A 60,718-nucleotide genomic window follows, 5' to 3' on the forward strand; every position below is an offset into this window, starting at 1 on the left:
TCTGCTCAGTTGCCAGATTCAGTGGCCCACCAGCTGCTGTAGTCTCAGCCTCAGACTTCATGCCCATAGACCATTGGCTAAACGTCTGATGCATATGGTACACAAAAGTGGAAACACTTCAGGAGTTTTGAAGTCGTCATAGGATTGGTTGAATTATACAGGATTTCCGGGAGACGTGTGTGTCGCGTTCTTTAACGTTCCACCTGGAAAAAAGATGCTGTGACACCAAACCCCCTCACAAAATAAGAAAGCCGTTGTGTTTACAACTGTGATGACGAGCGCTTATCAGGATCAACTAAATGTTCGATTTTCAAAAGTTTGTGACACAGAATCTTTAAAATATGTCAGAGTTTTAAACACCATGGCGACATTTCCACGCCCCAAAACGTGACGCAGAAACGAAACGAACTGTGATTGGTTGTTTGACATGTCAGTCAAATGGCCTCGTGGGCGGACCTTAGCCAATGAAAGCTGCCATGGATTCCAGACCTTCAGCCGTCAGTCTGAAGGTCTGGCTACGCAAGACTAGAGCTGCTGTAATGCTCTTCATGTAGTGCAGTGGGACTACGGCCCACATGCTCTCCAGCTCCCAAACTATTTAGTAACAATTTAGAGTCAATTCAGCTCCATATCTGTATTCCTAATTCAAAAAGACAGACGTAGTGCTTTTTTGGCATTCTTACAGCGTCATGTATCAGTGCATTCCCAGGATATTTATACAGTGGGGAATCTGAAGTGCATGTAAAAGTAGGCAGTTAAATAACAGCAACTTAATATTAACACTTGCCAAGCATCAAATGCAAATAAAATATAAGTAACATGGCAGTGACTGATCATGTTATTAAAAACAAAGTGTACAAGGTTTAAGTCAAACTAGAATGATACACTAATTTTTGGTTTACTTAAGACAACATCAAGTGGTTCCACACAACTGTGTATAGTAGTTTTAAAGCATCTACAGTCAGTTATGTATTTAATTCATATGTGGAAATAATTTTGGAAAAAGAACCTTTGAGAAAATGAGTGTGTGCTTATTAATCTTAACATTATTATAAATTTCACTGTCATGTGAGGTGTAAGTTAAAGCTTATTTACATATTAAATGTCACTACCCTAAAATTATTCCATTGCTGAAAGGTAGTTTTCACATTGAAAATTTCAACAAGAAAAAAAAAATTAGTGCAAGTTTAAGCCCCAGATGATACATTTACTTTAATTTAAAAAAGTATGGAATGGACACTTCATGCACACTTCATGCACTCAAATGTTGCAGCTTTCTTTACATAGTCAGGTGGGAGGGTCTATTAAACAAAATAACCTTTTAAACCTCATTGAGTACTTGCATAATATAGGTACATAGTGTTTAGTATGTAATTTGGGACACATCTATAGTTTTGTGTTACTAGCACCATGTTTTGCCATGCCAGAGCTCAAGAAACTCTACATGGTCCTTAAAGGGTTAGTTCACACAAAAATGAAAATTCTGTCATTAATTACAAACCCTCATATCGTTTCAAACCCATAAGACCTTCGTTCATCTTCGAAAAACAAATTAAGATAATTTTGATTAATTCTGAGAGCTCTCTGACCCTCCCATAGACAACAAGGATCCTTACATGATCAAGGTCCAGAAACGTAGCAAGGACAATAGTAAAATAATCCATGTGACATCAGGGGTTCAATTGTAATTTTACGAAGCTACAAGATTACTTTTTGTGCTCAAAGAAAATTGTCTCCTCCACGTCACCCTGGACCATTTTGGAGAGTATCCACTGAACGTAAAAAACGTATGCTGTTCTGTGTCAGCTGTGGCACGTGGTTACATTTTCTACATTGTTTATGCTTTGATCTGAGCGAAAACAATGTATCTGCATGGCGCAGCTGACACAGAACAGCATACGTTGTTTATGTTCAGTGGATACTCTTCAAAAAGGTGCCAGGCTGACGCGGAGGAGACAAATTGTTGAATAAAGTTGTTTTTTTCTTTGCGCACAAAAAGTATTCTCGTAGCTTCGTAAAATTACAGTTGAACCCCTGATGTCACATGGATTATTTTACCAATGTCCTTGCTATGTTTCTGAACGTACTTGATCGTGTTAATTACATTGCTGTCTATGGGAGGGTCAGAGAGCTCTCAGAATTCATCAAAAAATATCTTAATTTGTGTTCCAAAGCTGATCGGAAGTCTTACAGGTTTGGAAAGATATGAGGGTGAGTAATTAATGACAACATTTTCATTTTTGGGTGAACTATCTCTTTAATAACAAGTGACAAACAATAATTTTTTTTTTTTTTTTTTGGTTATTACTATAGGATTTTTTTCAAATAAAATAATGCAAATAACAGATTCATGACTGGTAAAGAATGTTCTTATTAATTATTGGCTTGTTTCTCAAATGTGTAGCAAAAAGGATCTTTTTAACATTTCAATAGTTGCACGATTAGGCCAAAACAGGGGGTTTGACATCACATATCTGACATCATGCTAAACTATGGTTTCCGCTTCTACAAGACAGACAACATTCACTTTCTCCTGGAAAACCACCGCTGGCTAATGAGGTGGAAAATGAACTCCCTCATTAACCATCTCAAACATCTGCCAAGTATTCCGGCCGGTTCTATGAAATACAATATTAAGCATTTTGTTACCGTGCACAAGAATGTACACGGTGACAATAAAATCACAATATAAGGCTCACTGACAGTGTGTATGGGTGTGCTTCCTTTTTGCATTTTAAGTATATGCATGATTTTATTTTTCAAGCATACCCTGAGTAACTGTGCAATTAAAATTCAATCAGACCACTGTAATTAAACTAACTCTTAAAACCACAGTGCCAGTCAGTGGAGTAGAACTCTTTGGATTCACACAGGAGCATCACCCATTGACCAGAGCAACTGGGATGGTTGGGTTCCCATTTTGCCAATGTGTCTCTAAAAGCTCATCTGCTTGGTGCTGATATGCCGTGTTGATCACCTTCACTTTACCAGCCAATGAACAGTATCAGGAGGAAAATTAATCTGAAAAGGGCAAGCATCTATTTTAAAATTTATATACATTTTATAATATATAAATATTATATAATATATAAATGTATATATTAAGTTATTATAGAAATGTATATTTAAAAATATTTAATGGATGTATATAATGTAAATTATATATTATTACATTATGTAAATTTTAATGCATTATATATATATATATATAGAGAGAGAGAGAGAGAGAGAGGATCCATAGACAGATAAAGCAAAGTTAATAATGTTACATAATAATAACTTTGTAATAATATTAATAAGTATTACATTTTATTAACCCTATAAATCCAACAACCATACATATACATTACATTTTTGTTTCAATATATTTAAAAATCTAAATTATTTTAATATTCAATGTTGTTTTAATGAAAATATTATGTTTACACAAGTACTCATTCACCAAACTGTATGAGCTCTTTATTTAAATGGAAAAACCCTACAGAGGAAACAATGCTATACAACTGGCCTCTGCGTGGCAGTCATATATATTTTATGTATGAGTCACATATAATATATTTGCTGGTTAGGATGACACACATTTGAAGGAAGACCCTCATCATGCCTGAAATAGATTCAATATGCTGTAACACGGCAGTTCTTTTTCATCTGATATGCAGAAGATGTAAAACTGTGTGATTTATTTGGAGACTCGCAGCTCTGCCAAAATTTTAATAGCTGGTGGGTTAATTGTTAAGGTGTTCTGTGCAGTGCCTCTTTAAAGATCAATCATTTATAGATGTAATAATGACTTTGTAATGGTTCACTGGGTGTGCCACTTTGCCCTGCAGAGAGAGCCTTAATTCACCCATCATGAGTGGCCACAGAATGTTTTCCTGTCCTTTCTGCGAGATGAAGGACACATTCAATTTCCGACAGGAAATCTATATGATTAATCAGTATTTAAAATCGCAATTTAACACAGGCTGTGTTGTTACAAATGTGCAATCGCTGAACTCAGACGCTCTTAAACATTATGTTTTAGACAGCATTATTTTCACATTACTCTGATTTATGTTTCAGGGAGATGGCTTGTAGTGATTATTTTTTCCTTGGTGGAAAATGCATGGTCTGTTATGAGTGGGATGGGGTGCCATAAAATGAGCGACTAGTGAGGAATTAACCTAGCGTATAGTCTCACCCAGATGAAAGGATATCGTCCAGTCACAGAGAACTGATTATACCTACGCAATGCACTTTTAATGATTTTCCACAGACCCGTGCTCTCCGAGGGTTCTGTTTTTTTGCCTTTGTAAAAAAGGAATTTAGCGTCTAACAAAAGCTGTTGTGTTAGGATGTGCCTTTCCTCAGAGAAGCGCACTGCCTCATTAAGCTAATGCTTGCTTTAACTATCACTCTTATGTAGTCTTTTGTACCAAAATTTTTTGATTCTTCCTCACATTCATAATAGCGCAGTATTACAGAGAAGAAGAAATGTGTTTTTGAAAACAGGTTACAGTAAGAACTGTAAAAAAGGGATGTTCATTAAACCTAAAAGATGAACATGAAAGTTTGCATTTTTGCACAGACTTCTAACCTTTTAAGGGCAAATAAGGTACAAAGTTCTGCATAATTCAATGGAATGACCCAGGGAAAAAGTATTAAACACCCTTACTGAAATTTATTTAATACTTCGTACAAAAGCCTTTGTTGGTATTGACAGCTTCAAGATGTCTCCTGTATGGAGAAACTAGTTGTATGCATTGCTCAGGTGTGATTTTGGGCCATTCTTCCACACAAATCTTGAAGGTTCCATGGGCCTCTTCTATGAACTCTAATCTTTAGTTCTTTCCAAAGATTTCTAGCAGCTGTACTTTCTTTCTCTGAAACCAAGTGATAGTTTCATTGGCTGTGTGTTTGGGATCATTGTCTCGCTGGAATATCCACCCTCATTACATCTTCATCATCCTGGTAGATGGCAGCAGATTTTTATCAAGAATGTATCGGTACATTTTTCCATTCATCCTTCCTTCCTGCCATTTGACCTCCAAACATGGTCTGTATTATGGCATCCAAACAGTACAATTTTTGTCTCATCTGACCAGACTATATTCTCCCAGTATTTCACAGGCTTGTCTAAATGTTGTGCAGCAAACTTTAAACAAGCTTTTTCTTCAGCAATAGAGCCTTGCATGGTGAGCGTGCATACAAGTCACTTCGGTCGAGTGCATTACTAATTGTCCTTATTATTTTCTTTGAAACAATTCTACATGCTAATTCCAAGTTTCACTGACACTCTCCTTGGCTCTTGGACAACTCTTCTGATAATTATTTTCAATCCTCTGTCAGAAATCTTGCGAGGAGCACCTAGTTGTGGCTGGTTTATGGTGAAATTATGTTCTTTCCACTTCCGGATTATAAAGTGATGTGACATACAGCCAAGTATGGTGACCCATACTCAGAATTCGTGCTCTGCATTTAACCCATCCAAAGTGCACACACACAGCAGTGAACACACACACACACAGTGAACACACACCCGGAGCAGTGGGCAGCCATTTATGCTGCAGCGCCCGGGAAGCAGTTGGGGGTTCAGTGCCTTACTCAAGGGCACCTCAGTCGTGGTATTGCCAGCCCGAGACTCAAACCCACAACCTTAGGGTTAGGAGTCAAACTCTCTAACCATTAGGCCACAACTTCCCCAACTGTTCCAGTGAGCACTGTTATGGCCCCAACAGTGCTTACTGGAACATTCAGAAGTATAGAAATCCTTCTGTAACCAATGCCAGCAGTATGTTTTACATCAATGAGGTCGCGAAGGCCTTGAGAAAGCTCTTTGCTTTTACCCATCATGAAATGTTTCTTATGTGACAGATTTGCTTAAAAAAACATCAGCCAAATATCCATTCAAAGCTAGGCGGAAAATTGTAGACTTTAAAAATACTGTGTGACTTGGCAACACTGGAAGGTCCTGGCAGATCGCAGGCTGGCTTTTCGCAGAAAAAATGGGTTCAGTGCATCTGAAAATGCACACACCGGAAAAACTGCTGCATTTTACGACATTCTACTTGGGGACCTTGATATAAATGTAGCGGAGTAAAAATATAGATACTAAAAAAGTGTACTTAAGTACAGTACTTCGTTACTGTACACCTCAAATCCATGCGGGCCAGATGTGGGCCGGATCTGGGCTGAAACTGCTTGTTGTCTGGGATATGTGTCCATTCTGTTTCATCTGCAACAACATTGTGAAATTCTAAATGCTTTTAAATGCATCATTATGCAGGCACATGAAGAGAGTTCTTGGCATGAAAGACATGCACCTGGTAAATGAACTTGCCACTTAATTTCTCGCCAGTATGGTAGGAAATTAAATTGATAGAAATGTGGATGATGTTAACTGTGACGTATTTTAAATGGTTATAAGATGATAGGAAAAGATTATAGGAAAAGGCACAAATATGACAAAGCAGTATGTAACAGAGCATTTGGTATATCCCAAATCTTGCTGCTTCATACTCAAAAGTATCAAAATCTAAAAAAAAAAAAAAAAAACTTTCTGCTTCATACTCAAAAGTATGTACTTTTACATACTTTTAGAGTTTAGTAGGTAGGCAAATTGGGACACAGCACAAGTTCTGAAGACTACAAACTCACACAGAAATGTGCCTCACTGCTAGGAGACACCCGCCAAATGAAGACAGTATGTGTTCTAAAATTGTCCCAAAATATCTAACATGTTTGATATCCTCTGACTGGATGAAATCAAAGTCTAATGCTTTAAAATCAGAGTCTTTGCCAATCATAAACTGCGAAACTGTATGATACTGCATATCTGTCAACTCCAACTACCAAAAATCTGCAGACTATCTCTGACTTTCGGCAACTACCATCAATTCACCTAGACTGTAAATTGGAGTAAAAGTCTGTATAAAAAAATCATGTAGTGTATTTCAGCCTTTATAGCAAGTAAAAATGTCATTTCCACCACAGAATGCTACTAAACACAATATAACATTTGAAATGTGGTGAAAGTATCAATTTAAAAAAAGAATAAGAAGAGAGAGGAACAATTTGTGAAGTCAAACACACAAAAAAGCATGTATCCAACTCACTTACTACACTTGCTTTTACTTCAAAATATATTGGTAAATCATTGAGCTACATGGTAAACCTGAAAATTGTCAGCATTGTTTACTTGATCTACAAATAAATTTTTAGGCCAAAGGCATTATCAAAAAAATCCTACTCAAGTCCCTCAGATGTTCAGTTGTTATTCCCCAACAGCAGCTTTCCCTTTACTCTTAGGCTCATCTTTTTAATCCAGTGAATGATGTAGACTTAATAGTTGCCTCTGCCCAGCTGTCCATAGCTCTGAACCACTGAAAGACCAGACTGAGATCTGGGCTTCATCTGTGCCCCTTAGCCACACGGATTCAAGAGCTTGTGTGCCAAGCTGACCAGCCCACGGTGTAGAAACTTATTATAAGCCTCTCTGCATGACTGCATGTGTGCAAAAGAGCAGTCGGGAAATAGATGCTGTGCACCATCAGAGAGAGAGCGTGCTTCACATTAGAGTCAGACCTATGAGTTACCCTCCACGCTTCGTAACAGGACTTTTGGGGACTTTGAAACCAAAGCCGCTTCATGATTGCCATCTCTATAATCTCACTTATAGGTTTGGAGCCAGGGGAGGGGTATTTTTAAATGGCTCTTTCCTCTCCCAAACGAGCGTACGATTGTTGGAAAGCCTGGCTAAAATGCATCGGAGAGTTCTCAACCTTAGCTGGGAGCAGTTTAAACCTTCGCTAAGAGTACATTAAGAGCACACGTTTTTATGTATCTCTTTAAAGCCTATGTAGAAGCACTGAAATTCTCCCTCTTGTGTGTCTTTTTTCATTTATGATTAATTGCAACACTGTTATTCCTTTAATAACGACGCATCCTACGTTTTAATGTGTGCTTGGGCTGGATGCTTTCAGTATAGATAAAGTTCACGGCTCTGAGGCTCCTGTCCCAGATGTGACAGTTGCATTGCCCCTGACACGGCCTTGAGGCTCATTCTCCAGGGTCATTACTCATTTCACACTCACACACATACACAAATACAAAGAAACACCCACATTCGTGTGCAGTGACACCATCATGACAACCCCAGATCCATGCTAATTATACGTAAGAAACAGGAGTCCTGCATACTTAAGTCAGCTGGGGAGAAGTCTACCAAAGTTTGTTTGACACCTCATCATAAATCAGGGGAACTAGGCCAGATTATGTCCCTCGGCCTGCTTCTAAACCAAGTGAGGCTGCATTTTAGTAAAGAGACATATTGTCTGGTAACACAGGAGCTTTGAATATTAATCTCTCTTGGTTTGATCTGTATCCGATTGCAGACGTTTCCCGCCGTGAGTCTGAGGACCGATTTCTGTCCGGCTTTGAAAGAACTTCTTAAAAAGTTTCATTGGGACTATCTCTATGCTCGTCAAATTAATTCATTTTTTGTTGTTGTTGTTGTTGGAGGTTACAGTATGCATCCTTCTGTTCTTAATCAGATAATGCTGCTATGTGAGTCAAGTGCAAACGTAATTGAAAAGATATCGTATAGACAGCATTTCTTAATGATGTGTCTAGATTCTGACTCAGTGTGAATCGTTCTATTCCCCAGATCAGAATAATATAACATTCTGCCACATATAGAGAGAGCACAAGCTCATTTGGGGCAATAGGTGCTGGGTGTTTGGTGAGTAATTATGTCCTATGGGGAGCTGTGTTTCAATGAAAGAGAATTTGAAATGAAGGCAGACAGAAACATCTGAGCCAGTAAGTCTTATTATCAGATATCAAAATCTAAATAAAAATATATGGAAGTATAGAATAAAGCATGTTTTATTTATTATTTTTTTATTATTTTTTTTTACATCAATTAAAACCAAGCGTTTTATTGATAGCAAGCAATTTTACGCTACAGTAGGTTTACAGTACAAGACGGGAGCGTAGGCGCTTTCTGTGGACCATCTCATGTTTCATTAATTCAGAACTGCAGTGAGACAGATCACTCACATGGGAGCATTATTAATAATAGATAATCTCAGTGTTTCGAAAACAATAAGAGATAGGCATTCAAACAGCATATCAATAATTCAAGGTACTTTCTTTAAGGAAATTCTTTTCCATGCTGTGAGAATGAGAAACTATGTGTGCATGTGTGTGATTGTGTGCGTTAAGTTATCCTAGGCAATTAAGGTGAAAAACATTAGCCTGAGGTCAGCCTTTAAGCAACATATTTTTGTAACACCTCAGGCATTACGTGTAAATATTTTATACCCATAGTAAAGCAAATTAGCGAGCGTTTTCTCCTGCAGTATAGGGTCATATGTTACTAGTTATATTTTGGGTTCTGGTTAACTTCTGCATTTCTATTTATTCTTTTGTTTGCTAGTTTGTTCATTTTTGACTGATAACCTATATAATATCTGAGCATCTTCAAGCCAGAGATGATGATTTTTACAATTTCTGTAGACAAAACTGTGATGTAGTTGCTAGAACTTTGCTTTGTGACTGCTAACCCTGTTGAAAAAAACACGCTAAAACCAGCTGGGTGGCTGGTCTTAGCTGGTTTAAGCTGGAAGTAGTGGGTTGCAGGTGGTCTCCCAGCCTGACCAGCTAAGACCTGACCAGATAAGTGGTTAAAGGGATAGTTCACCCAAAAAATGAAAATTATGTCATTAATTACTAACCATTATGTAGTTCCAAACCTTGTAAGATCTTTGTTCATCTTCGGAACACAAATTAAGATATTTTTGATGAAATCCGAGAGTTTTCTGTCCCTGCATAGACAGCAACACAACTGGCACGTTTAAGGCCCAGAAAGGTAGTAAGGATATCAATAAAATAGTCCATGTGACATCAGTGGTTCAACTTAACTTAATGAAGCTACAAGAATACTTTTTGTGCACAAAGAAACTGACTGACTGACTGACACAGAAGAAAAGAATTGTTGAATAAAGTCGTTATTTTAGTTTTATTTGTGCACAAAAAGTATTCTCGTAGCTATTGTTGAACCAAACACTTGATGCAAAAATATATTAATTTGTGTTCCGAAGATGAATGAAGGTCTTACGGGTTTGGAACAAAATTTTTAATAGTGAGTAATTAATGACAGAATTGACATTTTTTGGGTGGACTAACTTTTTAAAACCAGCCAGCAAACCTGCTATGACCATGCTTAGCTTTTTTTTTTTTTTTTGGAAGGTGTTTCAAGAGATTGTTAGCATGTAGGTATGAGGAGGCTAGAATGTTCTAGGTGGTCGCCGGGGCATTGAATATTTAATAGCGTGTTGGTATTAGCTTGCGATGGTGTTCTGTGAGATTGTTAGCATGTTTATATTTAGTTGCTAAGATGTTGTAGGAGGTTATTTGCTCATTGGTATAAGGTTGCTATAAGGTGCTCTGATAGCATGTTGGTATATGGTTGCTAAGGAGTCTGTGTAGTTGTTAGCACATTAATATGAGCTTGCTAAAGTGTTCCAGGTGGTTGCCAGAGCATTGCTAAGATTCTGGGTGCTTTTGTGTGCAGTGGTGATTTGAATGGTTTTTAACACATTGCTATGAGGTTAATAAAGTATTTTGGATGGTTGTTAGCCTGTTAGTATGAGGTTGGTAGGGTGTTCTATGTGGTTGCCAGGCATTACTATGTGGTTGCTAAGGTGCTCTTAGTATTTGATAGTGCACTGATGTGAGGTTGTTAGGGTTTTCTAGACACTAAGTTTTTCTTTGTATTTTTCACATGTTGATATGCAGTTGGTAATTTTGTGTAGCTGCAGGGTGTTGTGTGCCGTTGCAATTGTAATCTGAATGTTTTTTGCTAGGTTGTTTGGGTGGTTGCTTGATCAGTTCATCAGGTCAAACAAGACGCAAAATCTGTATGTTTGTTGTTGTTGTTTTATTTTAATCTTCTGCCTGACAAAAATCATATGTCTAATTGCTTAAAAAATAATAGATCAACAATGCACATGAAAGTAGTATTATCTAATTTAACTATTTACTTTGATGTTTTATTGAAGTTCAAATATGATTTAACATGACTGAATCATAAGAACTGCATACTTTTGATGCCTACATTACTTTTATTAGACTAAGTCTTTATAAGCGTCAAATCAGGTAGAAACTGTAGTTTTATTTTATTTATTTAATTTTTACTTTAGCATCAGCACTCAAAGTCCTCTGAAAACATTTGACGAGAGTGTAGATTGCATGTTGTTTGACTGTTGGTGTGAATGACAAAGGAAATAATCCAGCGATGCTCATTATTTCTCCTCTGCTTTCTATCTCTTCTCATCCTGTCCTTTCTGGCTGCAGCTATTCAACCCTCGTCTTCCTGATTACCTGCTACCTGCTTGAACGGCCCGTCTCCCCCCTCCAGTCTGTCGACGACAGTGAGACATCACTGCTCCAGGAATTGGTGCTGACACCATGCCAGAAAGAGACTGGAGCATTCCTGACAGTACGCTGTCCACTCCCCAAATCTCGCTTGGCCGTCTAGTCCATACAGCTGACAATGCATGCCCAGTTTAATGGTCATTTTCTCTTGAAGTCAGGTAACATGTTCCTGAGCTCTGCATAAATGCATGTGTTTCTGTGTGTATTTGTGTGTATATCTCCACGTTCCAGCCATGTCTTGTGGGTATGTGCTTGTCTAGTGTTTGTGCTAGGGGATAAAATTGCAAGCCTATTGAACGCTGCTAACACCCACCTGCCTCAGTGTGCATATAACACACAGACACAATCAGCCATTTGTCTGACTGGTTATCAACCACCACCAGCAGTCTGCCCCACAGCGTTATATTAGTCCCTGCACATGCAGTCCAGGGATCCAGTGTGTGACAAGCTTTCCATTTGAATGCAGAGGCACAGCGCCTGATTCAAAGCTGCCGTTCGCAACCAAGTGCCTGAGCCACCATGGACTGAACCATAGACAAGTGAAAGCGAGACAACGTCACATGCATCACAGACAACACAGGTGAGTGTCAGAGGCCAGGTCTGTTGTCCTGACATTTACTCTGAGCCTCTCAAAATAGCACTACATTGCCCATAGGATTTTAAGCTTCATATATAGTTCTAATACAGTATACATATATAATTATATTTCATCTTGTACAGGTGCATTGTTAACTAAAAAGTATTTTTAAGAAATATGATTAAAATGATGTACACAGATTATGAGATCACATTAATCTTCTAGAAAAAGCTGTTTTATTTTACCTGGAACAGTCCATGTTGAGCTCATATGACTAGTCATTTGACTGATACTACAAAAAAATATTACTACCACTACTATAGAAACCACATGAATAATAATAACAATATATTTAGTCTATAATATATAACTATATGACTACAATAACATTCAAAAATCTGGGGTAATACTGTTATTTAGAAAGTGTGTATTAAATTAATCCAAAGTGACAATTAAGACATTTATAATGTAACAAAAGATTTCTATTTCAAATAAATACATTCAGAGAATCCTGAAAAAAAAAAAAAAAAAAATTGATTTTGAAAAATATCATGTGACATTGAAAACTGGAGTAATGGCTGCTGGAAATTAAATTATCACATTAATAAATTGCATTTTAAAATATATAAAAATTGAAAACAGTTATTTTAAGTTATTTTAAAAAACAGTTATTTAAATATAGCCTAAGTGAGCATAAGAAATTTTCAAAAACATTAAAAAATCTTACTGACCTAAAACCTTTGAACAGAATTGTATAGTCCTTTACAGGAGCATTAAAACAAACTATAATGACCTACAGGATAAATGCCGGGACAAGCAAAAAAGCAAACACATTGCAAAAATATCATTCAAATTGACTTTTTCTGTCTATTAAAATGTACATTAATGGATGTGTGTAGTCTGAAATGGAACGGATGAAAAGAAAGAAACAAATAAATAAATAAATGAACTCAGATAGGTGTCAATATTAAGTCCAAGACAATGTCGATAAAAAAAGTGTGCCTTTAACAGTAAATCTAGCCTTTAATTAGATTGCTGCTGACATGGTTGGATTTAGCATAGTAAAAATAGTGAGTAAAATGAGCTTTTATTTATTTTTTTGTTAAGTTTAAGCCTATCCATGGGCCTATTACCGATTTAAAAGGCTTTGATTTGTACAGTATAGCGATATTACCAGATGTTTATAGGATTTTCCAGTCTAATATGTGATTTTGAGCTTAGTCATCCATTTTAAGATTGGGTTTTTTCCCAGGCCATTATGCTTTTAGCAGTACCTAACGAAGTGGAATGTTGAATCATTATGCAGAGGCGTGATTTTATCAGAGGCCTGAATAAGGGATATTTTTGAGGGGGTATCTGTACTGTAGATCCTTACATCCTCTGGAAAGTGGTATGAAAACAATAAATAACTTATTGATCTTTTTTCGTAGTAAAGCAAGAGGATCTTAACCAGCAAGAGACCATGAACATAATTGGACCCACAAGAAACATTCATCTTGATTACATTCAATTTGAACCAATAAGGATTGGGTAAGTACTGGTCATTCATCAAAGTCAGATTGGAGGGACTTAGTAAATGGGAACTAATCTTTTTCTACCTGTGTCATCAGAGAGGTGGGCAGCTGAAATATGTGGACTAGCAAGTACACAATGGCACAACCCAGCAAAACTCTGATATTAAAGAGAAAGAAGGAAATACAGAAGAAACAAAAGATGAGCATGTGAAATATTAGACTAGCTGCTGAAGGTCAGTGTCATTGCCCAGGTTTATTGTCTTGACATACTTATAATTACTCATAATTACATGCAATATGCTTCTTATAATGGTAATGTAAAATAAATTATATCTTGAGCTGTGTTTGGCTAGTATGTGATCCTTTAATGGTAATTCTACACTAATGTTTATTTAGTATATGTTTTTTCCAACATAGTGCTGTCCTAATTGTATTGGTGTCATAAATATCCCTCTGTTTTGAAATAACATCTCTGATCCTTTGATGATTTGTTGGTTATGGTTCCAACATGTCACCTTTTACAGTAGAGCAAAATTACTGCTTGAACACAACTGAAAACAGCTCACACCATGATAAAAAACAATAGAACCCATTAGAATTAGTGATTATAACTGTGTCCCAATTCAGAGGCTGCATCCTTCGAAGACTGCATTCGAAGATTGATTGTGTCACAGCAGCGTGGACTGTCCTATTTCAAAGGCTCCTTAAAGGGTTAGTTCACCCAAAAATTAAAATCACACCATGTTTTACTCACTCTCAAGGCACCCTAGGTGTATATGACTTTCTTCTTTCAGACGAATCCAGTCGGAATTGTCCTGGCTCTTCCAAATGTTAGAATGGGGGTAGGTGGGTGCTACAGTCCAAAAGTAGATAAATAAAGCATGGACATCCATAATAAAACGTGCACCACACAGCTCCATGGGGTGAATAAAAGCCTCCTGTAGCGAATCGATCCATTTTTGTAGAAAAAATATCAATATGTAAAACGATATAAACAGTTTTGTGTGACTTCCACTGACTGTCCTTTGCGCGTTCACGAGGGACTGCCTTCCAGGTGGATGACGTAGGATGTATGTGTAGCGCATGCACGTGTGACTCTCACGAAAACCAACATTTGTTTACAGGAGCAAAGGAAGCAAAGTTTCCTTACTTTAGCAAAGGAAAACCTCTTGACTTATATCAAAATCCTCTGACATTTCTCTTTACAAATCCTCGTTTTGTGCTACTAATGATGTTTTGTTTTGTTCTCTCTCCATCGCGCTTTGGGGGAAGTCATGGCCTAATGGTTAGAGAGTTGTGGGTTCGAGTCTCTGGCTGGCAATACCATGACTGAGGTGCCCTTGAGCAAGGCACCGAACCCCCAACTGCTCCCCGGGCGCCACAGCATAAATGGCTGCCCACTGCTCCGGGTGTGTGTTCACGGTGTGTGTGTGTTCACTGCTGTGTGTGTATACTTTGGATGGGTTAAATGCAGAGCTCGAATTCTGAGAATGGGTCACCATACTTGGCTGTATGTCACGTCACATCTGCTAAATTGCTCGTTCGTCACTATTCAATGGCGCTTATGATACGCATACATTTTACATCATCCGCCGGATTAGCTTCCGCCTACAACAGTTAGGAGAAGTGCGAAAAAGATGTTTATATCGTTGTAAATATGGATAATTTTCTTACAAAAACCCATCGATTCGCTACAGGAGGCCTTTATTCACCCCCTGGGAGCTGTGTGATGCGATTCATAACATGGAAACAAAAACACCAACTAAACACATTCTAAATCTTGAACAAAAACACCCACCTACTCCCATTCTAACGCTTGGAAGAGCCAGCACAATTATTAAAATAACTCCGATTGGATTCGTCTGAAAGAAGAAAGTCAATGAAAGTCAACAAATGGATCCTTCATAACCCAGAGTATCCCAAAATTCATTGCACACTGGTGAGGACAATATATTTTTTTAAAGAGAAAATTCCAATTTATACTTTTAAATGTAAGTTACTCTACTTACTCAAATGTCTAACAATACAAATGTAAAAAAAAAAGACAATTTAAAGCAATTTCGATATTGAGTAATACCTTACTAAGATGCAATTTTATATATGGTTGATACTTTTTATTATGCACATAAATGGACCAAGGTGAGCATATTTAGATAACCTGAAACCGGTTTTGTTTTCAGACAGCTGAATACAACTTTTAAGAAAGTCCAGTACAAATATTACTGCCGCTCATCAAAAGAAGCTGTTATACGTGGCAAAAGGAATCCTTGCATAGGCTAGGCCATGGACCACAAAACCAGTCTTAAGTCGCTGAGGTATATTTGTAGCAATAGCCAAAAATACATAGTATGGGTCAAAATTATTGGTTTTTTAGTAAGTAAAGGTCATGTTCCATGAAGATATTTTGTAAATTTCCTACTGTAAATATATCAAAACTTCATTTTTGATTAGTAATATGCATTGCTAAGAACTTTATTTGGATAACTTTAAAGGTGATTTTCTCAGTATTTAGATTTTTTTTTAAAGATTTTTTTTCACCCTCAGATTCCAGATTTTCAAATAGTTTTATCTCGGCCAAATATTGTCCTATCCTAACATACCGTACATCAATGGAAAGAGTATTTATTCAGCTTTCATGTGATGTATAAATCTCAAAATATAAATTTTGTGGTCCAGGGTCACATTTAACAACACTCAGTATGACCTTTGTAACCTTCAAAGACATGGCCTTTGAAGTCTGTGTCCTTCGAAGGATGCAGTCCCTTGAGTTGAGAGCAGCTGAGATGGTTTTTGACAAAACTGAAAATAAATGTGCACAAATGGTGCATCTAAATTTACTTACATATTTTTACACTGTTTTGGTCAAGTGCACTACTGCTTAGTGGAAGCTCATATATAGTGTTTTATCTGGCACACATCTGGTCTTCCCGATTGCTTCCTTTGACTTTATTTACTTTTGTTGTTGTTGTTGATGATGATTTGTAATCATTTCCCTGCAATATTACTGGGAGCATAAACGTAAAATAATATTTAGAATACTAATAAAATGACAGTTACAATCGTATCTTTATTTTTTTCTTCTTTTTTAAGCTTGGAGAACCCTGTGTCCTTAAAAATTACCAGTTGGCATTTTTTCATTCACAGGACCAAACAGACTTGAATTACAATAATAGCTCTATTGGAAAAGTAAACCAACATTTTTTTTTTTTTTTTTTTTTTTTTTTAAGTTGGATATAGATACAAATGCATTCTGTCATATTCAGAAAATGGATTTGTGTCTTAGTCTTGTTTACTCTTGGCTAGAGAAGCGTGCTCCGGGAAAACTCTGGGAAGGATTTGAGACTTATTGAATAGTGGCATGAATCCCAAATAAACAATTAATAATAATAGATCAGGAGCAGAGCCATGAAGTTGAGCAGAATCTGCCAACTTAACTCTAAGTTAACTCTACTCAGAAGGAGACAGGAAGAAAAAATTGCATTGTTGTTTGAGCAGAGATTAATGAGCCTTCATTTAGCAAATGCTCATAAGAGAGAAGGCAGTTCTGCCCCAGAAACTCATGCAACCAAATTTGTAAGACTTCATCAGAAGATATCAGACATTTGGCACGCTGTGCTTTTGCATTCACCCAGTGTTCTGCGCTCGAATCCGCTTAAAGTCTGAACTATGACCAGTGTCAAGCCTACTCTATTGTTTCTCACCAGCCAAGTGTATTCGGTCTATCTAAATCCCAGACTAGCTGCTGAGAGGAGACAGGCGATGTGTCCTTTCTATGATGAATTCTCTGCTTCAGTAGCTTTACCCTGAGCATATGTTGTGTCAGGCTTCTTTTGAATTGATAAACAGCATTGTGTGCATGGACAACAGTCTTTTAACCTGCAATGACTTTGCCCCTACGGATCTGGAATAAAAGATCTCCATAAACAGTAGTTTGACTGTCAGTAAGGCTATGGGCATCTCACAGAAGAGTTTGTCTCCATTATTGCCCCTTAATTACATTCAAACAGCACTAAGAGCAAGCAAATGATTGCACTGATGAGAACTCTATTTTGTCTCTTTTTAAGGCTGATGGCCCAGAAGGCATAAAGCATTTATGTGCCTTTTTGTTTGCAGGTCATTTCACCAGCACTGAAGTACTCCCATCCAAAGAGAGATCATCCAAAATCCCTTTTGTGAACAGCCATATGTTCTGTTCTGACATCCGTAGATATCTCAAACCCTTAAACATACATTGTAGTACATACGCAGCACCTTACTTCCAAGACAGCCACATCTTAAAAACAGTGTAACCCCTGAAGGAGGAAATGTCTGCATGCAGGTCTGCTTCTTTTAAGCTCCTGAATCTATATCCACCCTCACACCCATATAAATCAACACAGGGAAAAGGCATGTGAAAAAACTTGTGGTGTGTGGTTTTCAATGGCGAAGGAAAATCTTTAAATTGGGCCAAGCTAAAGCTCTCGTAACACCCACAATGTTCTTATATTCTCTCTAATTCATTTTTGACATGTTTTTAAATGCTCTCCGTGCTTCTGGCACAGATGCAATAAGCAAACATTTTATCTGATGAGCCTGTCTGAATAATACTGTTAGCAGAGCTGTTGCTGGTTGGAATTTGGCATCTCGGATTGTTTCTTTTTTTTTAACCTCTTTTGTCTTTCATGAACAAATTCTAGCTCCTGACAACATAAGCAAGCCGATGATGTTTCATTGGAGCATCCAGTATGATCAGAGCCCTTTTGAAGTTACAAACGTCTCCTTGTTTACTCATAGTGTTGTATCATGTCTTGTTTACTCTGTGCATTTCAGTGGGCTGCAATTAAATCTGGAACATCAGAAATATGTCCACCAGTTTCACAGCTTTTTCCTGGGTGAGATCAGGGTAACCTTGCTTTAAATGGTGCACTACCCTTTTATCGATGATCCCATGTCCGACAAATGATCATTGAAAACGAAAACAGTAATAAGGACATGTCTGAAAACATCTGTGTGCCTGTAAGCGCCAAAGGAGAGATGGAAGGAGGCTTTGAGTTTAATTAAATAATGAAATGTCTCTAGGCAAGACACTTTACAGAGTAATCGCCTTTTTGATTTTCTGATTTCTTTATGATTAGCCGCACTTCAAGCTATGCTTCTGGTTAGACTGTCACATCTTGGTTAATCATATCTGCAGTTATTCAGTCAGAATGCCTCAGTACATTTTTATTTCTAAAATAAAAGATTTTGGCCCCTGCAGCTTAAAAAAAAGAATGAAATGTGGTGCCTTGTTCTCCATGAACTCTGAAGCATCTGTGTATATTAACTAACATAAAATTTGATCTGCTACTTTTAGATATATAAGATTCTGTCTGTAATTTATATAAATGAAGGCAAGTGTGTTTTATTTTTTAAAGGGGTGTAATGAAATAAATTGTGTTCTTTTTGGCTGGTCATGTGAATAAAATATATACATAATATACATTTCATTTTAATATACATTTTTATAGATATTTATTTTGTGTGCGTACATACAATCTATATTTTTATTATTTTTATTTATTATATTTGATTGATATATCAGCCAATATAATAGTTGTTGTGCTGCTTTTAAATATACTTAATTAATAAAAAAAAAATCAATCAAAATAAATTCATTATTATTTTTATAATTTTTTTTGTAATTTACGAGTATTTTATACACATATTTGATTTTAATATATATTTATGTATGTACATATAATCTAAAAATTTACATAATTATTATAATTTGATGCTTATAAAAATAATAAAATAAAATAATATATATAATTGACATAATTTTTATATTTGGCTGGTCATGTGATCTCAATATGGCAATGCCTGTAATTTTAAATATAAATATTTTAAATATTTTATCTAATGATTTTATATGCATATAATTCAATTTGATTTTAATTCACATTTACATCATTAACATACATTTAATAGCACATTTAATACAGATTTTATTAGATTACTAATAATTAGATCTCAGGTGATGTAAACCAACTTAAGCACATTAAAATTGAGTGCATCTTAAACTGAATCAGGCCCCTATTACACATACTTTAACATTTACATAGTTTACATTTGTCAAGTTCTACTATTACCATGAACCCTATGAATCTATCACTATAACTAAATGTATAGGTATATCATTACAATACACTGATTTTGCTTTGCCCATGCAGCATCCACCACTGTCAATGTCCCATTGCGTTTGCGAGACTGATGTCTCATAGGCATTTCCTTCACATGTCACCGCATTTCCGCGCTTACTCATTACCTAGCCGGCTACTTGTTAGTGCTCTTGCCTCCTCTCCATGCTTGAAAGGCAAGCCACTAATTGAAAGTGTGTTGTGTGGGAAATGAGCACAGCGTGCTGTGCTGCAACTCTGTGACAGGGCTAAACAAGAGTGGCTCCTCCGTCCCACCCGGAGACAGCACCAATTAAAAGTGAATGAAAGTGGAATGTGAAGAAACCTTCTATCAGAGAGACGGAGCACTGCTGTGTCATGCTAACGTTCCTGAATGAGGGGGCGGGAAGTACATGCTAGTTGTTTGTTCGCATGCTGGGTTGCCTGTATATCTTTTTGCCCTTGGGCAGACTTCAGTATTACACTGAACATCAGGTCACAGCAAATGTACAATAAAAAGTATGAATTAACCACAATAGCTCTGTGATGACCTTAGTGGGCACTGAAATAAACAGGTCGAGATGCAATCACAGAATGACTCCACAGTGCCACCTAGTGGGAAGAGAAAACCCAACATTTACAGCTTTGCTGTAATTTGTTAACCTCAATGAATTTTTTCACACCATGCTACTTTAATAAGATTCAAAGTTATAATCAAACAAGCAGGCCACTATGTTTAAATGAAATTGCATTTATGTATACATTGTGATTAAGTGATAGCTATTTATTTCAGATACCACACAATTTATTTATTTATGGAAATGGACAAATTATAAAGTTAAATCTAACAAAATCTGAAAATTTGTTTGTTTAATAATGAAGACATTTACACTCATACCAGGTGTCATACAGAATACATAAACACAGTAAATTAATTATTAGCTATATGTAATTTCTAAATTTAAACTATTACTAAAAGTAATAATACAAAATCTTTAAGAGAATTCTGTGTATAATTTATAAGTGAAGTCATTTTAAGTCATGACCTCGACATAGTGATGCTATAAATAATATTTAAAAATGATAGATAGATAGATAGATAGATAGATAGATAAAAAAAAAAAAAAAAAAAAAAAAAACATTTAAATTCTCGTTTGATTGACAGTTTAAACTATACATTCCAGCTTTATGTTTTAAAGCTGTGCTAAGCAAAAGCCACAGAGATTATACATCATCATCATCAGCCACAACGGTTCTTAATTAGTGCGAAACCCATTATCCTCCAATGACAGGATCTTTAATTAGATCTACTCTGTTTGGTAGAAACAACTACCACCTGTATGGGACGGCACACCACACCAGCCTAGAGTCGCAGAGGTTTGCTACAGCTACTCTGAAGCCAATCAGCACTTCACAAACGCCACCAGATGTTTCAACTTCCTGAGGCATAAATATTCTGAAGGCTCAGGCTTCATTGTGCACTTGGCCTGTAGGTTACCTAGCAACCCAACAAATCCATATTCTTCCATTCCTTGTCCATATCAAGATCTGTCTTCTTATGTAGATCAGGGTCACATGTGAAATGCATCAGTGATGTCAAATGAGAACAACCAGTACAACAAATAATTTTTTTGTGTAAACATGACATTTATTGCTTATTCAGATAACACCACTTATGAAAACCAGAGAGCCAAACCCATTGCATTACTCCATACTAGGTCTGCAGATACAAGGTACTGTGTATTTTTTATTCAGTGATGTGTTTCAAGTATGAGTAAGCAGACAGATGTTGGTGAGTAGGCTATCCTAACCCTTAGCACCGGGGTTCTTAAAGTGCTTAATATAAGTATTGTAATTACGAACTGTGCAACATGATACATATAAGTTCATATAAGTTGTGATCCCAGCTTAATACATAAGTGATATTGTTTCAATACAATTAGCAGTGAATAGTGACGATCTTGCACCGCATAAGATAATTAAAGCAGCGGATCTGATAAACTGTAGATTGGGCCGCAGATGCGTTTTTACTTACTTTTCACTGCTGCCATCTCGTGGTCGAGAGCTGTCATTATTAGAGTTTTTTTATTATTATTATTAAGATCTTTTGGTGCATGGCTGAATGGCTAAGACAAGTGATTGAGTAATATCTTAAGACTGTTTGTATTGCTTGCAGCTGCAGCCATTATTCAGAGGGAAAGAAAATGGCAGTTAATAAGTGTCGGTTGGGTGTAAAGACCATGGATTACCCTTAGTTTACTGAGGGCCCGCTGACAGAGTTTGCTTGAGGGTGTACCTGAACTCTGTGAAACAGACAGATTTGATTATGAACTCATTTGCATGTTCTCTGGGCCGGCCCCTTCTTACATTTCAGTGAAGAAAATATGAGGGACCACAAGGGAATCCAGCATTTCTCTGTGTCAGTGGACTGTGAAAACCACAGGGCTACTTGTTCCAAAACAGAGATCCCATCTAATGTTAGGCTGTGTGACTGGGCAGTGTCCCATCCGTAATGAAGCATATCGGCTGATGAATAAAGAAACAGGTCATGTTTATTTTATATATCAAGTATAACTGCAAAAATAAATAAAACAGAAAATAGGCCCCTTTTTACATCTGTTTTACATACAATTGAGCCTCAAGACTACAAAGCGAGTAATTCGGTGAAGATTCTTGGCCAACTGTTTTGTTTCTTGCCACAGAGCTCATGAAGTATCTGATTTCTAATACACTGTTCTTCACCCCCAGTCATTTGTATATGTAAGTTTTCATATATCATCAGCGCCGAAGCCCCTTCGCCACACCTCCTCTCGATGTTTATTTAAATACGTTTTTATGAGAGCTCAGTCCTTCTGTGTCTCCCAAAGACCGTGACCCTTTGACCTGCATCTGTGCATTGCAGTGCCATTTTTAATATCCTGACTGCTGATCAGAGCTGAAGGCCGGCCTGCCAGAGTGACATGTGCTGGTTCATGTCATAATTTATTACACGCTATTTTTCTTACAAAGCCAAGTTTACTGCAGCTGCCACAGTGGTAACTGGCAAAGCTTAAGAGTACTATCTAGAGGATTGTTTTGCATATATTACAGGGTTAAGTGCAAACCAATCTGGTTTATACAAACACAGCAATCCAAACAACGAATACATTGAAGCTGATGAGTACCACACCACTCAGTCCGTCTCCCTCGCTCGCAGATCGTTTGAGGCTGATTAGTTGTATAAAACACAGCACTGACTTTGATTACATTACATATTGTTATGTGTGGACGATTCGTGCGCTGCAGATAGAAGGAAAGAGTCCCAGAGAAAGGCTTCGAGACACAAGGTCAGTTCAACAATATGCATTTGATTGCATTTATCCAGGAAAAAACAGTGGTGTACACCCAATAACCTATATGATTTTCTTTTTCATTAGGTTCCTGTAATGAATATCCCCTACATGTGCAACTGAGTCGTTAGTGTCCATCCTAACACTGGATAATGCAAGTTCTTCTATGTCACATGTTTGGAATTTGTTATGGGTAAAGAAGTAGTTCAGAAGGGTTCAAAATACAATCTCAAAAGTCGGAATGAAATTGTCTTGGCATTTTAAATGGAACACCTCCGTATGTCACTGAAAATAATCTTCCATATGCTCTTATACCCTCCAGTGGACAATGAAAGGACAGGGATTTGTGGTTAAAGGCCCGCTAGAAGTGAGAGCACCAGATAGCCTTTCGATGCAGAGCTCCACGGTCTGTGCTGATTTCCCACAAACCCGTCAGCTAAAGTTACAGATGCAAAAGACAGAATCCAGCTTATATCATGGGTGTTTTCACTCAAAGATTCCACATTCGGTCAAAGTATCCGTTAATCCCACAAGCAATACACTCTCTTATTACTGTTGCAGTGAAATATGTGTGTTCTCTCTCCTTCAACAGGGCTAAAAGCCCCCTGGTGTAAAAGGCACTTAGGTTTTATTTTCACACACAACACTAAATTACAACAAACACCACCCTGTTGTTGGTGTTTGCTGTTATGTACTGTAGTATTATGGTAGAAAATAAAATCTTAACAGGCAAAATTATGATGTATGAGGTTGCATCCATTTATAGGAAAAAAGTAAACAACATTTTTTAAACATGTATTTAATACATGTTATATTATATATATTTTTTAAGTATTATTATTATTTTATTTATATTATTTTATTTATATTATTTTATCATTAGAGAATCCCTGAAATTCATCAGTCCAATATCAAACCAAAACTCATGTGAAAATGTTACTATTTAAATTTTGGTGAATTGCTGGGAAATTCAAAGTTTGTACAAGAATCTACAATTTAAAAAAATAATCATCTGTAAGCCGTAAGTAGGTTGTATGAACACATACAAATAATATCATGCAAATTCATAAAAATTAGCCACCAATTCACCATTAATTATGAGAGTGTGTTTAAGTTAGTATGTTTTGAGACAGACAATCAATCAATAAATAAAATGTTTATGATTTCCTTTTTTATGTTCCTTTATGTTATTTTGGTTAAAGGCCTAAGAAAAACACACAAAGCAGAATGACTGTACTTTAAAATTGTTACTATACATTTTTTCCCAGGTTTACCATTAGGGTGAGTAAATTATTTGTTAAGGATGTGGGGGGAAAAGTGCTTATATTTAGTCCTCCAGTGGAGAATAATTTGTAAAATATACCTGTACTAAGTTCATTATTTCTTTACTAAAATCAGAATAATAGCTACATGCTTTCTTATAAAATATTTAGTGTGTTTAGAAACAGAAACATTTTCTACCATTTTTCTACCATCTTATTTTGAATAGGCTATGCACGTAAATGTTACTTAAAATATATTAGCCTACAATTATTTGCACATAGTGAGAAATTAAAAGCCCCTTAGCGGTTTTTGGCCTATGCTGCATCTCTTATTCTACCCTTTTAATATAGCCTACACCAGTTATGGTGCTCTATCAGTATTCAAAAAGAAATGCATGAGTTTGTCAATTGATTGTATTTTGGGACCAGAAAAGACCTGTCACACAACAACCCCCATTCCTAGCGCCATGTGCTCCACTCAGACAGAAATTAAGACATACTAATAACTTCTGTCGCGAGAAAAATATTGTGCACTGACATTGATTCCATGCCAAGGGTCCACGCTCTGCACGGGAACAGAGAGTCTCTCACGGCCGACATCTGCGAGGAGCGCGCGGCTGGACGCTTTGTCATGTTGTTGGCGCGGCGCTGTCACTCTGAGAGAAACAGCGTGACCATGTTGATTAGGGTAACCTTTTGGGCAGAGAGTGGAAATATGCTGTCAGCTCATTACAAAAATACATAAGCTCTCACATTCAATTACTCACTTAGCAACGAAAGATTAGTTTGCGGGAGCTGCCAACACCGTTGCCTTCGCGGGGTCAAGAGAGTGAGACTGTAATCATAGCAGTTTGAGAACCGCTAGTGTATCGCTTTCTCTTTCACTCCCTCTCTCGAATCCTCGGATTCCTTCTGCAGCCCGCTCTCCTGAACCTCCCGCTCGAGTCAACCCATAAGGTTGATAAATATTTACTCTAGTGCAGTTCTTTTTTCCCCCTTGGGTCCTAAGTGAATTTCATAGTTCATAAAACATCACACGGGTTCTTTAATGAGAGCTTCCCGCTTCTGCTATGGGCCCTCGCGAGTCTCAGATTATGTGTGTTAAATTCAAGGCAGAGAGTGTAAAGCCATCCGCACCGAATCCCACCCACCGACTCACTTTGACTCTAGTTTGACTCGAAGTAGTCAAATACGGCGAAATTTCGCGGGCAAAATCCAGTCATTCCGCGTTCTGGTGTTCAGCCTGTGGATGAAGAAGTCCACCACGAATTTATTAGGGCTCAAGCCCGAAGGGGCGAAGAGCCCTATTGTTTTTCTAAGAATTATTCTTATTATTATTATTATTTTTTTTTTTTTAACTTTAACCTTCCGGGGTTTTTTGGAGGCCTTAACATACTCAAAAACTCTTGAAAATTGGCACACACATTGGAAACTGCGGCCATCAGGACGCCGCAGAGGCTGGGACCCGGGCGTGGCACAGGGGCTCTACGGCGCCCCCTGGAACACAGTCAGAAATCTTGAACCATAGAGCACACATACTTGCATGTATTTATATGAAACTCTGTACACTTATAGATCTCATTGAGCCGAACAACTTTCGCGCTCTATGAAAAAGGCTCCGCCCAACAGGAAGTGAGCTATTCAGGGCTGTTTCAAAAAAGCATGCTCTGGAATTTGAAATACTCCTCTGAGGTTTTCCACCCGTTCTCCACGAAACTCGGTGAACATGATCTCAAGACATTGGGGATGAAAAATTGCCAGGGGATTTTTGATATCTCGAACGGTTTGTCCGTGGCGAGGCGTTGAATTTAGGGCAAAAAATGAGAAACAGGAAATGTCTAATAACATCCACATACATTTTCTGATTTTGATCAAACTTCATCGGATTGTTTGATGTATGATGCCGATCGCATAGATGTGACTATAAGGAGTCAAAGTTATAGCGCCACCAACTGGCAGCAGGAAGTGTGTCATTTTCAAAACGGTTTGAATTCAGCATCTTATTTTCACTCGATTTGCTTCAAACTTCATCAGAATAATGCCAAAACACGGCCCAGATGTAAATCTGTTGTGGGGATATTGATCTCTAATATAGTGTTGCCGTGGCAACGTGTCAATCTTGAATATTCTGTTCTAGTGATTTTGAGGCAGATAAAATGCTCAGAATTACATGAAACTCAAAACACATATCAGTCCTAATGATATATAGACAATGTCAAAAGCACATGAAAGGGCGTGGAGGAGGCACTCTATAGCGCCACCTTTTGTCAAAAGTGAGGGGGTTAGTTTTAGCTACAGACACCAAACTCGGTACATAAATTATTCTTATCAAGACGGACAACTTTCTATTTCGCAGTCATCAGCTACGATGAACAAGAAGTCGGTTATATTGATTTGAATATGGATTTTTGGAAAAATATAGCTGTGAATTAATGCATACTGCTCAGAGGATAATTACAGTATACACACCAAACTTTTTCTACATGATGCCAAAACATTGAGGAACTTAAATTGAGAATGGATTTTGGATAGCTTGAACGGTTTTGCCGTAGTGATTTATTGAAATAACAGTAAAAAAGGTAAACATGAATTGTCTTATATTTCTTAAAGTGCAGCTTCCAAACACTTCAAACCCATTTTTCCATACAGAGAACGTATCATTCTGAGGAAAAAAATGCATAGTTTCATGACTTTACAACACTGTATGGATAACAGAAAATTAAAAAACTGTCAGACATCTGATCTGACTCTGAGGCCACTCTCTCTGTGTGAGGGAAGGGAGGGGGGTGGGGGTTGAGCTGACAGAGAGAGAGAGAGAGAGAGAGACAGAGAGAGAGAGAGAGAGAGAGAGTTAACATCTCTTTAATCACCAGAAAAAAAAGAAAATCAGTAATTGTGTGTTGTTGTTTTTTCTTTTCATCATTACAGCTTAAGAAATCTCTTAGGCCTTATCCTTTTCAGTCAGTTTTAGGGACAAAAAAAAATGGATTATACACATGGATTTTTTTTATGCTGCAAATAATAATTTGAAACTCATTTGATACTGACCTATGAAAGACATCCTGTGACATGACATTTATCTGAATTTACACAATCTCATGGATGTAACAGTAAAACAGTTCAGCTCACAGATGAAGACTAAGCTGTAATGCAGTCAAAAATATTTTACACATGCTTATAGATCAATAAAATTGTTAAAAATGCTTTTTCACCGAGTGCATAATAATTAGTCACACTGATATTCTGGTGATATTTTTTTCCAAGTACATTTTACCTATTCCAAATCACATCAATCTTAATAAATACTATACATTTGTTATTTAATCATTTATGAGTGATATATAATTGTCCTTGAAGGCTGGAAGTGAAAAACTCCTTATATTCAGGAGTGCTGAATTATTAGGGATGTTTTCTTGCCATGCATTGGTCATAGAGCTCATTGTAGCGGTGCCTCGGGTGTTGAAATAGATTTGTTATACATTATACAGGTTCACACGTACTCCGTCCGCAGTGCGTATGCAGTATGTGTATGCGGTACAGAAGCAGGAGCGAGAGCGAGTTATTGTAACGCGAAAGCACATTAAATAATGCGCGAGCGCGAATCTCTCTGTTGGCACGCTTAAAACCAGACACGCGTGCTCAGATACATGCTGATTTCGCTCAGTGCGCACACTTAAAACGAGTTTCCTCTGCTCAAACTGTGCCTGTGCACTCACAACTCTCTATGCTCATGCGCTAGATATTCATTCTTTTCGCACCTTTCTAATTTCTAACCTTTTCTGTTCACATCTTTTACCGTGTGCAGTGTGAACGCTCTGATCCATTAACATGGGCTCGGGAAAAAATACGCATTACAAACAGAGTGTGTGAACCTGGAGTTAAGTAGACATATGCCCAGTGTATTCTGTTCTCACGCTCCATTTAGCCGCGCTTCATTCTGACCGGTTCAGAGAGCAACACCAAACGTGCAGTGTGTAATACCAATCATGGCCACCACTAGATGGCGCTTTAGGATTACTTTTAAATAATTGTTGTAGAAACGTGTAAAGAGCATTTAAATCTTTTATAAAAATCTTTCAAAGAAAAATAATGCGTATTTTTAAAAGCTAATGAATTTTACTGGTAATATAGTTTTATATAATCATTTCACAAATGTTTATAGCTCATTAAAATTATTTTTAAAAATGATTATAGATCATGAAATGTGTTGGCAACATTTTATAATAATCTCTCTTTGGTTTACATTAATACATGCATTAACTAACATGAACTAACAATGAACAATCTGTTTATGTTAGTTAATCCTATCATTAAAAATATTAATATTCATGTTATTTCACAGTACATAAACTAATCTTAAAATAAAACTGTAACCCCCCTGTCCCAGTCAGCATTTTTTTGTCCAATGGTCATGTCTTAATTTTGCAATTTCTGTATTGCAATAGTTTTGAATATTTCTCATGGGGATTTAATAATTTTTGACTTTGGCTCATTTCATCTGTAAAAAAAAAAAAAACCTAATAATAAAGAGTTTTTCTCTTCCAGCCTTCATGGATAATTATATATCACTCATAAATGATTAAACACAAAGTTAATGGTAGTTATTAAGATTGATGTCGTTTGGAATTGGTAAAATGTGCTTAGAAAATAATCACAATATCAACATGCCTAATAATTATGCACGTGGTGTAAATCAATAAAGGTCTCAGTAACACTTCATAATAAAGTCTCAATTGTTAACAATAGTAAATACATTAACTAACATGAACAATATATTTTCACATAATTTATTAATGTTTGTTGATATTAGTTCACAGTGCATTAACTAATATTAACAGATTATTATTATTTTTTTTAATTTTTAAGTTTTAAATATTAACTGACATTGACATGCTATATAATTATTGTTCATGTTCATTAATAGAGTCCATGTTAATAACTGAAACCTTATTAAAAAGTGTTACTAAAGTTTTATATATTGTTCTGTGTGTGTGTCTTTCACAGTCTTGATGGTTTGGATTAACCCTTTAATTGCCGAATCATTTAAAACCAGACTGCCAGAGAGTTACTGTAAATGCATGTGCCCGGTGGGCACAGTTTTCCCGATGCCACAGAGATGGCGTTTGCACTGATGGCTTGAGCCCGCCATCGCTGCTTGCAGCTATATTTTGGTTTTAAAGTTACTTAAGTGTAAGAGGTGCTTCATACAACTCTATGCTATTGATAGTAGACCTTAGTCATGGTAGCATTATATTTATTTTAGACAGGAATGAAAACGAGGCTGTGAGGAGTGGAAGTGCAGTGCTTTCAACTGGCTACTGTTATTTAACAACATAGATTGCTAAACCGACAAAATGTCTTTCTGAAAAAAATTACACAAAAACAACATAAAAAGTTGTGAACACTTTATACAGTACGTGACATTTTAGGCTCACAGCCTCTTTTTTATTCACATAAAATTCAATATGGCGACTTACCTAATTAAGAGCTATATGTACAATGGACATGGAGAATTTTTGCATGTGAAATTTCATGTGACTGCACTTTTTTTTTCATAATTATTTGCATTTGCATATATGTTACAACATATAATGTTTATTGATGCTACAGAGAAAAAGAAAAAAAAAATTAAAGCAAGTTCACTAAATCAGTGGATGTGAGTGGAAACCCTCCCTGGGCCATGAATCACGCAGAGGCCCTGGCGTGAGACGCCCGCCACCCACCACCCCTCTGCTGCTCCCAGGCCTCCTTTTTCGAATACGGATCAAATCTGTTAATGCCTGACATTGGCTGTAAACCAGCTGTCCATCAGCGGCCACGGGGCAGATTTGTTATGACTGAAGGGATTCTGGGTAAGGCTGCCAAAAGAGGTCTATCCTTCTCTCGTGGCGCTGGTGCTTTGATTGCATGTTTAACCTAAGATATGTTTTGTGGAAAGTACGGTGCATGGTGGATATCGTCTGTCAGGGAATTAATTGGGGAAAATAGCAGGACTTGGGGGAGGGAGCACGGACACTATCTCTGCCTCCTGGTGTTTTGTTTCATTGTAGTCATTCACTGTAAATTCACGATTTGTAATTGGCATCAGAGGACAATCATCACCGGGCTTCTCTAATCATAGGCTAATTACGGTGCGCAGAATACCTGGGTAGTTTGTGTTTCAAAAACGAATGATTTTTTATTAGATAAAGCTGCTGTTGTGCAACTAACATATCACAGTTTGATTCTGTAATAACATAGAGTAGGGGCCTGCATGGGAACCCCTGGGAGCCGCAAGGGGGTCTGTGGAAAATTTGATGCAATTTTACTAAATGTATTTTTAGGGCTGTCATAGTTAAAATGTCAACTAAAAAATGTAACATTTCATGCAATAATATTTTTTGACGTATTTAATATTTTTACAACTGAGTCCACTTTCTAATGATTGGCCAAGATCATGAGATTATGATGATTATTTTTTGTATCCATTTACAGACCTATTTATTATTAATTTGCATATATTTTGTCATTGTTTCACCAATGCACATGTAAGTTTTGCATCCTCTGTATCCACTAGAGGGCAGCTCGGGACTCCTGAAAAGTCCAGTTTAAATGTGTTCATAATTATGCTAGGTCTTTGAGATGTGTCGATTGAATGTTTTGAATCTTACCCACTGAACCTTAAATCAATGGTTTCTTTCATTGAAACGGTGATACATGATCTGCAATATTAGGTATTATTTTCATTGCACATTTAATTTGTTTTGCAGATCTTGTGGAACTAATCTTCTGGTTTTTAATACCCTCTGCATGTTAGATAACAAATTGCTTTTGATAGATAACATATTGCTTTTCTTGGTTTTATTATAGGACCGTCTCTGGGAAAAGCACACGGGGCTCGAAAAGTTAGCAAACGCTCGCAGAGCAGTTCATTTGTCACGGTAATGTAAATCTGTCATTGTGATTTATTGATAATTCATTTGTTGTGAAAATGCTTTGCTTTAAATCTTTGTTTGCGCTTCATCTATCAGAGTGTCGTACATCATTGTGCCTTTGGGTTTTCTGCTAAATTCATGTTTCCTCATGTTATTTCAAACAGTTCTTGATATACTTGTTTAAATTCCTTGCGGCTTGAAAACTAAAGATAGAAAATTATATATCCCTTGTATTCAAGGCACATATTCTTGTTTTATTATATACAGGAATTGTCCTCTGAAATTGCCATTCTTTTCAGATGTAAAATGATATGCACTATATGTAATTTTCTGGCCGGAAAGAACGAGTCTAGGAAATAATTTCTTCAATCATTTGTCCTCGATGTGTTCAATATGTTTACACTGTACTGGGACAGACCTCTTTAATATATCCCAAACAGCATGTTTGGTTTTGCCTTATTTTATTTTGTCATGTCACCGAAAATGACATTTTAAGCCCAAGCTTAGCTTTTCATTTTCAGTCATGATCTATCATCCAGAATCCGAGCTGCCCGTGTTGTTGATACAGCAAATAATTCTGATTTATCTCTTGTAAACGCCTGCGATTTCCCCTGTCATGGACGAGCAGAGTGCTTGAATCATTCCGCCATTAATCCCCACATTGTTTTATTTACTTTCAGCTCTCACCAACTGGAAGGCAAAGGGCGCATTATGAGGTCACAAAACAACGACTTCCCTGTTGGGTCTCAGCAACAGCTTGTCATTTGTAGCGTGCTTTGGAAGGAGTGAAATGCCCCGAAGGTTGCGGAACAACATCCATGCTAATCTGAGCGTCCTTGCGAGTGCATTAGAAGTCTCTAAACTATCTGGAGAGTGTCGTAGGTTGTGTGTTCCCACTGTGCTGCAAACCTGCCCTATGCCTGTTCAGTGTGGACTTGCACTCCTTCCATTTCCCAGGGGCCGTTTTGAACCAGGGCCAAAAGTTTTGCAGTGGGTCAAAAGTGTGCACTCCTCCTCCCACTAACCCACAGGCGGGTGCCCTGCTCACCCCACACCAGAGGCAGACCCTGCTGGAGGACTGAGGTTAGCGCACACCGCTAATCAGCACTGAAGCCAGGGCAGTGCCGTATGATGGGCCCTTCCTGATTTCCCAGCAAACTAGCACGGTTCCCCAGAGCACGGCCGTACAAATGAATGTACACACACACACACATATGCATACATTCTCCATAGATACAGCTCATTCATATTGCTCGTGTTTGTTTGCTTTGGCAGGACGCGTCAGGGAAAACGTTATGCCTTCTCTAAAGAGCTGAACCTTAAGGGCCCCAAAAACATAAAGATGTGATCTGAGCCCTGTAAAACTGAAGAAAATTTGGCTTTAGTGTACAATTACCTGGTTTACCTCAGAGAGATAAGAGTCTGCTGCTAGTTGGCGGTCCTGACCTGGGGTCCCCCTTGCTTTTCAGCGGCCGTGTGGTTTCGGTGAGGAGGGACGCTAACCGAATGCAACTGGTAGCTAGCGTGCTGGAATGAATGTGGTGACAGGGCTAGTAATTACCCACAGAATGAAGGGCCGCAATTGCTTAAGCCTATTCAGGTGCTAAGCTCACTATATTAAAAAAATATGGCGAAGTGTGCTTGTTTCTTTAACTTGTAATTTTAAAAAACATGATGTTGCATTGTAGGGTTTTTAGGGTTTTGCAGAGTACAAACCACATGCCATCCCACTAAAATATGGTAATGATACAGGAAAATGTTTATGACGGTAAAAATATGTATTATTTGTCTTTCTTTCGTTCCTTCCTGTGTTAGGAGGCCATTTTATATGTTTCTCAAAATGCACCACAGAGGATGGCCAACACCCGTTTCTATCTTTAGATGGGGGAATCCACCCAAAGCTGTCACTCATGTGGTCAAATCTCTAAGAAAAAAAGGTATGTGAGAGAGCACAGTCTAATTCAGTTAATACCTTAATTTATACAGAATTAGAAATTGAGAACATCAGCCATTTTCTCAATGAAAGCATACAAATTTATTAAGATCAAAAAATGTTCTGATTTTAATTATATCAGAGAGAAAATGTCAGGGAAACGTAACGCATATGTACAACTGCAAATATGCAGCATTTCTTAGAAAACAAGCACAAGGCTAAAGATTTATCTACTTCTGGACTTGACTCGCTGCTTAATTTTTCTTGGACTCCACCTATGTTTTTCCAAGTGCCGGGAACTATGCATAAAAAGGTCAAAGAAATAATGGTTTGAAAAAAAACTGTGTGTATTAAATTTTTGTAATACTAAATTACAGCCTAAAAAAGGGGAAAATACGAAAAGCAGAGATTAATGGACTCAGTCCTGTGCTTTGTATATCTCACTGGCACTCAGTAAAGAAACACTTTATAAATCACACTAGACATGTGAAGGATTATTAGTGCAACATGCTTTGTTTCTTGGTTTGTATTATTGCCAAATCTTTAAGTACCTGCACTACCCTACTTTAATCTGTTTTTAAAAAGCCACCGAAGACATTTAATAGTATTATTTTTTCAGTGTGGTTTTAGAATGGTGTGCTGTTGTTAAAAAAAAAGAAGAAGAAGAAGAAGAGGGGAGAAAAAACTGGAGACTGAATGTACACAGAGTGGCGGACTGTGATTTAAAATCACTCCACTAACTATTTACTGTGAAGGAATAACAAATTGTTAAGAAACTACCAATGTCTTCGATGGCTGGAGTGTTTAGTGAAAAACATCTCACTTAATCAGCTTCATGTCTGGAAAAACATGCTGGCCTGAGTCAATATACTTACAGACTGGGTATGGATGTTTATTTTTGATGATAAATAGCCCAAATGCATAAGCACATAAACACAAATAAATATTCGACTCACACTGTTGCCCTTCAAGACTCGAGATCTGTGTTTCATCAAGAGAAAATTTTCAATATAACCAAAAAAGAGTGCTCTTACAGGCAAGACACTGGCATGTGGCCAGCCTCACAAATCATATTTAAGTAGCTTATACCTTTAAAAGAGACTAAGCTGTAATTATTCATTTAAATATGTATGCAGTATACCTGTCCATTCCTCACACACAGGAAAACACGCACATCTGTATTTGTAGTTTTCATTTAATTCCTCTTGCATAAAAACCCTTCATGTGGATAGATGTTATGGCCCATTAGCAGGAGAGAGCACAGAAACTGAAATGCTTGTTCGGTTAATGAATTTTGACTACTGTAATTCATGGAAATCATTTGCTTGTTTTCGGGGCAGAAAAATGCATTTTAATAGTGCCAATAATTATAATAAGAATAATTAATATTGTTATATATTATTTAGTGCTGTCAAATGATTAATCGCATCCAAAATAAAAGTTTTTATTTACATAAAATATCTGTGTGTACTGTGTTTATTATGTATAATAAAGACACACACATAGGCCTACAGCATATAGGCTACTATGAATATATTTACATGTATTTATATGTATATATTTATATTCTTATAAATTATATAAAATAAATATATTTAATATATAAATGTAACTTTTTTAAAATATACATGCATGTGTTTATTTATATATACATAATAAATATACACAGTACACACATATGTAAACAAAAACTTATTTTGGATGGACTAATCGTTTGACAGCACTAATATTATTATTACCATTATTATTATTATTATTATTAAAACATAAAAAGGCACAGACAACATTTTAACATTTTTGGTTAAAAATTAAAGTGATTTAAAAAAAAAAAAAAAAAAAAGAATTTATCTCGACATTAAATTGTAAAAAGCAAGTGCCATTGGACAGAAGTGTAAGACATTTGGGTAAAATAATGGACTCTAATCCCAACACCTGGCTAAACTTGGTTTTAATTAAAAATCTTCTATTAACAAATGGCAGACATAGGTTATCGTAAACATTTGATCAACTTATTGTTGTTATTGTTATTACACTGGCACCGTTGTAATTCCGGGTTAGGCCTATTTCAGTTACCTTCGGTGTGATTAAATGGCTCTAAGAAAAAGAAAGGAAAGAAATGGTGTGTGTGTATGTGTGTGTGTGAGTGTGTGTGTGTGTGTGTCTGTATGTGTATATATATACATATATATATATATATATATATATATATATATATATACATACATACATACAGGCATACTGAGTGCTACACATAGTGGAAGTGTGAGCATATTGACCAAATATCTCTGACTGCGTTATATTTAGAATATAAAACAAACTATTATTCTGGTTTAATTTAGTAATTGAATTCACCACGTTTTATTATAGGCTTATAGCTAATTATCGTTGAACACCAGGAACAATAACAACAGATAGTGTGGCCAATGATAATGATTTCATTTTTCCTCACATCAACAAATTTGATATAGCTACTTTACTTTTCAGCATTTTTCCGCACAGTTATAAATAGGGATAGACATAGCTTACGTGTGAATAGTTTACATACATATAAATATCCAAGAGGGAAATTCTTCAGTTTGGTTAATTAAAAAGAACAGTTGTGTTTCGTGCTTTTTACACCATTAAATAATACTTCGTGTCAATCCTCTGATGATTACTAGATCAGCAAGGCCTGGTGTGACGTAACTAGTCAACTGTGACATTTATCAGCTCCATATATATATATATATATATATATATATATATATATATATATATATATATATATATATATATATATATATATATATATCTTAAACTTAATTGAAGAGATAAAAAAGAGACACCCTCTGGCATTTTCATGTGACGCTAAATTTTCTAATAAACTTGTTCCAAATCAATGTGCCCTCTATTATTTACCTAATGGTAAATTATGGTCAGACAATATAGAATAGGCCTAAAGAGACAATTAGCTCGAACTACTGTCTCGAGTTCACAAATTGCATACTATGGAAATTTAATTACGGTATTTTATATTACAGAACTAAATTACAAATTTCCTCGGTTCAACAAATGCTGATAACCATGAAATTATAAGAGGACAATGCGAATTGAAATGCACTTACAGAATAGTTGCAATATTTTAAATAAATACGAAAAAAATCGAACATTTTAGATATTACTTTAATATTTGCTTATGTTCTTTTTTTTTTCTTTTCTTTTTTCAGGCGGCATAAAACGATGATTTAATCAATGTCAAAATGTATCGTCCAGCCATTGTACATGTTTTCAGTTACAGCCAGAACATCTTATTTCGGTATATCTTAATACGACAAGACTCAAAAACGTTTTCTGTATATATCAGGTAATATTACTATGGCCAGAATCCACGTTATTTTGTTTAAATTTAAATTAATATAAATAACAATATCATTGTTAAAGGTAACATTTACTATACATCTGTGCAACAGAATGACAACACATTTTCACTACTACTCACATGGTACTTTACAATATGTACATAAAGTCCGAATCATATTTGTGCAAGATTTTCCCGTCTCATATTCTATTTATCAGCTGTCAGAATCCACGTCACTTTTGCCCTCCTCGATTTTCTCTGTGGTTGTTTTCGTGGATTTGTTCCATTTCTGTGCGTTTTCAGATTCCTCTGACGACGACCTTTTCTGTCTTCTCCATTTTGCTCGTCTGTTTTTGAACCAAACCTAAGCGAAGAAAATGGTAAAATGCTCAATTTCAAGAATATGGAGGGGGAAAAACACGTCACGTGAAAGGTCGAGTTGATTTTATGCAGTGTGCTAATAATTTATTGACTATTAGGTTGTTATAAATCACTTTCAGTAATTTTCTGCTGAGGTTCGTCTCACGCAGCCTAAATGGCGCCTGATACCGTGACCTACTCGTCAGATATCTATAGACATCACACTAAACGATTTTGTACTATGTACATCTAGAATAAAGTGATAAATGATGACAGTGCCAACAGTGATTTGATGGAAGACAACTGTTGCTATTGTTACCTCCAAGGGAACACAACTTCTAAGCGCATTCTATGGTTAAATGTAACCTTTGTAGCTGCTAAAAAGTTTTTCATGTAGGCCTAGCCTATATAGATATTTATTAACAGGCAATTTATTTGTATGTATAACTTGTCACAATTTTCTGAAATCGCTATTAGTCAAAGTTATTTATTTTTAAGAAATGCATCACATAAAATTTTAGTGGATTTTTTTTATTTCTCTTTGTATTTTTTTTTTTTTTTTTTGCAGTGATAAAATACCATTTGTATAAACTGTGTGGCTTTCGATAAATAATTTGTTCACCAAAAAATTGAATGAAATGTCCACATGCAAACTTCCTAGGCCACTCTAAATAATTAACATGGTAATGTGAAATTATAGGCAGCTTCAAAAAATAATTATAGGTTAAGTAGGCCTTCACGTATTGCAATTATTACAGGCCATCTTTTTGTAAATATAAAATAACGTGAACTCTGTCAATTACAGTGTTAACGATAAAGTGATTTCACTCACCTCTACTTTCTCTTCGCGTAGGTGCACCTTTCGGGCCAATTGCTCTCGTGTGCCAACATCAGGGTATTTGGTTTCTTGGAAAAGGTTCTCCAGTGCCTCCAATTGCTCGTCGGTGAAAATGGTTCGGTGTCGTCTCTTGCGCCGACAGTGTAACTGGTTGAGTAGCTGTAGTTCGGTTCTGGACAAGGTGCCCACGTTCATGTACGACATCATCTGATGTGGGACTGGAGAAATAAGTACTGAGCCGGCGCTGTCGTAGCCTGAAAATCAAATTAATGTATTTGAGTACACTGCATAAATATTTCAAATGTAACAGATTCGTATATAACGGTATTTTTATTTATTTATTTATTTATTCTGAGAATCCAGTGGCTCTTAAGTTCTTCAAAGAGTTCAGAGAGTTTTTTTTTTTTTTTTTTTGGTAAATTAGTAAATGTAACATTAGGTTATAGGTTTGTCAGATTATTGTGCTGGTTTGATGCCTTTCTAAAAAAATAAAAAAATAAAATAAAAATAACTCTTCTAAATTAACCCAATTTGGTAATAATTGGAACCTTTACTTTTAAGATGTGCTCCAAAAAAAGTGAAACGAAATCAACCATGCAGTTTACTTAAGCATTCACCACAATAATCACTATATGCAATTATACATATATCAACCATACAAAGAAATAAATAAAAGCAACATACCTGTAGGAATACACGGACATTGTTGCGAGCCGAGAGTTGGTATTGCGCCACAGCAAGCTGGTCCAGTCGGCCCCTGGACATGAAGTTGTCCATAGTAGTAGTTGTTGTAGCCTATCCTGGTTCCATTTACCGACTGTAAGTTAGGAGCTGGAGGTCCGGTGTGTGAATACAGTCCGTTAAAATCGCCAGCTGCTGTGTACAAGGATTCCGTCAAGTTGGAGAACACAACCGGAGCATTCCGATGGAGCAGAACCGAGTCCTTGCAGCTGGGTCTCCCTGCCAAGATGCTGTCGATACTAAACATCCCAGCGGGCATCACAGGCGAAAATATGTTTGAGATTTTGTGCCAACAGTAATTAAATATTCTTGTAGTCCTTTTAAAAATCACAGGTTCCCCTTATAGTCACAAAAAAGCGAATTCTCAGAGCTTTTTTTCCTTTGGAAAGACTGACCGAGCGCAACAGATTCAGTGACTCGTTTGTGCCTGAGCTGAACCTCCTGCTCAGTTTTATACCCCGCTGACGTCATTGAAGGATTTGTGAATGACTTCTCCAATAAGAGATTGGCTGGGCTTAGGGTTAGCACACAATGGCGTGAAAACCGCCGATCTGTGTATTGAGAATTAATTTGATTAAGTTATTTGCTGACTTTTGAAACAAATAATTTAGTTCCAGCCTGCGTTTTTAAAGAACTGTCCGCATGAGTCAATCAGATTCTGTCAACAAAGACACTTATAATTTGGTTGTAAATTGATGTGTATTTCTTTTTCCTCTTTTTAAAGGAAAATATGGCTTTTATGTATAATACCCTATAGCTGTAAAGCAGCCTTTATGCGTAAAATGCGACTGTGTGGATGCGTGGAACAACGACTTCATCGCTTCACCAAACTCAGATTTTGAGTTCAAGCAGGTGAGCTTCGTTCTTATTTTGATTTTTTAGATGTAGCCTATTATAACAACTCGCCCTCAAATCACCAGGCACTTCTATCAAACAATTTATTTTTCAATCTCTAAAACCGGGATGTTTTGTAACAGAGTCAGCTAAACCAATTTGTGACCGATTAGAAATTATCTACGAAGGGGAAATCGTCCACCACCCTCCTGAGGTGACAGAAGTAGTCCTAAGTCTCTGTGTGAAAGTATAAATGATTTGCAGGAAAAACAATTTTGAAATAAGAGTATAATTTGTCTATAGTTTATAATCTATGTCCAGTCTAGTTGTCTGCTTTATAATTAGATTTGAAATCATGTTAAAAGGTGTTAAATGAAAGGTAGCCTATCGTTTGAATAAGCAGGTTCTGACAACATTCACCGAGCTTTTTATCTAGGTTATGTTCAATTATAAAAACGTCATGTGTAAACGGTACGTGTAACACTTTCTAATATATTCACTGAACTCACAAATAATTGCACAAAAAGGTAGTGTATTAGCCTATATTTGATAACTGTGAGATTGAATACAAACTGTCGACACTCTGTTATTATATAGTCAAATACTTTAATTCATTTATGGTTCCTATAGGCTATGTTCATCTTTTGAATTTTATTGTTTAAAATTTACAGTTTAAAGCGAAAATGTGACTGCCTCAATAAAATGCACAAAATAATAAATGTCTCTGTTTATATATTTGTAGGCTACTCGAAATTAAATTATAGTTTATTGAAACAGTTTCTGAACTTTCTTTGTAGCAGATGAATAGCCAATAATGGTATTATATCAAAGTTTGAGACATGTAATTCAAATCCACTGAGTTACAGACGTTGAAACAAAATATTAGTCTACTGCACTCCCTGACGCCTTGTATATATATTTTCCTATTTATTTTTCTTTCAAATGAGGCACTAAATAACATGGTGCAAAACCTCTGAACTGATGTCCACAGATTCCGCTGCATTATCAAGGACTATATCTTAAATTACTTAATAGTGCATGTTATTTGCAGAACGGTCGGTCTGACACGACTGTCGCGCTCTGTCCGCGGGAGATAATGCTGAGCAGATTAGCGTGTTTACTCCATCACGAGCGGATTCCCGGTAGGGAGGAAATCGCGCGTGTTAACTTACAACACCTCCAATAAGCACTCGCTCAAAGAACATATGACCCTCGCTGTGATAAGATAACGACCATTAGCAGCCCTATTCTCCAGCTCTAAAACATACTTATTGCAATTACATTCCTTGATCAAATGAAATTTGCATGAAGGAAGATGCTGCTTGGTGACATTGGCTATCAATTTATCACCAATATCGCACATTTGTAATGTTTGAATGTTTATTGGAAAACCGGAGGATATTCAGGCAGTGAAGACGTGGTATGGCACGGCTGATTATTTCTAAACTATGAATAACTCAGTCGTATTGTGTGTAGCCTACTCACTGTACCCCGTGTATAAAACACGATTTAGATTTATGGTATTGCTATCTCCAGTAATGATAAACTATAAGCATATAATGATTGACCAGAACAAAAATCTATCAAAATTGGATATAGGCTACTCGCTCATGAACCTGCCACAGACTTTTAGACCAATGGTTCTCAATCAGGGGCCCTGGACCCACTAGGGGGCCTCAGCAAACTTTTAATGGCAAGTATATTTGATTTATTGCTGTATTATAATAGGTCAAGTAGACTACTAGTTATATCAGGCTAGTTATATGATTTAAATTTGTTATATTTAAAAGATTTTATGTAACGTATTTTAAACAAAAATTATATTAAAAAAAAACTGAATTCAGTTGAAAACTGAATATCTAAATATAATTCTTATTTAATTGTTCCATCAGCTTTACCTTTTTAATTTAATACCATTTTTAATCGGAATCAGGGGATTTAATCTATCGACACTGCTATTTTGTGTGTTTTAAAAAAGGTTTAAAACAAGCAGCTTTACAGCAGAAGGTCGAGTAAAAAGAATCATCGCCTGCAAGAAGTGGACTTTGGATAGGCTATCTGAGAGACTCGCTATATGATAGACGCAAATGATACACTAAAGAGCTATCAATGGTCAAAACTTATCACAGGAATAAATGCGTAAAGGCAGGGCCATTAACGCGTGGAAGTTTGCCTTATTAAGAACGGCGATTACTTTTCAATAGGTTCCTTTTGTTTTAATAATTGCATGTTTATCGCATGATTAAAACGGGAACAAGGCGCTTAAAACTACGCGGAGATTGTTTTAACTCTGCATTGTTTGAAATTGACTTACAAAAAGTGTATAATTATGATGTTTAGTTCTACAGAAAAACATGCGTATGTAGGTGTAAAAAACGTGAACAAATTTGCTTTTTTTTTTTTTTTGTAAGCAGTTTTACTTTTCTTTAATACTAAAAATTCATTACACCATTTCCCTTCTAGCATAATTTTGACACTGATTGACCCTTAGCCCTTAGATATGTAAACACTTTAGCCTATTATGACTGAATGAAAGGATACTTGCATTTTCGGCTCTGCTCTCTAGGCACTCTGTAATTCAAAAAAGGCACCTAGCATTATTATTTCCTCTTTTTGTACATGTATCTCAACTTTCAAGGGGCACTGAAAGGAGGTAGTAAAAAGGATTGAAAAAATGAGATGGCCATTTGAAATTAAAAGCCGTGAAAGAGGTGTGAAGCCACCACTTATATGCTGAATAGCTGACATCAATCACAGGGAGTAAATGGTGGCTCTGTAGACAGGCCTAGACAGGCCTCTTCAATAGAGGGTCAGAAAACCTGCATCTTCACGGCACAACATATATTTCAGGGCCTTGATCTCTAAAATCTATCATAATGCAGCAAATCAAAAGGGACTTTGTAATATAACCACATTTTAACTAGCATAAACAAACCTCAGAGTGAGACAGGCTGTCAAAACCTCCAGATCGCCTCAAGCACAATTCTCCATTTCGTTTTTTTACATGTCATCATGTCTCAGAGAGAAAATATCTGTGGATGAATGAATGTCGAGATAGACAGATAGATAGATATATTGGGACCTCCACAAAACACCCAAGTGTGTTTGTATGTGTGTTGAATTTGGAGTGCTAGACAGAGGAAGAGCCGCAAACAGTGCCAGACAGCAGTGTGTGTGTGTTTATTTCCTGTGTATTTCAGCAAAGACATAGAGGGAAAAGGGAACCTGGCACTGGATTAAAAGGGGTTCTTTGCATTTAATCTTTCATTCCATACTGGTGCCGGCGAGAAATCCATATTTATTGTTCATGTCATGGCTGTCATATGGTGGGTGCCTGTTTTACAGTATGTCTTTTGTAGGACCCCCTGAGCTGAGTTCTACAGTGCTGAAACACAGGCATCCACTGGCGCAACAGTTCAACAGCCGCTTTGAGCCTCTGACAGTTCACCAGAGCCATATACTGTGAATTAGAAACATAAAGCCTGTCAGAATCAGATCAGAAAACACTCTTTATCATTCTCTCTAAAACTTTTGGTATGTTTACTGCTTATGATTTTTTTTATTAAATGTGAATATTTTGGGAGTGAAACAAGTGTTTAGTGTCATGTCTTAGACAGTAACAGGTCACTATTTCTACTTATTTTCAACTACAATTTTCTTTTATTCCCCCCAGTATGTTCAGGTAACACCAAACAATATAGAAGTTCTTTCAGTATATATATATATTACTTTAAACACATAGTTAACAGTTTAGCTACACAATTTGATCAGTTATTTATTTATTTTGCATTTTGTTTATTTACTTGTTAATAAAAATAGAGTTTGTGCATTCATTTTAGGCCTGCATGGAATTTTTAATTGAAGCAATTATCATCACAATCTGCACTGGCACAGCTCTCACATATTACAAAGAAAATTATATTTTTCAATGATTTTTAGAAGTATCTGTTGTTTTAATTTAGTGCTGTAAACCTTTATAATAAACATATTATCTAAAGAACCTTTCTATCATCAAAGAGAAATATTTTGTGACAGAAGTCACAAAGTCAAAATATTTTAATTTTTTTAATTCAGTTTTTGAAATATCGCTATTGCCCATTTTTACTCTCTGTTCATTTCTTACATTTTACACAATTTCCAAAAGAATTTATGCTGAGAACCTGTCATTGTGCATAAAAGAACCTCTCTCTATATGCGGCCTTATTAATCATTATTTCTAGTGTGAAACTATCAGCCAGTCTCAGTAATTACTGATTAAAAGCAGCTGGTGCTCTGGCTGTACCGCTCTGAGACAGGAGCGTATATGCAGCGGCCTGTTATCTAACTGAGCGTTAAGATGAGAATCAGAGACACATTTACACATCTTAGAATCAAACGTCCCTCTCTGCACTCTCTCTCCTGTCAGAGAGCCATTGTGAAGAGCTACTTAACACATGCAGGAATCACAAGAATTTCAAATGGGTGCTGAAGGACGTGACAGAATCATAATGGAACCTAGAATCAATCCATCAAAACATCAGACCAGCGAGTGACACAAATGAATCGAATGCAGCATATTAGTACGTTAACTCAGCCTTCTTAATGTCCCGTGACACTTTAATTTCTTTTAATTTTTCCTGACTCAAAGACATGTTAAAGCCTCTAAGTGGTATTTACTCCTGTGCTAAAGGTTGACACTTGTGGTTTGAACTGAGACTTGCTTTAGCAGGTTTTGCTGTTTATAATAAAATATGACTTTTCTTAGGTGTTGGTGACATTAACATGACTCTAAAAGGCTGGACAATACCATGGACAGCAACAAAGAGGCGCCCCTGAAATGCTTACCATTAGAGGGCACAGGTGTGCAAAGAACACTGCAACCACAGATGCCACAGATCTTTTCTTCTGTGAATGCATCATTTCATGTAAAACATAGGCTAAGTGAGCTGTGTTTTCATGCCATATGAACACAAGGAGAATAGATGATTGACAGCCAAAATAATGGAGAAAGCCTTTGCAATGCTGCTAAATTACAAATACACCGTGCATGCAAATGAAGGCTTCCTTAATAAAAACCAATCATTTATCATGGGGTTTCTACTTCCGGATGATGAGGGAAGAGAAGAGAGGCAGTAAAACAGAACCATATTGTGTGGATCTGGGAGGTATTATGGGAGAGCACCTGGACCCATGACAGCAACTTAGAGTAGAAACTCAATCTCGGAGCTTTACCTCAGCCTGCTACTGGTGGTGGTCTCCATTAATCCATTACAGGTGCCAAAGACCCTGCCCTGGCTGATACTACCAGAGGAGATTTGTTTGTCATTCCTCCCTTTTGTCCCCCCAATTCTTTTCTGTAAATGACTTTAAATTCTTTGCATAGGTTTACATATACAAATGAATTCTCCAAATCCTCTTTGATATGTGTATTCTCACAAAAACATTGTCTGCATATAGTGCGCTTAATAAAAACGTATTTTCTTTCAGAAATTTCTTAATTGAATCGTCTAAATATAGCCTACCTCAACAGTCTTGTAAAATGTTAAGATAACGAAAGTCATTTGTGAGGCTATAGTGAATTACGATACCTTGCACAAGAGTGGCTCTGTTTCATTTGGCTTTGGAAGTGCGGGGTGAATTACACAGTGCTGCCATTGTGATTTACAAATAAGTGAACGTGCCAGCTAATAATCTTTAATATCCACCGATGACAGAATGGAATTAGCCGCATATTTTCTCCCAAACATTCAATTTTCTTCCTTCTCGTTGTGTAAACTAGGCCCTAATCCCGTCTTTATGTGGTGGGGTTTTAACCCTATTGAGGCATCAGTGTATTGGCCTCTGGACCCTGGGGCGCAAAGCGCGCGCTCACCGGGGCTCAACGCGCCTTTTGTTAGAGCGCGAGACGCGTCGTGCCAGCGCGCGGGTTATTCAGGAGCCTGAGAATCAAATACAGTATTACAGTTAAGCTATGTAATAATTAGTCTCATTAGCTGTAACTGGAGCGCGCAGCGGACGGATTTACTAATAAAGCTTCACTAATGCTATGTAGGCTCAGGAAATATATCATAAACATAATTCAATAATCATTGGAAATACATAGGCTATTAATGCGGCCCTCCGACCCTCAAACTGTCAGCGTTTTGCCCCGGAGGAGAGCTGTTGAATTTATTCCCCCTTCCTCGCTGCGGTCATTTCCCACATTTCCATTCAATGAACTGAATGTTTATCCTCTGCGCAGCTTCAGGGTAAGTTTCAATGCCTCAGTTGCTACAAATAAAAAGTTTTGTTGCTCTGTCCGTTTGTTTAAAAGGTCGTCGGATTCGCCCAGTCACTGACACGACCATTATTCAGTTGCACTGTGCAGGTTAAAAATACAGGCTAATGTCGGGAACCTTTAGACAACCCCGATGCAACATATTGCATTAGGGTTGCTTCAGAATGTTGTTATTGGCTCTGCGGTGATTTTGATTTTATCGTGAGCTGATTCAATCAGAACAATGTGTAGGCCTATTTGAGTTTTGTTGTGGTGCAGAAATATGCTTAAAGCGCTGTTTGAGCCGATGCGGTCAGGGCATCGAATAGCCTGCATTATCAATCCACAGAGCAGCAAACAAGAGAAAAATTGATTGAAAGTTGAATCTGACATTTTCACACTAATTGTGTTGTTTAGTGGTTATCTAAAATATTTAAACTACAAAAACATGGAATGAAAAAGAATATCTGTCATCAACTAAGCACTTTTTTAAAGTTTATTTTTATTGTAAAAGGATGGATTTTTCAGAAAGTAAATTTAAATGATGTTAAGGGATGTTTACCTGTATTGACTCTTCACTAAGCCCCGCCTTGAAAAGGTTATTGGCCAATCCTACGTTAGAAACTGTTGCCGCCCACGTTGTGCCCACACAAGGCTTTACCCTGGTTACACCCTGGATAGTTATTATAAATGGGAATTATCCACAATATGATATACCACGTTGTTCCCACACAAGGCTTTACCCTGGGTACACCCTGGACAGTTATTATAAATGGGAACTATCCAAAATGTGATATAGCAACGTTTATAGCAACATAACGCTCACAAATATGATACAAGCAGTCTGTTTGTTCCCATATCAAATCTTGAGAAGAGCACATGCTGGCTACGTCATCAGCCCTTGTTCACAAAAATATTTGGACCAAGGTAAATTAATGATACTAACCTTAATTAATCATATCATAATACTGTGAATACTTTCATTTAGCCTACATATTTTAAAGTCTTTAAAGTTCCTAACTAAAGCAGCAAGTGCTTTACAATGTAACATTTCCACTTTATCAACATTATTTTATGCTGTTCAGGTAAATATCGATGTCTCTTCAAAGCTCGTCTCAGTTAACAACAGTAATTAAAGGGGTGGAGCATAAAGGGTCAATTGACTTTTTTTGAGCTATTTGTATCAGTATACTTGTAACACAGCTAACTTGTAGCACCTGCACAGTATGCAGGGTTCAGAGCCCTCACCCAGTGCAGTGAAATGGGGATCAGGAAGGAATTTGTGAAGCGAATTGAGACGTACCTTGCCAAAGGGAGAATGGACGTTGGCAGCCTTAAGCACAATGGTGGAGTTGAGATTTGAACTCCATTTGGTTTAATTTCCTCTCAAGTGAAAGGCAAGGAAGATTAATGAAATATCCCCAAATCCATCCTGTTTTATTTCTATTAAATCAAAGGTGAAATGCAACCACTAGGCCTGTTTGTGGATGGAGAATCTGGATAGTGTTTCTCCATCTAGCTAAAGAGACCTCGTGTACTTTCGCGGCAATGAATGATGCTAGTTGAAAAAATTCAGTTGTTCCTGAAGTCAGCATCTCGGATTGCACGCCATCCTTCAGAGACGAAATGACCTGCAGTTATTGAATTTAGTATGAGTTACTGTCACGATATGAAATAATCAGTTATTTCACTTTTCCATGGATAACCTCAGGCTTTACCTGCTATTAATTTTCCCAATTATATCAGATGTTATTTTTTTTTCCACAGTCTTATCAGTTTTATTTCGTTCTTCAATTAATTCTCACGTCAAGTGGACGGCACTTAAACAAGTAAAACTAAAAACACTCCAGAAGCACATTCAGAAATCTCTTGCCGTGGGTGGGCGAGTCGTCAGATTTAGCTCGGTTGGAGAGAACAATACTTTTATGGTGATCTCCAGACTCACTGTCACAAAATAGGCTGCGGTTCTGAATGAAACCCATCTGACCCCACTAATCTGCAGTTTTTCTAGTCATCTTTACAATGGAGTGATCCGGAAGACAAATGTGTTTAACTGTTAAGCTAATTCAGTCTCTTTAGTTTTCTTTTCCTCTCTATTCTGCAGCGTTACAAAGGGTCAGCCGTTAGTGTGCAGACGTACTCACTTCTCCGTACCGTCTGTCAGCATCGGTTTAAGTGCTTGCATAGGCGAGTCACTGGAGAACCCTCACCTGTAGTCACGCTTTCATACACAGACCGTGTCCTGCATGAGCACGGCCTGTTCTACAAAAGTGTTTTCAATCCATAAACCCAGACCATTGCTTTTTAAAGCGTGTCTTTTAAGACACCATAAATCTTTCCTTCTTGCCGGCCGTTCCAAAAGCCTTTCTCTAGAGTGACAGTCAGCATACTCGAGTTTGACGATGATTGTTTTCAGTGCCCCCCCCTCCTCCCTCCAGCTCTGCACTCTATCATTTGGAACAATAATAAACAACCACCGACACGGGTAAAAAAGCCTCCTGAAATCTATTACGGAGAATAGTGTGGTTATGCGGAGAGCGGAGGGGAATGTTTTTCCCCCCATGCAAACATCACTGTAATTTCCAATGCCAAACTGATTCGGGCCAGGCTTACCATGCTCTTATCTGATCCTTACGGGTGGTCCCCCTCAACCCCTCCTTTTATTCCAGTTGCACAGATCTGGAAATCTTCTTCACACCACACTTGGGTTGTGGATTGCCCCTGCCAAAGAGCGACTGGAAGCATTTCAAGGGAAAAAAGGGAATACAAGTGGTTAGATTGGGGGATTAAGATCACTTACAATATGGACCGGTTTTTAACGTGCCCTCTGTAGTAATGTTCTCCCTTTCATTTGGCTGCTCACTGAGGCAAATTTCTTGGTTTTAGAACAGCAATCAGGCAAATCCTGGACCACCGAAGGCCCACCATGTAGATGTTGTCCTCAGTTACAAAGGGGTGAACTTGTTTTAAGAGTTCAAAAAAATGGCGTTCCACTTGTATTTAAAATGATTTATAAGAATACACACACACACACACACACACAAACACACACACACATACACATACACACACATGTATATATAAATACACACACAAATTATACAATTACATAAAAAATATATAATATATAATTAAAAATATAAAATATAGTATAATACAGTATAATATACTGTGTGTGTGTGTGTGTGTGTGTGTGTGTATATATATACACACTATATTGTACAGTATATAATAAATGATTACATTTGATAGATAGATAGATAGATAGATAGAGAGAGAGTTTATAAATACTGTATATATTTTCTATTATTATAATATACATTTTATAATACTTTATTTATTTAGTGTACTAAAGTCTAAACAATTTCTTAATTACAAACAAATAAACAAAAAACAATATTAAGTGTGTTATATAAAATTGATACAAGCTGTCCCAGTCTGAAATACTCTCTCTTAAATAGGTAATAATTAAAACCTTATGAATTAAGATGACAAAATTATCCATCAACAGTGACAGCCCATGCATTTGACGCTGAAACTGATTTGAAAGGCTGCAGCAATGCCACATATATAATGGCACCGTAAATACCTTTTTACTCAGACACAAAAATGTCTGACAAGGAAATAGTCCTACAATATCACAACATTTTAGCACGTCCATATGTCAAGACTGGCAATAGAAAAGTTTTAAACACTACCCGATGTTTGCTGAACAATTTTTTCCCTCTTTGAAAATAAAAGCTAGGCTGAACGTCAGACACACATCATTTTTTAGAGTGCTCAGTGTAATGTTTTCTGCAGTACAGACTCACAAATGCATTTGAGCTCCGAGCTCCTGGCTGTATCACTGTACACACACACAACCTCCTTTTTCCACTTTCTTTTGGCTGAGTCACATTACAAACATAAGAATTTAATAGCTGCTTTTCACTGATGAAGAAACCTTCTCATAATGTTTCTTTTTCTTTTTTTATTCACTGTACCTCTTGAACACAGTTGTCTGTCCAAATAGGCAATTTCTTGTCTTTGCGAATATTGTTCTTGGCTGGGCGCAGCCTAGATTAGATTATATTGATAGGGAAGATGTATTTAGAGATAGAAATTAAATGGAGTTCCTCATACCATAACCCTTCATTTGTTTTTGGTTTTCATTACATGTGTTCCTGATTACTTTATTTGCCGATTTGCTATGTCTGTTATTTCTCATTACCACATATTCGAGTACATCTGAAACCAAACCTGCCCAGGTGTTCAATTGCAATTCATTTAGCCAAGTATTTCTCATTAAAACAGTGCATATTGGTTGTTCAACTGTAAAAAAAAATTATAATAATTTATTCCAACAAATAAAAAACACGTTGGAATTCCAGTGATTTAAAAAAAAAAAAAAGGAAACTTTTTTTTTAACTTCATAATATAAGACTCTAAGGTCTCTAATATTGATGTATTTATTTATTTAATACATTTTTTTTTTTTTAACCACAAAGATTTTTTTTTTGGTCAGGAAACATTTTGAATTAAATGCCTTGGGAAATTCGAGTAGCCATAAAAATGTTCATGCATAAAGCATGTGAAAGTAAAGCAGGGTGTATCAAATATTACTTGGTCTGGACATGTACATTTCAAAAACAAGAAGATAAAATACAAAAAAAAATTTAATCACCTAGAAAATCATCCAAAAAAATCATTCAAACACAACATAACAACAACACCCAACAAGAGGCCCCTTGACAGAATTCGATAAAGCCATACAGTAATATAATGATTTCATATGAGTTACTGTCTTCACGCTCTCTGAAAAACCATGTCAGACATTACTGTAAACCAAGCCTGAAATTTGAAGCTGATTGCACGGCCCTTCGCCCACACTGCAATTCACCACAGTGCAAGTTGATGGTAGAATGAGAAATGCCCCCTCTCCCCGCTTTAGACACTAAAGACATCATCCGTGCTGTCCGTGGCTTCTCCCTGCATTTAAATTCAAGAGTAGGCTGAATAAGAAGCACCAGATGTACGTAACTTCTCGATCCTCCACCTCTGCCCCTTGGAAGTGTCTTAAATTTCCTGTGATGTTTCTGTCGAAGAGGTCTCTTTCAGGGCAGACAGCTTTAGAATAAAGTTTCCATCCCACCTACCATGTGGTGCCCCATCTCTACGCAAGTCCCTCTATGTCTGCATTTATCCTATTACCCAAATCTACCAGGATCCATTTCATCTCGGCAAACAGTTGGAAAATATGTGATTTGATGAGACCTACAAAAGCTCCGCTTGTGGTGCCCATCATGTTCCTCAATCTAATTCTCCATGATTTGAACTGCCAAACATCTCAGCCGGGCTTAATACCTTATATCAAATCCCTCTAAAAGCGTATAATTTCCAGTGATTGCTCACACTTGCGGCCTACTTACAAACACATCAGCAACCGAGCGGTGGAAAGCCACCAGAATACACATTCTCTGTCTCTTTGTGTCTTAGGCTGCTGCCAACCTATTTATTTTTCACTTTCTAAGTGGTGGCTGAGAAGCAAGTCGAGGAATAAAGAGTCATTCTGCAAGCTTGTGTAACGTTAATACAGTTTCATTTTCCGTATTTCTGTTGAGTGGAGAAAAGTCATCTTTTCTCCTTTTTAATATGCTCATATTCCATTTAGCTTTAAGAAAAGACATAAGAAAACATACGCTGAATTTTACTTTGTGTTGAAACAATTTTTACTGAGAAATTGCTTGTAAATTTTACATCACAAAAAAAAAACTTACAAGTAACATTAAACATGAAATTTTGAAGTAGAAAAACTGAAATAGTATTTTCTTGTAAAAGACACTCCAATAATATTTTACGACTTCAAAAAAATAAATAAAAAAATTTAGATGTTCTTTTGCATCGTATAGTTTTAGATTCTGCATTCTTATCAAACTTTGGTGCTACCATTCCACGAAGTTAAAGAACCAATATAATAGCTATGTGGTAAAACAATTTAACCGGATAGAGAGCTATTACAGAAAACAGGCTTTTCTTATCCAAAGAAACATGTAATATCTTAAATATAATGTTCATAATTGTGGGATTTTCAACAGAGTATGTATAGTGTACAGAAATGGTTGCAAAAATTTTTTATCTCTGGCCAAATAATTCACTGGAAATAGATCATTGTGACTGAGCTAAAACCATAACCATAGCTTTCACCAAGGTATTACAGGCATAAGAAACCAAATAGTCAACCAAAGTTGTTTCATGTCTGAATTTCCAGGACAATATCCAATGACCTTCTTTAGTGGAATGTCATAACTGAGAATGATGGCCAAGCACAATCCAGCCCATGAATCTGTCACCCTAATACAGTTTGGACTATCATTAAATTATTGTTAGTGCTGCAGTTAGTGTGCGGTTCGTACCGACAGTAATATTCTTACATTTTATTTTGCATCCTTTGTTGTTACATCATAAATTGGATCAACAGTGTTCATCCAAAGTAGCAAATAATTGCAGATCATGGCTTTAAATGTTATTTCACAGTCCACATTGGTTTGTCTACGATGTCTAATAGTTTACCCAAGTACCACTAAAGAAAAGGAATGTGTTTTTTCCCTTCGTTTTTCCCCCCAGTGAACCACAGAAAGGCCAACACATGGTCACCTCAGGATTTTATATTTAGATATCATGTGGAATATTTTTAAACACATCAGAGAAATGATTCCCATCCCGAAGCCTAGCTGCATTTCAAAAAGACCTTCTGTGAGTTACTGCTTTTACCAACTGGAAAATGCCCTGTCAAACCAAGCAAAGTGGGTCTCCATTTGGATGTCACATAATAAGTGTAAACCCAAGGAAAAACGGGTCATCAGAATTCCATAACCACACATAAGTCCCGCCTCTCGGGGAGCCACCATGGAAAGCAAAGCCTTAACACCTACACGCTCTTAAGCTCTGCCGAAAGTCATTCCTGCTTTGTGGCTTGAGAATAATGACAGCTATGATATAATATTTTGAGAAGAAACTCAGGTTTAAACCCAAAAAAATATTTAAAATGTGACTGATAAAAGTAATATTGTGAAATAGTGAAATTTTCTATTTTAATATATTTTAATAATTTATTCCTGTGATGGCAAAGTCTGTCACATGATCCAACAGAAATCAATCTAATATGATGTTTTAGAGCTTAAGAAACATTTTTATTATTATCAATGTTGAAAACAATTGGGCTCCTTAATATCTGTTCAGGATTCTTTGAGATGGTTTAAAGGAATAGTATTTATTTGAAATAGAAATGTGATGCATTTTTATTAAGGATGCAATTTAATGAAACCTTCAGACTGAAGGTCTGGAATTCATGGCAGCTCTCATTGGCCAAGGCCCGCCCTTGAGGCCATTTGACCGACATGTCAAACAACCAATCACAGTTTGTTTCGTTCAGCATCATGTTTCGGGGCGTGGAAATGTCACCACAATAACAGATCAGTGTGTAAAACTCTCGGACATATTTTAAAGATTCTATGCCACAAACTTTAAATATTTCACATACTTTTGAAAATCCAGCGTTTAGTTGATCCTGATAAGCGCTCGTTGTCACAGTTGTAAACACGATGGCTTTTTTCTTTCGTGAGGGGGTTTGGTGCCACAGTATCTTTGTTTCCAGGCATAACGTTAAAGAACGCGACACACATCTCGTGGAAATCCTTTAGAATTCAACCATTCCGATGATGACTTCGACATTCCTGACGTGTTTCCACTTTTGTATCCCATATGCATCAGATGTTTAGCCAATGGTCCGTAGGCGTGACATCTGAGGCTGAGACTACATGAGGCCTTACAATGAATACAGGCAATTCACCCCCAATCCAGCAATGCAATGCTGATAATCGGCTATCAGCAGAAGAACAGCGAATGCCGTGAGTTGCGCACTTGAATACATAACCCACTAAACAGTGACCATGTGCTGACTCTGAATGCGTCTCTCACAGACTGACAAAGGAATATACTTTAAAGGCTTGTACACACAACTGTTTGTGAAGTGGAGCTTTGTGCTCGTGTATCATACCTCTCTCATTCGGCACAATTCCAAATATTCCATTATATTTCCATATTTGTATTGTAACGTATCTGAATGCTAAACTATTATTTATTATGTAAAATATAGGCTATGTACTTCAGTTCCAACGGTGACACAGAGGCAGGTGTGATGATGTTTGGTTCACTGTATTTTATTTTGATAAAGTGCCAACTGTGCTGTCAAGTTAGCAATCCTGGAACTGATGTGTTTTGTGTGTGTGTGTGTGTGGGTGTTTGTGTGTATGTGTTTGCGGCATGATCACTTCAACTGTGTAGTTCCTGTGGCTCAGTGGTAGAGCATTGCGTTAGCAGCGCAAAAGTTTGTGGGTTCAATTCCCAGGGAACACACATACTGGTAAAAAAAAATGTGTAGCCTGAATACACTGTAAGTCGCTTTGGATAAAAGCGCCTGATAAATGTAAATGTTTCCTTATACCAGCAGAATCAACTTTAAACACTTGTTTTCTTATTAATAATGCATCACTATTTTAAGGTCTGCTTTTATTTGTGTACACTCACAATGAAAACAAAACATTGTGCTTTTGTAAAATAAAGAATACAAATAGGATGTCGCTTTCTGCCTTTTGAGTTTCCTTTCTGTGAACAAATTAAGCCTGTCACAAAAATGAACTGAAACTCAACATATATAGGCTACGTTACATGTCACATTGTTTTTCCCTTGTTTATCTGTAAACTAACTCAAATATATTTCAAGAATTTATTCCTTCTATGTTTATATGTACTGCAGATTATATGTATTAAACAATGTAATAATATTTAGTATTTTTACATCTAGGTGGATTTTTTTTAAAATTTGCATTACTGTCTGTCCAAAATAAATGAAAAGAAACCGAGCATAGTAGATTTTTTTTCCTGATGTACCGAAATCATATCGAACCGTGACCCCCGAACCGAGGTACGTACCGAACCATGACATCTATGTACCGTTCCACCCCTAATAAACAGATATTTATAAGATACAGATTTTTTTAAACAAAAAAGGGGGGTTCATAAAGTTCAGAATCTAAACCAGGGCCTTGATGTTAAGAGGTTGTTGTGGTGAGACTCTGCTTCACTCTGTAATTACATCATTGCTTTGCATTACTGGTTGAGGTCAATGATGTCATTAAGTCTGAGCAGCTTCCAAAATTTCTGCAATGGGTTTATTGTATGAGTAAATCTACTGTTTGTTTCACTAATTCCTAATATCATTAGCCAGCTGTTTTACATGCCCCTGAAATTTAATCAAGCCAATGCACTCTCTCTCTCTCTTTCGCTCTGAGCCACAGTTTAACATGCGCCACTTTATTATTTGCCTGTTGAGTGCTTTTTAGAGCTGCAATTAGGGCACCGTTTTATTCTCTGTTTGCTCTGCAGGCCTTAATTAACAATGCAGAGCCATTTATTACATTACTGCTTGTAAAATTTAAGTACCTCCCCATATACTGGATGCAGGATTTCGCTAGAAGAGCCTGGAGGAGAATTTGACACTTCGCCGAAGCCAATGCAAAGCTCCTTGAGAAATTCTTTGTTTCCTTTTTATTTCATCGACTCTAGAGATACATTGCGATGTCAGAAATAGAGACGTTTGCTTTAAATTATTAGTACTTTTTTAAGTAAACAGAAGAATTTGGATACTCCCGGCTGCCTGGGGAGCTGTCCGTTAACAGACGAATTGGGTTTAAAGATCACGACTCTCTCGGGCGACTTCGGATGCGCGACTGATAAGACGCAGTGACTGTGTGTTTATGGGATACACAGCAATAACACACAGGGGCCGGAAAAGCCCCTGATCCCTCCTCATAATACCATTTTCCTAACTGCCTCTTTATCATAGGCAATTTCGAAAAGTCTTGAGGGAATCCATTTTTTTCAGCCGTGGAATCACCATCTCGCAATAAATTCCACCTTTAAAAAAGTGTGGAGCATGTGTTTTATGAAGTCCAAGTTCAGTCAGAGTGCAGGCTGAACCAGGGCCCCGTAGTCTCTGGGTTTCATCTGATTTGCGGTGGCAATAAAGGTGCAGGGGGGTGGAAAAATCCCTCCACATGCTGCCCGTTTCAGATGTGTTTTGGATTGAAAATAGGATTAATGTGCTAAAGTGTGATTAGAATGGTTAAACACGATTAATTGGAACGGACTCGTATCGCCAGGGGAGCAAGGCGGGTGGAGGGGGGTGTTCCTGGACGGCCTCCAGTTCACCAAGTGAACAAAGCACACCAACTGTCCAGGATTTTCCATGTCTCCACTGGTGCGCCTTTTCCTTTGCATTTTTTTCTCATAGCCAGCTTGTCTGAAGGCAGATTAAATGCAGCTGAGAATGTTGGTGTAGGCCTGCAGCGTGGGACCCTCTGGGAATAGGCAGGAACCACGAGCTTGGACTTGGCCTGAGCTACGCTGCTTGAAAACAGCCATGCACCCAGGGCAGAGGTCCAGGTGGATCGGCAAGGGAGAGGGGAGTAATTTGGGGTTATTTAAAATGATCTATTAAACCCCTGAACTTTAATCAGGGTTGCTACTATACTGACAGGCATGATTTACTTACAAATCAAGATGATGGGGATGGGAGGGGATGGATAAGGTCAGAATTTGCGTACTTGATTTTCGGGAGAGTGACGGTGGATGATCGGCCGAGCGAGCGGACTCATTAGCACCTCGGAGGCATCGCGGAGATGGATCTGAGCGGCTGCTCTCGGGGGTGGGGCGGAGGGGGTGAGATCACGCAAGGAGCAGACACACTTGTTTGAGTTCTGTCTAAACACAGCAGGGCTCTGACAGACACCTAAAGTCAAACTGTTTTACTCCAGACTCACTAACTCACAGAGCAGAGCCTGCATTTCAAATGTGATTAGCCCTCATCATCGGAGGGTTGAAGAAGTTAACGGTCGCGTAAACACTGGGCCGGCGATGGCGGGAGAGGCGCAGCCGCGGGGCAAAAGTCACAGAGGACATGAAGAGTGACATCTGAAGATCAAGGGCTCTCATTCTAAAACAAAAACAGTTTAAGCGCAGGATTAGCAAACATGTGATCCAACATCGTTACATTTTCAGAAAGAAAAAAAATTATAAAAATGACATTTTATAATTAAACTTCAAGACACCAAAACCGTATTCATGTCTGTCTTTGTATGTTTATGAAAACTTTTATTTAAAAAAAATAAAATAAAAATAAGAACTTCAAAATTTTAAGGAAATGTAACAAAATTTATGCAGTACTCCTGTTATGCCATTTGGTGCATCTGTATTTATTTAGAATAAAAATAATTTATTAAAGCCAACTATAATTTATTATTATTATTATTACATTTGTAATATTTATATAACTTGTGTTATAATAAATTATATTAAAGTATATTTAATTACATAAAATAACTTTAATTTAAATATAATTTTTTTTATTCATTTATTCAGTTTTGTGAATGTCCAGACCACCTTATCATGTACAACTAAATTGTGTACCATTCCTGTTATGTTGTATCTGTTTTAATTTTAAAAATTATGATTTATTAAAAAATGTCATTTATTAAAATTAAACATAATTTATTATATAATTTATATAAATAACAAATGTAAATATAATAATAATAAGTTAACATTATTATTATATTTAAATGTGTTGAATTTATATAAATTATATAATCAATTATATTAAAGTATAATTATATAATTAATAAAAATGATTTTAAAAAAATCACCCAGTCACTCACAACCACTCTGACAACCAACAAATCTTTGTAAGATATTAAGTCTGTTATTTCCAATTCCAGTTATTTTCCAATTTCCAATTATACAAAATGCCAATTATTTAAACAACAAATTGCTATTATTCACATATAAATATTTGATAAGACCATTCACATGAATGCATAATCAGTTGATTAAAACAAAAAACAGATGTGTGTCATGCAGGATGGCAGCAATAAATAAAAAACCTTCTAATTGTTATATATGTTCTGACTGAACTGTAGTGATTGACAGAGTGTTGATAGGTAAGCCCCGCCCCTCTATGTTTCACCACACTCACTACTCGTCTGCTCTGACCGCTATGCATTGGAAGATTCTGACAACTCATAAAAATATACTGGTTCTGGCAGCTGCTGCCCATAAACAGCTGCTGAACCCTATAAAACCATTATGAGGTCCTGCTTGGGTTCAGCAGGAAACAGACATATCAATGTGTAAAACGAGAGGATAGATAAAGCAGCTATGATTTAACTGATGTGCAGCAGTATTTTTTGTCTTAAACACTTTTTATTAACTTTTTTTATATTCCCGTATTCAGTCTTGTAAACGTCCGGGCCACCTTATCATGTACAGTAACAAGTATGGATTAACAAAATTCAGATGTCTCTAATTTTAATAGGAAGAGGAGATACGTGATTATGGGAAAAAAGAACGGGGCAAAAGTATAATATGCCACGCGGCAGATCTGCTTTGCATGAACATGCCGTATTCATTTGTTTTTCAAATAGACAAGCCAATAAAAACTTGCAGTCATAGCTGGATCTGGTTCCAAATCCATCACCTTTCTTGCTTAAGCCTGAGGAATATACACAGGTTTTGGTATGTGACAACATCACAGAATGTAGTGTTTCTCCAAATATGATTGAATGTCAAGACTTAGCTAGTTATAGGCTTTTGTGTAAACCCTCTGGTTGCGTCGTCCTGGCAGAATGTTAATATGCATTGTCAGAGGATTTGAGGTAGAGCTGACTTAGAGGGAGGCTTTCTGATGCCTGTGTGTAATTGCCAGGGTCAAGGCCGTAGCTTTGGCGCAGGCGACTATAGCAGGCATTATATATTATTATATGATGAGGGACTTCAGACCCTCGTAAAGTAAAGTATCAAGGGCATTTCCCTTTACTTTTAGCTTTGGGGCCTGGATTCTGTAAGAATCAGGCCCTGGTTCCTCAGTTATATGTGTTTTGTTTGGCAGATTAGTTTCCAACAATCTTATTTTAAATTAAAAGAAAACATAATAAAACAGAAACACAGAAAACAATGAAACTCCAGGTCTGATCTAAATGTAAACGGACATTTCCTCTTCAAATGCTAATGAGTTACAGTCTGAGGTAAGACATATCTTCACTTCATCCTATCATTTTCTGAGAGTAATGCTAGCACTGTTACATTAATAATATGACATTGGCTATATGTTCAGCATAGCATACTAACATCTTAGTCTTACTGTTGTTGTCACATATGGATGCTGTGCACGGTATTCTAATTATCTGTATGCATGAAAAATGGCCCACAATATTTGTAAATACTGTATCCCACAATGCAATGTGCTTGGTCTTCCACTTCCAGACTTTTATTATTATTCATAAAAACAAGTTATTGTAAGATCAAGGATCAAATCAGATAAAAAGACTTCAAGATGCAATTAAGCGAAAACAGTCAAAATGGTCAGATATAAAGTCTCAATTCTGAAAAGAAAGTTGAAATTATGACATATAGTCATGAATTCTAAAAAATAAGAAATATTAAGAGATTATTTAAGAGAAAGGGTCAAAACTGTGAGAAACAAAGTTGCAATTATGAGATGTAAAGTTGCAATTCATAGAAATAAATATGTGAGAGAGAGTGATTTAAAAGTGAAAGTCTTATGATATACCATCTCATTTCTGAGAAAAAGCAGAAATTATGAGATATAAAGTCAAGTCTCTCAAAAATATTTGAGAGATTATGAGAAAAAGATTATGAAATAAAAAATGATAATAGTCTCAATTCTGAAAAACAAAGATGGAATTATAAGACAAAAAGTCATGATTTCTAGAAATAAAGTAAAAAAAAAAATCCTTATTATTTGATCAGATGACATCTAGCTGTTACATTTTAATTTTAATCAGCAACATTGGATTAAAAGTGCAAAATAAACAATTACTTCCGAGGTTGATTAAACTAAATTGGCAATAATTTGGCAAACTACTGTTTGAAACAATTCTCATGGAATAATATTTCTGTCACTATTTTTTTTTTTAACTCCCCGAAAACAGTATTAAGGCAGATATCTCTCTTATTAGGTGGTGACTTGTGATTATTTAGTGATGTTATTGATAGTGATGACAGACTTAGTGACAGAGACAACATTTCCTGCAGTTCCTTCTATTTAACCTATAGTAAAAGTCTTGTGCTTATCAAGGCAGCGCTTCTTTCTGATGGTTTCTTTCTAATACACATGGGGGAAGTATTTCATTCACATATGCCAAACATCAGCAGGAGCCGCAGGATGCACAGTGGACATGTCCTTTCTAAGTGTCACTTTTATTACAGGCCCGGCTGGCTAAGAAAAACCGCCCGCACTCAGCCCACTGCAAGTCATTTCTCGTCCATTTTCCACTACACACTGACATCTGATGGCCTGATGCTGGAGAGGTCTGAAAAACCAATTTACCTCCATCTTTTTGTTTTTTATGGACTATTTTTCTTTCTCATCCCTCGCTTTCCATATTGAAGCTTATGAGTTAGATGAAAAAGCAAAAAAGAGCTATGTTTCATATCCTACTGTGATTTAGAAAATATACTGGTGAATTTTAACATCCATAGGTCATGGCATGTACTATAAATGTCATGTTCTATAATGAAGACGCTTGTAAAAATCATTGATAGCAGATGGGTATCAGTCCCAGGGCGAATAAATATCCCTCTCTCCTTTTCTTGTGGTGAAGAGAAACATATCCAGTGAGATGTTCTCAACGTGCTTGCCAGTACACTGAAATAATGTACTAGAGAGCAAAGAGACAACATAGCTAATTTTGAAATAACTTTCTCATGTGTTTTTGCGCAATTTCACTGTTTCTTTATATCAGATAACACGTGTTGTCAGGCCTCGGAGTGCACTACATCATCTGTGATTCAGATGTCTGTGAATACTCTGAGCACACCGACTGTTTCGCGTAAACGGCTATTTGTCTGCTGCACTTTGATGCACTACGCTTTTCTCTCAAAGTCCCTGGAGGTCGTTTTCGAATGAATTTGTGATGTTTGTTCAAAATAGATCTTTGAAAACAAATCGGAGAAGTGTTTATCGAATAGTAAAGCACTTTGTTCGTGTTCATTTTTCATCAAATTAGCTATACACACAGACAATGTTTTGACTGTTTCTACCAGACCATAAGTGCACTAAATTCATAATCATTGCTGACAGACAAAACACGTTTGTGCTGCAAAATTGCAGCCAGGGAATAAAAATGACAATTTATCAGACAACAGAAGTGTGTTCTCAAAAAGAGGCTTTTGTAAC

The 60,718-nt window shown here is 36.8% G+C and overlaps 1 protein-coding gene and 1 long non-coding RNA gene across 2 annotated transcripts; one reads left to right on the forward strand and one right to left on the reverse strand.

The window, feature by feature from the left end:
• The first annotated feature begins 10,868 nt into the window (after window positions 1-10,868).
• On the forward strand, window positions 10,869-13,477 carry LOC122140260. The gene is made up of 3 exons (XR_006156935.1): window positions 10,869-11,576; window positions 11,885-11,998; window positions 13,426-13,477. It is a non-coding gene; the product is annotated as an uncharacterized LOC122140260 (long non-coding RNA).
• Window positions 13,478-36,293: 22,816 nt separating this feature from the next.
• Window positions 36,294-38,793, reverse strand: gsc (goosecoid). The gene is made up of 3 exons (XM_019120963.2): window positions 38,301-38,793; window positions 37,611-37,870; window positions 36,294-36,782 (listed from the first exon to the last, which is right to left on the reverse strand). Exons 1-3 carry the CDS (start codon window positions 38,614-38,616, stop codon window positions 36,633-36,635), a joined length of 726 nt encoding a protein of 241 aa, XP_018976508.1. The 5' UTR covers window positions 38,617-38,793; the 3' UTR covers window positions 36,294-36,632.
• Window positions 38,794-60,718: the final 21,925 nt, after the last annotated feature.

This window comes from Cyprinus carpio, chromosome B17 (assembly GCF_018340385.1).
Source record: "Cyprinus carpio isolate SPL01 chromosome B17, ASM1834038v1, whole genome shotgun sequence".
NCBI lineage: Eukaryota > Metazoa > Chordata > Actinopteri > Cypriniformes > Cyprinidae > Cyprinus > Cyprinus carpio.

What these genes read in the sequence shown, in the direction of transcription:
- gsc (XM_019120963.2), bottom strand. Translation starts at nt 38,616, where the DNA reads ATGCCCGCTGGGATGTTTAGTATCGACAGCATCTTGGCAGGGAGACCC. An exon ending in ATGTCCGTGTATTCCTACAG is followed by an intron (nt 37,871 to 38,300) that starts GTATGTTGCTTT and finishes TTTGATTTTCAG; the next exon opens with GCTACGACAGCGCCGGCTCA. An exon ending in TACGCGAAGAGAAAGTAGAG is followed by an intron (nt 36,783 to 37,610) that starts GTGAGTGAAATC and finishes TTCTTCGCTTAG; the next exon opens with GTTTGGTTCAAAAACAGACG.